This window comes from Monodelphis domestica, chromosome 1 (genome assembly GCF_027887165.1).
Source record: "Monodelphis domestica isolate mMonDom1 chromosome 1, mMonDom1.pri, whole genome shotgun sequence".
NCBI lineage: Eukaryota > Metazoa > Chordata > Mammalia > Didelphimorphia > Didelphidae > Monodelphis > Monodelphis domestica.
The window spans coordinates 216,564,938-216,637,026 of NC_077227.1; the positions used below are offsets into that span (position 1 = coordinate 216,564,938).

At 36.4% G+C, this 72,089-nt stretch overlaps 1 protein-coding gene and 1 pseudogene across 1 annotated transcript; both read left to right on the top strand.

Annotated features, from left to right (window-relative positions):
* Positions 1 to 15,980: 15,980 nt before the first annotated feature.
* LOC100014622 (60S ribosomal protein L17-like) lies at positions 15,981 to 16,621 on the top strand (annotated as a pseudogene).
* Positions 16,622 to 34,725: 18,104 nt separating this feature from the next.
* On the top strand, positions 34,726 to 36,069 carry LOC100013418 (ras suppressor protein 1-like). Its single transcript, XM_056826123.1, is given in 2 exon segments — positions 34,726 to 35,055; positions 35,057 to 36,069. Coding segments are annotated over 2 exon segments (828 nt in total). The 5' UTR covers positions 34,726 to 34,888; the 3' UTR covers positions 35,718 to 36,069.
* The last annotated feature ends 36,020 nt before the right edge of the window (positions 36,070 to 72,089 follow it).

Below are 72,089 nucleotides of genomic sequence, written 5' to 3' on the forward strand. Positions count from 1 at the left end.
TGCCCTTGTGGTGAATTCAATACTTTACTCATGTAATTAAATTAGAATTGCTGTTTCCTTTTTTTTGGAAAATAAATTAGTTAATCTTTATAGGAAGAGATAAATTATGAACATAAATAAATAGATGAATCAACCTTGAATATTCCTTCTGCAGAATACCTCTCTTCTTTCTTTGCAGAGTTCAGAGACTTGGTTGATGTGTAAAAGCTATAATGAAATACTTATTTTTACTTCTCTCTTTTCTTATTCATTTCTCCCCACCCCCACAAAGGATGGGGGAGGTCAGGGAGAGATCTATTTGGAAATGAAGATGTACAAACAAAAGATGGCAATATCACTTTCTTAAGTAGGAAAAAAAATTCATCCTCTCTCTTGGCTTTCATTATATGGCTCAATCTTGCTTCTTCCACTTTCCAACCCTTCTCTGTTTACTATGTTGGCTCCTCTTGTTCCTTTTATTATTTCCTGTGGTAGTTTCTTAAGATTTAGCTAGATTTTGGTGCTCTGTACTTCTGTGTTTAAATTCTCAACTAGCTCACTTCTCAAAATAACTTCTAAGTTCTTGGCTTTCAAATTTGTATGTCAAGATCTTTCACCTGATCTTCATCTTGTTTCACTTGCTAATTCAACATTTCAGAACTACAGAATTTCAGAGTTTGTACAGAATCTAAAGTTTATCTACTTCAACAAGAATTATTTCTTCACAAACAAGTAGTGCTTGAGCATCCAGCTAAAGATGCCTGTGATATCCCAAGGCAGTCTAAGTTCAGATCAATTTAGTTATTTGAATGATTTTCCATCTTTTGAGTTGACATCTATTACTCCACCTTCTGACACTTAAATTCCTTTTTCCTTTGTGACAGAGAAGAAAAAGTATAATCCCTCTTTCATTTGGTAGTCCTTTCAATATTTGAAAACATGATACTAATCTTTTCTTCTCTAGGATAACTATTTGAAATTATTTTCACTAGTCCTCATATAGCATTGTCTAACTATCCTGATTACACTCTAGTTCATTGATGCCCTTCCTAAAATGTACCAGAGTTGAATACTCTAAATATTGTTTCACCAAGCTTGGTTAAAGTAAGAGTATCACTTTCTTCATTTTAGAAATTCTGCCTCTATTAAGGCAACCAAAGACCAAATTAGACTTTTTAGCTGCTATACCCTGTGGCTTTCTATATTACATTTGCAGTCCACTGATTTCCCTGTTTTTTTTTTCACCTGAACTATCATCTAATCAAATCTCCTTCCTCTTGCATTGTGGGGTTAGTAAAATCTTTCTTTTCTCCATATTAAATTAATTTTATTGGGTTAAGTCCATTGCTCTTAATCTCTCTGGCTCTCAGTTGTCACAGACTGCAAGTTTTGTTTTATGTGTGGATTTACCAAGCATTCTATTTTTGCCATAAAACTTATTGATAGGGGTTAACTTGGCACATCCTCATCACATTGGGCCTTCTAAAATTTCTCTTATTATCATTATTAAAAGATTTTGAAATATTCAAAAATTAGCATGAGGGGACAGAGCTAAGATGGCCACAGAGTAGCAAGAGCTTTCTGAATCTCCTTACAAATGATCACTTCAAAGCATCTCAAAAGGACGGAAATCAATATCAGACAAGTAAAAGGGCTTTCCCATGGAGTACAGCCTTAAGGTAGCCAGTGTTTGGGGATTTCTATGCTATAAGGGGGTGAAACTACAGCTATAATAGCATGAGATGATTAATCCTTCCAATACCCCCCCACACACCACACCATACCAGAGTCAGAGTGAGGGTCAAGCAATCTCTAAATTCCCAGGGTTTGGCTGAGAGAATCACAGACTTACTCCTGAGGGCAGTGCAAAGCCTTGGCAGTGAAACTTGGTACCTGAGGCTGAAGATCCTGGACACCAGAGTGGGGAGATTGGACAGAAACAAGGCTGGTCACAGATGAGGCAGCAATGAATGAAAAACTAGCCTCAGGGCAAAATGCTTTAAAGCACATTACACAAAGAACTGCCTGTATGGTACTACAAAGGCAAAGCCCTGCATGACAGAAGCTAATAAAGCAATGTCCACCAACATACAGGAACCACAATCGTTTAGTAGCAAAAGAAATAAACAGCAGCAAAAAAAAAAAAGCTTTTGACTATGGAGAAAAATAGCAAAATAGAAAAACAACAGCAGAGAGTGACAAATAAGCAAATATATCCAAACTTTCAAAAAAATGGAAATTGGTCACAAATTTTCAAGGAACTCAAGAAGGAGTTCAAGAATCAAGTAAGAAATGTAGAAGAAAAATGGGAAGAAAAGTGGGGAAAAGAAATTAATAAAAAAAGAAAATAACAGCTTAAAAGACAAAATTGACCACATGGAAAAAGAGGCACAGAAATCAAATAAAGTAATAAGCAAATTAGAGACCACAATGGACCTGCTGAAAGCCATGAAAAGCAGGATAGACCAAAATAAAAAGGAAAATCAAAAGATCATAGCTGTAAATCAGTCTTTAAAGACTAGAATTGGACAAGTAGAAGCTAATGATCTCTCAAGTCAGCAAGAATTAATAAAGCAAAATTAAAAGACAAAAATAAAAGGAAACATGAAATATCTCATTGAAAAGACAAGCAACATAGGAAACAGATCCAGGAGAGACAATTAGAGAATTCTTGGTCTACATGAAAGCCTAGAAAAAAATAAAAGTCTTGACATCATATTATAAGAAATTATCCAGAAAAACTGCCCTGATGTTCTTGATTAAGAGGGCAAAATAAACAATGAAAGAACTCATAGATTATCCCTTACATTAAATCCTAGAAAGACAACTCCCAGGACTCTTATAGCCAAATTCAAGAGCTTTCAGGTTATGGAGAAAATATTGCAAGCAGCCAGAAAGAGAATTCAGATATCAAGGAACACCAGTCAGTATTACACAGTATCTGGATGACTACAGACTAAAGGAACACAATATTTAAAATATGATATTGTAAGAGTTAAATATAGTTTCTCTGCTAAAAGTATTATATTTTATGAGGTTTATTAAAGATTAAGAAATAAAGAAAATATAAAATAAGAAAACACGTGCAATCTACATCTTGCCTGATAGGTAGAGAGCTGAGTGTCCTTGGAAGCAGAAGCAGGGAGAGAGAGTGTAGGTGGTACAGTAAGTTTAAATACCCCCTTTACTCTTGGCCCAGGTAAGGGCCTCTGGTGAGATTTCAGGGAATTTTGGGAACTAACAAGGACTTCTGCGAATTGAAGTCTGGGGTTCAAATCTCCATTTTGACATACCCTCGTTTGATCGTTTGGGAAAAGTTTCCTCAAAAGGATCATGAAAACATAATCAAGTTAAAGATTACAATAATTTGAGGATAAGAGGAAAAAAGAACAAAACCTATAATTGCTAGACGCATTGACAAAAAGCCAGTTAGGGGGCAGTCCCCTTTGGCATGAAAGTATACATACAAATAAATGTTCAATCAACCACATCCAAAGCTCATTCTTGATCTTCTCGTGAAGCTTGTGGTCTGGAGGCATCTTCATGGTGTCTTCTCCAAACAGTTCAGTTTCTGGATTGGAGAAGTAGCATGTTTCTTAACCTAAAATTCTTCTTAAAAGGAATTTAAGTTTGCAATTTAAAATAATAATATTTTTACATTCCCCTGTTAAGAGGGTGGTTGAAAAACACAGGATCACTTAGGGATGCATGGCTGAGTTATGAGGTATATGAATCAATTGGCAAGGGAAATTAAAAGACATCAGAAAAATCCAATAAAAAAGAAAATTTCTGGATGAAATATAGACTACCAAGACTTATGTGTAAAAAGTCTAAGTAAAGGAAATGTATAACAAGTCCTTGAATCAGGGCCCAATTAAAATGATCTAAGCAAGTAAGCATTTACCCAGTTAGTAGCCAGGACTACAGAAAGTTGCCACACTAGAAAAGTAAAAAAAGGGACTAGATTATAGAAGCCAAGTAGGAGCCAAGTTTGGGATACTCATCTGTAAGTATTTTCAGAGTGAGTGTGGATACAAGGAAGGCCTAAATCTTAACATATGTTAAGTGTCACAACCTTGAGTCTTCACACTAGGTTCAAGTCCTTTATATTGGCTTAGAAGTGCATCAATCCATCATGGATTGGTTTATCTTTGGCCCTATGCAATGGCTTTTTTGTATATTTTGTCCTGGAATCAGACAGAATCATTATGCAAATTCCCATAATTTTGTTAAACAATTAGTGGCATCATTTTTATAGTCTCAAGTTTTGGGGGGTATGCATTGACATTATAGCAATATATTTTAAACTTATATTACCTCAAAATCAAAAAGTTAAAGAAAATCTTAATGCTGGTGACATGTGATTCAAATATAAAAAGGAGAGAGAAAATAATAAAAAACTGAAATAGTATTTTGCACATGCAAGAAAAATATAATAAAAGAGTTTTAGAAATTCAAAAATGATTTTAATCATTGACATTGTCAGCTAAGAAAATGTAGAATACAAGGCTTTCTCACAAAAAATGAGATCCATTTCCTCTTCATATCTGACCACAATCCACTGTGAGTACAAGCAAATGAATTTCACAAGGTAATATTTTTTTTTCTTTTTTTTTTTTTAAATATATTTTATTTGGTCATTTCCAAGCATTATTCGTTAAAGACATAGATCATTTTCTTTTCCTCCCCCCCCAACCCCCCATAGCCGACGCGTAAGTCCACTGGGCATTAGATGTTTTCTTGATTTGAACCCATTGCTTTGTTGATAGTATTTGCATTAGAGTGTTCATTTAGAGTCTATCCTCTGTCATGTCCCCTCAATCTTTGTGTTCAGGCAGTTGCTTTTTCTCGGTGTTTCCACTCCCATAGTTTATCCTTTGCTTATGAATGGTGTTTTTTTCTCCTGGGTCCCTGCAAGTTGTTCAGGGACATTACACCACCACTAATGGAGAAGTCCATTAAGTTCGATGATACCACAGTGTGTTTGTCTCTGTGTACAATGTTCTCCTGGTTCTGCTCCTCTCGCTCTGCATCACTTCCTGGAGGTTGTTCCAGTCTCCATGGAACTTCTCCACTTTATTATTCCTTTTAGCGCAATAGTACTCCATCACCAACATATACCACAGTTTGTTCAGCCATTCCCCAATTGATGGGCATCCCCTCATTTTCCAGTTTTGGGCCACCACAAAGAGCGCAGCTATGAATATTTTTGTACAAGTCTTTGTGTCCATTATCTCTTTGGGGTACAGACCCAGCAGTGCTATGGCTGGGTCAAAGGGTAGATATTCTTTTGTCGCCCTTTGGGCATAGTTCCAAATTGCCCTCCAGAATGGTTGGATCAGTTCACAGCTCCACCAGCAATGAATTAATGTCCCTACTTTGCCACATCCCCTCCAGCATTCATTACTTTCCTTTGCTGTTATGTTAGCCAATCTGCTAGGTGTGAGGTGATACCTCAGAGTTGTTTTGATTTGCATCTCTCTGATTATAAGAGATGTAGAACTCTTCTTCATGTGCTTGTTAATAGTTTTGATTTCTTTATCTGAGAACTGCCTATCCATTTCCCTTGCCCATTTATCAATTGGAGAATGGCTTGATTTTGTGTACAATTGATTTAGCTCTTTATAAATATGAGTAATTAAACCTTTGTCAGAGGTTTCTATGAAGATTTTTTCCCAATTTGTTGTTTCCCTTCTGATTTTAGTTATATTGGTTTTGTTTGTACAAAAGCTTTTTAGTTTGATGTAGTCAAAATTATTTATTTTACATTTTGTGATTCTTTCTATATCTTGCTTGGTTTTAAAGCCTTTCCCCTCCCAAAGGTCTGACATGTATACTATTCTGTGTTTACCCAATTTACTTATGGTTTCCTTCTTTATGTTTAAGTCACTCACCCATTTTGAATTTATCTTGGTGTAGGGTGTGAGGTGTTGATCTATTCCTAGTCTCTCCCACACTGTCTTCCAATTTTCCCAGCAGTTTTTATGAAATAGTGGATTTTTGTCCCAAAAGCTGGGATCTTTGGGTTTATCGTATACTGTCTTGCTGAGGTCGCTTTCCCCCAGTCTATTCCACTGATCTTCCTTTCTATTTCTTAGCCAGTACCAAATTGTTTTGATGACTGCTGCTTTGTAATATAGTTTTAGGTCAGGGACTGCAAGGCCCCCATCATATGTGTTTTTTTTCATTATTTCCCTGGATATCCTTGATCTTTTGTTCTTCCAAATGAACTTTGTTATGGTTTTTTCTAAATCAGTGAAGAAGTATTTTGGTAGTTCAATGGGTATGGCACTAAATAGATAAATAAGTTTGGGTAGGATGGTCATTTTTATTATATTGGCTCGTCCTATCCATGAGCAGTTAATGTTTTTCCATTTGTTCAAGTCTAGTTTTAGTTGTGTGGCGAGTGTTTTGTAGTTGTGTTCATATAGTTCCTGTGTTTGTCTTGGGAGGTAGATTCCTAGGTATTTTATTTTGTCTAAGGTGATTTTGAATGGGATTTCTCTTTCTAGTTCTTGCTGCTGAGCTGTGTTGGAGATATATAGAAAAGCTGATGATTTATGTGGGTTTATTTTGTATCCTGCAACTTTGCTAAAGTTGTTGATTATTTCAATTAGCTTTTTGGTTGAATCTCTAGGATTCTTTAAGTAGACCATCATGTCATCCGCAAAGAGTGATAACTTGGTCTCCTCCTTGCCTATTTTGATGCCTTCAATTCCTTTATCTTCTCTAATTGCTACTGCTAGTGTTTCTAGTACAATGTCAAATAGTAGAGGTGATAATGGGCATCCTTGTTTCACTCCTGATCTTATTGGGAATGCATCTAGTTTATCCCCATTGCAGATGATATTAGCTGTTGGTTTTAGATATATACTGTTTATTATTTTTAGGAATGACCCTTCTATTCCTATGCTTTCTAGTGTTTTTAATAGGAATGGGTGTTGTATTTTATCAAAGGCTTTTTCTGCATCTATTGAAATAATCATGTGATTCTTGCTAGTTTGCTTGTTGATGTGGTCAATTATGTGGATGGTTTTCCTAATGTTGAACCAGCCCTGCATCCCTGGTATGAATCCTACTTGATCATGGTGAATGATCCTTCTGATCACTTGCTGGAGTCTTTTTGCTAGTATCCTATTTAAGATTTTTGCATCTATATTCATTAGGGAGATTGGCCTATAGTTTTCTTTCTCTGTTTTTGACCTGCCTGGTTTTGGAATCAGTACCATGTTTGTGTCGTAAAAGGAGTTTGGTAGAACTCCCTCTTTGCTTATTATGTCAAATAGTTTGTATAGTATTGGGATTAACTGTTCTCTGAATGTTTGATAGAATTCACAGGTGAATCCATCAGGCCCTGGGGACTTTTTCTTAGGAAGTTCTTTGATGGCTTGTTGGATTTCAATTTCTGATATGGGATTATTTAGGAATTCTATTTCCTCTTCTGTTAGTCTAGGCAGTTTGTATTTTTGTATATATTCATCCATTTCTCCTAAATTGGTGTATTTATTGCCATATAATTGGGCAAAGTAATTTCTAATGATTGCCTTAATTTCCTCCTCATTGGAGGTGCTGTCCCCCTTTTCATCTTTAATGCTGTGAATTTGCTTTTCTTCCTTCCTTTTTTTTAACTAGATTGACCAGTACCTTGTCTATTTTGTTTGTTTTTTCAAAGTACCAGCTTCTTGTCTCATTTATTAAATCAATAGTTCTATCACTTTCGATTTTATTAATTTCTCCCTTAATTTTTAGGATTTCTAATTTGGTTTTCTGCTGGGGGTTTTTAATTTGATCGCTTTCCAGTTTTTTCATTTGCATTTCCAATTGATTGATCTCTGCTCTCCCTTGTTTGTTAATATAAGCATTCAGGGATATGAATTTACCTCTGATTACCGCTTTGGCTGCATCCCAAAAGGTTTGGAAGGATGTTTCGCCATTGTCATTTTCCTCGATGAAATTATTAATTGTTTCTATGATTTCTTCTTTAACTAAACGGTTTTGGAGTATCATATTGTTTAATTTCCAATTGGTTTTAGATTTGGTTTTCCATGTACCATTACTAATCATTATTTTTATTGCCTTGTGATCTGAGAAGGCTGCATTCATTATTTCTGCTTTTCTGCATTTGTGTGCTATGTTTCTGTGACCTAATGTATGGTCAATTTTTGTGAATGTGCCATGTGGTGCTGAGAAGAAGGTGTATTCCTTTTTATCCCTATTTATTTTTCTCCATATGTCTATTAATTCTAATTTTTCTAAGATTTCATTCACTTCTTTTACCTCTTTCTTATTTATTTTTTGATTTGATTTATCTAAATTTGATAATGGTTGGTTTAAGTCTCCCACTAGTATGGTTTTATTGTCTATTTCTTCCTTCAATTCTCCTAGTTTCTCCATTAGAAATTTGGGTGCTATATTATTTGGTGCATACATATTGATTAATGATATTTCCTCATTGTCTATAGTCCCTTTTAACAAAATATAATTACCTTCCCTATCCCTTTTGATCAGGTCTATTTTTGCATTGGCTTTATCAGATATCATGATTACCACTCCTGCCTTCTTTCTATCAGTTGAAGCCCAGAAGGTCTTACTCCATCCTTTAATTCTGACCTTGTGGGTGTCAACCCGCCTCATGTGTGTTTCTTGAAGACAACATATGGTAGGGTTTTGGATTCTAATCCATTCTGCTATTCGTCTACGTTTTATGGGTGAGTTCATCCCATTCACGTTCAAAGTTATGATTGTCATTTGTGGACTCCCTGGCATTTTGATTGCCTTCCCTAATTCTAACCTTTTCTTCTTCGGCTCTACCTTTTAGTCCAGTGATTTACTTTGAAACAGTCCCCCTTGTCCCCTCCCTTGATGTTTCCCTTTTTAGTCCCTCCCTTTTTGTTCCCTCCCCCTCCCCCCTCTCTTACCCTCCCTTTTTGTTCTCCCTCTCCCCCTCCCCCCCTTGGTTTTCCCTTCTCCTTACCCTTGTTGGGTAAGATAGAATTCAAGATCCCAATGGATCTGGAGGTTTTTCCCTCTCAGAGCTGATTTCCCTGAGATTGAGGTTTAAGTAACCTCCCCCCCTCTCTTCCTCTCCTTCTTATAGGAGTTTTCTTCCCCTCCCCTTCCCATGTGAATCTTTGTGTGAGAATGATTATTCTATTTGGTCTTTCTTTACCCCCTATTTATACATTACATTTTCCCCACATGTTAGTATACATAGGTTGATATAAATGTAGTCCTTATAGAAGAGAGTTTGAGTAAAAGAAGAAGATAACATTTTCCCCTTTCCTTAATATTTACCTTTTCAGGTATTCCTTGCTCTTTGATTTTCGGTATCAAACTTTCCACAGAGCTCTGGTCTTTTCTTTGCAAAAAGTTGGAAGTCTTCTATTTTGTTGAATGCCCATACTTTCCCTTGGAAGTATATAGTCAGTTTTGCTGGGTAGCTGATTCTTGGTTGGAGACCCAGCTCTCTTGCCTTTCTGAAGATCATGTTCCATGCCTTACGATCATTCAGAGTAGAACTTGCAAGGTCTTGGGTGACCCTGATTGGCATTCCTTTATATCTAAATTGTCTTTTTCTGGCTTCCTGTAGGATTTTTTCTTTTGTTTGATAGCTTTGGAATTTGGCAATTACATTCCTGGGAGTTGTCTTTTGGGGGTTTAGTGTAGAAGGTGTTCTGTGAGCTCTGTCAGTGGCTGTATTGCCCCCTTGTTCTAGAATCTCTGGGCAATTTTCTTTGATTATATCTTGTATCACCATGTCCAGTTTGGTGTTTATTTCTGGCTTATCTGGGAGTCCAATTATTCTTAAATTATCCCTTCTCCCCCTATTTTCCAGATCTATCACCTTGTCGGTGAGATATTTTATGTTCTCTTCTAATTTCTTGGTATTTTGGCTTTGCTTTATTGATTCTTGCTCTTTTACACGATCGTTGTCTTCCAGCTGCCTGATTCTGGCCTTTAAAGCCTGGTTTTCTTTTACAGTTTGGTCAAACTGGTTTTGTAGATGCGTGAATTTCTTTTGCATTATTTCCAACTTTTCCTCCCAGAAGGCTTCCATCTTTTTGGTCATTTCTGATTCAAATTCTTCATAGGTTTGTGGAGAGTTTCCATTTCCTTTGGAAGGTTTTGGAGCATTTTCTTTTATATTATCTTCTGTCTGCTCTGTATTTTGTATTTTGGCTCCATAGAATGTGTCCAAAGTCGCCCCTTTCTTCTTATTTTTCTTGGTATTTTGGGGCTTCTGTGGTTCTGTGGAGTTTGTCATCTCTGAATGTGGAGGATTAGTTTTTCTTGTCTCTTTCTGGTGTTCAGAGGCAGTCCTGGGCAGATAGTTCTATGGGCTTTCCCTGGGTTAAACTGAATATGCCTCAGTGGAACTGGAATGGAAGGGTCGGACCACGAGGCCACACTCTCCCCCCGGCTCGCTTTCAGGAAGTTGCCTTCAGAATCGCTGGCCGTGAGGCTGTTTCGTCGGCCTGCGGGGGGATGGGCTGCCGCTTCCCCAAGCTCCGAGAGCACAGACTTTCACTGAGACTTGGATAGCAGGATCCAGCCCGTGAGGCTGTCTTGCCCGCCCTGAGGGTTGCTGTTGTTTTGACCAGCTCTCTGCAGCGGAAGCCCCAGGCAGTAACTTTCACCGGGACTGTAGAAGGCCCTGAGGGTTGTTGTTTCCGAGGACCCTGCTCTCTGAGCCGGCCGGGCTGCGGCTTCCGGGAGCCTTGGACTCTGCGCTCCTACCCCTGAGGTCCGAGTGATCTCGGGTTCTGGCTTTTAAGGGGAGCCGTACCTTTTGAACCGGGTCCAGGTCCAGGAGGAGGGTTCCCAGGGTCTGTGCTGTTGATCGTTTTGAATTTCGGCGCCTTAGGAGCTTATCGTTTGAGATTGGTCGGGAAGGGTTTTCCGGAGATCTGAGCTTTAGCTTTCTCTAAGCCGCCATCTTAACCGGAAGTCTGGTAATATTTTTTTTTTTTTATATAAAGGACGGTATTACAAATATTATCCCCAAAATTCTCAATAGTCCAGTTAATTACAATAACAAACAAACCCACTATCATATTTCACACAAGTTGCTGTATGGCATTTTTAAAAGCCTATGAACTGATGGGCATTTGTCACAATTTTTACAAATGTAGCAGATCTTTCAACCTTGGTAAACATATTTTTAAACAAAGTAAAGCTTATTTGGGGTCTAGAACATCATCAAGAAATCTAGATATCATTCTGATGGAAGTAAAGTAATGAGCTGAAGAGTATAAATGAGAGATGCTCCCTTTTTTGGGGGGAGGCTTCTAGGGGTACAATGCCCTGGGATTAACTTCCCAACTTCCATTCACATTTTAATAAATGCAGGAGTTGGGGTTATAATTGTATTTCATTTCAACTACTAAAATTGGCCTTACCTCGTGTTAGGGGCAGGCAAAATGACCAGAGATTGTTAAGAAAAATTCTTTAATCATGTCTAAAAACCCTTAAAATCAACTTGAGATATTTTGTTCATTATATTTTCCAAAGGTTGTTGTAGCAATTTTCTGATGGAGTCCATCTATCCTCTATGTGACAATTTACAAAGTCAAAAATAGAAACGCTGTGTTTATATGGGCCTTCTCAATAATGTTTGTTCAGTATGGTTATAGGGGGAAAGCAACAGAATTTAACAGTAGTTAAAACACAGTACATTAAACTGATTCAGTGTAACAGAATAGTATTGAATGCAGTAATTTATGAACGTAAAATCACAAAGTTAAACCTTAAACAAAACAATCAGCAAAATGCAATAGAATACAGAGATTTTCTTTTTTATAAAACATTAGAGTCTGAAATGCCTTAAAATATAACTTCCAGTCTCTTTAAAGTTCCTTGGATTTTTTATCCATTTAGATGCTTATTGTCAGAACGCAGGAGATTGGTAAGGGCTAGGCAATGGGGTTTAAATTACCTGTCCAGGGCCACACCACCAGGAAGTGTCTGAGGTCAGATTTTAATTAAGGACCTCCAGTCTCAAGGCTCTCAAGCCACTGAGCAAATAACTGAGTTGCCTCCCCATAGTGAGGTATCTCAAATTTGGCTAAAGTTGAAGGGAGCTGAATTTTTTCCCCTGGCTCCCAGGTGAGCTAGGTGAAAGAATCAATACAGTCAAAAGATATCCTTTTAAAGTTGTCATGCTTTAAATTCAAAAGTCTCTTCCTTCTCCTCTTTCTCCCCCTATGGTATCCACTGCCTCTTGCCATATGGAAATTAATCATAGCCTAAAGAAAAATCACCCCCTTTTTTTACCTGCTGGTGGAATGAGTCTTGGGCCTGGGGCGATGAGGGATCTGTTCTGAGGCCAGGGTTGCTGGGCTGGGATCAGCTAGGCCAGGTGAGCAAAAGAGAGAACAGGAGCAAGAGCCAGAGCTGGAGCAGGCAGCCTGGGTGCGCATGGCTGGGAACAGGTGAGTGATCTGAATCAAACAGATTCAGATTACAGGCAAGGGTTTAAAAACAAACAAACAAACAAACTAGAATTCAACAACTGGAAGAAAATGATTTCACAAGGCAGCAAGAATCTATAAAACAAAATCAAAAGAATGAAAAAATTGAGGAAAATATGGAACACCTCATTCACAAAATAACAGACCTTGAAAACAGAGTGAGGAAAAATAATTTAAGAATTAGTGGACTAACAGAAGAGCATGACAAAAGAAAAAGCCTGGGCACCATTCAATAGGAAATTATCCAAGAAAACTGCCCCAATTTACTTGAGAAAGAGGGAAAAGTGGAGATTATAAGAATTCACAGATCATCTCATGTTCTGAATTCTGAATTTAATTCTGAATTGACAGCTCCCAGGAATGTTATAGCTAGATTCAAGGACTACCAGACCAAGGAAAAAATATTACAAGTTGCTAAGAAGAAGTCATTCAGATACCATGGAATCACAGTTAGTATAACACCAGATCTGGTTGCATCCACACTGAAGGACTGGAAGGAATGGAATATGATATTCCAGAAATCAAGGGAACTGGGTCTACAACCAAGAATCCACTGCCCAGCCAAATTGACTATATTCTTGTAGGGGAAAGTAAGACCATTTAATAAAATAGACTTCCAAGCATTCATAAAGGAAGACCAGATTTGAACAGAAAATTTGATGGCCAAACAAAGAACTCAAGAAAATCACCAAAAGGTAATTAAGTAAAAGAACTATTGAATTAATAAATAAGGCTAGAAGCTGGTACTTTGGAAAAAAAAAAACAAAATAGACAAAGCAATGGTCAATCTAATTTTAAAAAAGGAAAGAAGAAAACCAAATTAACAGAGAGACTCAACTAAAAAGTTAGTGAAAATAAAAAAAAAACTTTAGTAAAGTTGCAGGATACAAAATAAATCCAGATAAGTCATCAGTGTTTCTACATATTTCCAACACATCTCAGCAGCAAGAATTAGAAAGAGAAATTCCAGTTAAAATCACCCAAAACAATATAAAGTACTTAGGAATCTACCTGCCAAGTCAAACATAGGAACTATATGAACACAACTACAAAATACTTTCCAAATAATTAAAACTAGATCTAAATAATTGAAAAAAACATTAATTCCTCGTGGGTAGGATGAGCTAATATAATAAAAATGACAATCCCACACAAATAAATTTACTTATTTAGTGCCATATCCATTGAACTACCAAGAAACTTCTTTACTGAATTAGAAAAAAACATAACAAACTTCATTTGGAAGGATAAAAGATCAAGGGTATCCAAGGAAATAATAAAAATAATATGAAGGAAAGTGGTCTAGCAGTACAAGATCTCAAACTATACTATAAAGCAGCGATCATCAAGCAATATTGTACTGGCTAAGATAAAGAAAGGAGGATCAGTGGAATAGACTTGGGGTAAAAGACCTCAGCAAGACAGTCTATGATAAACCCAAAGATGTGAGCTTTTGGGACAAAAAACACTATTTGACAAAAATTGCTGGGAAAATTGGAAGACAGTATAGGAGAGATTGGCTTTGGATCAGCACCTCACACCCCACACCAAGATAAACTCAGAATGGGTGAATGATGTGAATATAAAGAAGGAAAGTATAAGTAAATTAAGTGAACACAGAATAGTATACTTGGCAGATCTTCGGGAAATGAAAGATTTTAAGACCAAACAAGAGTTAGAAAAAATTGCAAAATGTAAACTAAATAATTTTGATTATATTAAATTAAATAGGTTTTCTACAAACAAAGCAATGCAACTAAAATAAGAAAGGAAACCATACATTGGGAAAAATTTTCATGACAAAAACCTCTGACAAAGGTCTAATTATTTGAATTTATAAACAGCTAAATAAATTGTGCAAAAAAAAAAAATCAAACCATTCTCCAATTGATAAATGGGTAAGGGACATGAATAGGCAATTTTCAGATAAAGAAATTAAACTATTAAGAAGCATGTGGAAAAGTGTTCCAAATATTTTATAATCAGAGAAAGGCAAATCAAAATAAGTCTGAGGTACTACGCCATGCTCAGCAGATTGACTAACATGACAGCAAAGAAAAGTAATGAATGTTGGAGGGTATGTGGCAAAATTGGGGCATTAATGAATTGCTGGTAGAGTTGTGAATTGATTCTACCTTTCTGGAGAGCAATTTGGAACTAAGCCCAAAGGGCAGTAAAAGACTGTCTGCCCTTTGACTCAGTCATAGCACTGCTGGGTTTATACTCCAAAGAGATATTAAGTAAAAAGACTTGTAGAAGAATATTCATAGCTGCTCTCTTTGTGGGGGCAAAAAATTGGAAAATGAGGGGATACCCTCTGATTGGGGAATGGCTGAAGAAATTGTGGTATATGTTGGTGATCGTATACTATTGTGCTCAAAGAAATAATGAACTGGAGGATTTCTATGTGAACTGGAAAGACCTCCAGGAATTGATGCAGAGTGAAAGGAGCAGAACCAGGAGAACCTTGTACACAGAGACTGATACACGGGGGTACAATAGAATGTAATGGACTTCTTTATGCAGTGTAATGACTCAGAACAATTCGGAGGGATTTATAAAAAAGGATACTATCCACACTCAGAGGAAAAACTGTGGGAGTAGAAACAGAAGAAAAACAACTGCTAGATCACATGGGTCGATGGGGATATGATTGGGGATATAGACTCTAATGATCACCCTAGTGCACACATCAGCAATATGGAAATAGGTTTTGATGAATGTCACATGCAAAACCCAGTGGAATTGCATGTCAGCTACAGGAGGAGGGGAGGGGAGGGCAAGAACATGAGTCTTGTAACCAAGGAAAAATATTTTAAATTTACTCATTAAATAAAAATTTCATAAAAAATACCACTAGAGAGTATAGGAATCGATAGTCTCTTTCCTAAAAATAAAAAACAGTATATGTTTAAGACCATCAGCAAGCATCATCTGTAATAGGGTTAAATTAGAAAACTTTCCAGTAAGATCAGGAGTGAAGCAAGGTTACCCAAAATTTTACTAGAAATGCTAATGGTAGCAATTAGATAAAAAGAAATCGAAGGGATCAAAGTAGGCAAACAGGAGACTAAACTATCACTCTTTGCATATGATATGATAGTCTACTTAAAGAATTCTAGGCAATCAACTAAAAAGGTAGTGGAAATAATCAACAACATTAGCAAAGTAGTAGGATAAAAAATAAACCCATATAAATAATCAGCATTTCTATGTATTTCCAACACAGCTCAGCAGCAAAAATTAGAAAGAGAAATTCCATTTAAAATTACCCTAGACAAGCTGGAGCCTACACCTAGATGGCGGCTAGCAGGGGGGATGATGGGGGGGGGGTGCGCTGTACGTCATCCTTCCTCTTCCGTCACCTATCTTTGCCCCTGCCATTGGCATACTTGTGTGCGCTGGAGTCTCAGCCAGCACCATGTAGGTCCCTGGGTCCGTGCTGGTTGGAGGAAGGCAAGAATTCATTCCTGGACCTCGTGTGTGTTGCAGAGGAAAATTAGGGAGAGGCAGGAAAAGACAGCCATTGGCCAGGTTACTGTAACTTCTCTATGTTGTGGTAACCATTCAAGATGGTGAGGTATTCTCTTGATCCAGAGAATCCTACAAAATCATGCAAGCCAAGGGGCTCAAATCTCCGGGTCCACTTCAAGAACACCTATGAAACAGCCCAAGCTATCAAGGGCATGCATATCCAAAAAGCTACCAAATATTTGAAAGATGTCACATTGAAGAAACAGTGTGTTCCTTTCCCTCGGTACAATGGTGGAGTTGGCAGGTGTGCCCAGGCTAAGCAATGGGGTTGGACACAAGGTCGTTGGCCCAAAAAGAGTGCTGATTCTTGCTGCATATGCTTAAAAATGCAGAAAGTAATGCAGAACTTAAGGGTTTGGATGTGGATTCTCTTGTCATTGAGCATATCCAGGTTAACAAAGCTCCCAAAATGCGAAGACAGACTTACAGAACTCATGGGCGAATTAACCCATACATGAGTTCCCCTTGCCATATTGAGATGATACTTACTGAAAAGGAGCAGATTGTTCCTAAACTAGAAGAAGAGGTTGCTCAAAAGAAAAAGATATCCCAAAAGAAACTGAAGAAACAAAAACTTATGGCATGGGAGTAAATGTGACATTATCAAGCAAAGAAAAGCAAAATGAAAACAAAAAACAAAAAAACAAATACAATATAAAATATTTATTAATCTATTTTTTAAGACAAACACATGGATTATATGAACACAACTACAAAACACTTTCCACACAATTACAACTAGATCTAAATAATTGGGAAAAACCTTTAATTGCTCATGGGTAAGACAAGCTAATATAATTAAAATGCCAATTTTACCTGAAATTAATTTACTTATTCAGTGCTAAAACTACCAAGAAACTTTTTTATTGAATTAGAAAAAAATTATGAATGAAAAAATGTGAAGGATGGGGACCTAGCAGTACCAGATCTTAAACTCTAAAGCAGTGGTTATTAAACAATATGGTACTGGCTAAGAAACAGAAGGGAGAATCAATCAAACAGACTTGGGGTAAATGACCTCAGCAATATAGTGTATGATAAACCTGAAGATGCCAGCTTTTGGGACAAGAACCCACTGTTTGACAAAAACTGCTGGGAAAATTGGAAAATAGTATGGGAGAGATGAAGTTTAGATCAACATCTCATCCTATACCAAGATAAATTTAGAATGGTTAAATGACTTAAAAATAGAAAAGGAAACTATAAGTAAATTAGGTAAACATAAAATAGCATACCTGTCAGATATATGGGAAGGGATGGAATTTAAGGCCAAGCAAGAGACAGAGAATATTACAATATGTGAAATCAATGATTTTGATTACATTAAATTAAAAAGGTTTTGTACAAACAAAATGAATGCAATCAAAATGAGAAAGGATGCAACAAATTGGAAAAAATCTTTATAACAAAAACCTCAGACAATGGTCTAATTTTTCACATTTATAAGAAGATAAATCAATTGTACGAAAAAAATCAAGCCATTCCCCAATTAATAAATGGGCAAGGGACAATAATAATCAGTTTTCAGATAAAGAAATCAAAACTATTAATAAGAACATAAAAAAGTGTTCTAAATCTCTCATAATTCGAGAAATGCATTTCAAAACATCTCTGAGGTACGACCTCACACCTAGGAGATTGACCAATATGATAGCAAAGGAAAGTAATAAATGTTGAATGGGATGTGGCAAAATTGGGACACTAATGTATTGCTCGTAGAGTTATGAATTGATCCAACCATTCTGAAAGACAATTTGGCACAATTGCCAAAGAACTTCAAAAGACTGTCTGCCTTTTGATCCAGCCATACCAATGCTTGTTTTGTACCCCCAAGAGATAATAGGGAAAAATACGGGCACAAAAATATTTATAGCCATGCTCTTTGTGGCGGCAAAAAAGCCAAGAAAAAACAAACAAACAAAAAAAACAAACCAAAAAAAACCCTGTAAGATGTGGGGATGTCCATTGATGGAGGAATGACTGAATAAATTATGATATCTAATGGTGATGGAATACTATTGTGCTGAAAGGAATAATGAACTGGACTAATTCATGTGAACTGGAATGTCCTCCAGGAATTGATGCAGAGTGAAAGGAGCAGAACCAGGAATACATTGTACTCAGTGATTGATACATTGTGGCACAGTTGAATGTAATGGACTTCTTTACTAGAAGCAATGCAATGATCCAAGAGAATTCTGAGAGATTTATGAGAGAGAACACTATCTGCATCCAGTGAAGAACTGTGGTTGTAGAAACACAGAAGAAAAATAACTGCTAAATCTCATTGTTTGGTGGACATATGATTGGAGGTGTTGACTTTAAATGATCACCCTATTATAACTATTAATAATATGGCAATTGGTTTTGAACAATGATACATGTAAAACACAGTGGAATTGCTTGTGGTTCCAGGAGTGGGGAGGGAAAGGTGGAGGGAAAGAACATGAATCATGTAACCATGGAAAAATATTCTAAATTAAATAAATTAACAAATCTTACTGATAAAAATTGTCCACTAGGATATCCCACCATCACTTCAGATAAATTACAAAATAACTCATTGTTGGTCCATCCATATTTTCTAATGTTCCCATCTCAATCATTGGCATTACCAATCTAACAGCTATCTACGTTCAGAAATGGGATTGTATCTCAAATATCCTTCTCTGTCATTGATAATCTATATCAATCAATATTAATGAAAAAATATTTATCAGGAAACTACTATGTGCCAGGAACTATGCTTTATGCTAAGAATACAAATAAAAAGGGACAAAATATAGTTCTTGCCCTCAAGGATTTTATAATCTAATAATGGCTACAATATATAAACAAAGATATATAAAGCAAGCTATATACTGGATACATTGTAGACAGTCTACAAACGAAAGGCACCAGACTTAAGAGGAGATGAGAACGTTGTCAGTAAAAGATAGGATTTTAGTTTCAACTTTAGAAGTCAGAGTGTCTGAAGGTAGAATTGGTAAGGGAAAAGATGTTCCATAGTTGTGGTGGTTTCAGCGGAGAGAAGGGAGCATAGAGAGATGTTCCAAAGATAAAATGGGTACGTTTAGGCTTCAAATTGGAAATGGGGAAAGGAGGATGAGAAAGAAAGGGGAACCCAAGAAAATTCCTTGATTTAGAACCTGGGGGATTAGGAAATCAGTGTTGCTTGATGCAGTAATAGGGAAAATGTGTGTGTGCAGGGAGAGAGTTTAAGGACAAAGATAATAGGTTCTATTTTAGACATATTAAGTTTATGATGTTTACAGGACATCCATTTTGAGGTATCTGAAAGACAAATGGTGATGTGACATTGGAAGTCAGTAAATGGGCTGGGGCAGCAGAGTCAGATATGAGGATCATCAGCACAGAGATGATCATTAAATCCAAGAAAGCTAAGAGGGAGAGGAAAAGCGGGCCCAGAACAGAAGTTTGAGGGACACCTAAGTTTAGGGTAAAGGAAGAGAATCTAGGAAAAGAGACAGGTAAGGATCATTAAGTCTTCTTGAGACTTTCTTTGAAATATCTCCTGTACCCTCCTTAATTATTATTAATATTAATCTTAATTCTCATTGTCATATGGAGGTAGGGACATGACCTATTTCTTATGTTTTCTATAATTCTTATAATATTGACTTGTATATAGTAATTAAGAAATATTGAGTTTGTTGAATAAATGGAAGATAACACTTGCGAGAATCAAAAGTTATAGACATATAATATGCTTTGAAAACCCTAAGAATATTATAGCAGTGCAAGCTATTATTGTTATCATTACCATCTTATGTTAGTCTCTCATTACTTCACAACTACATTACTACCAAAGAAACGTAGCTCCTCTCTCTGATTCCAGAACACCTTTCATTCTTTTCAGTATACTACTGTTAAAATAATATTTGGTAAACATTTATTATCACATAACTCTACTGCCCAAAAAAACTTGAACCATTCTCCATTTTAAAAATCATTTTGTATTGAGTGGAAACTCATTCTTTGAATTTTACATTCTACATTATTGACAACTGTTCTACCTTACAATCTTATTTCCCAGTACTGTTCAATTCATACTTAGCTCTAGTCATATGTGCTTCTATCCTATGTTGTAGATCATGTCGTGATCATTTCTGTCAGTATTGTTGTATTCATATTAAGCTATCTTTCCTTTTTTCTATTTTTCTAAATTGCAGAGGTAAGGATTAGATCTTTGATTTCACTAGTATAAAGAGGAAATTTCTCTATAAGTGTAAGTCCACAGCTTCTCTCCAGTTTATAGTCCTAATTAATCCCCTCAAGTTAGAACTGAATTATATATTTATGTATTGCCTTAGATTGTTTGACATTATTTAATATATATTTAGTTAAATCTCTCCAACCAGACTGTGGGCTAGACTTTTGAATTTCTATAATCATATAATGCTAAGAAATAAAGTTCCAATTCAATACATATTTGGTTTATTGATTTAGAAAATGACCAGGTTCAATTAAAAAAAATCATGTATTTAGCATCTATAATCTACAGAGCATTGTTCTAGCTGCAAAATTATTGCCTTCTGAAGTTTGGTGTACCTTTGTTTATTTAATAATTTTGCTTAAAATGGCTATTGATTAAATTGGTCAGACTACATTCTGAGAAATCTGAGCTATAGAAATTCTTCAAACTCACTAGTCTTGAAAGATCAGCGTATATTGGTCAATGATCTGGTTACCATCAAGAAAAATATTATTACATTTGTTAATAAGCTGAAGAAAAAAGTTAATTATTCAGTTTAACTAAATGCAACTAACTTTCATGAAAAGCCTAATGGTAATATTTGTAAAGCACTCTACACACTACCTGGAATATAGTAGGCACTTAATAAATGCAAATCCATTTTCCTCTTTCTCTAAAAGGCATCACTTTGCCTATCAATAAGGAGGTTGTTCTTAATCCAAAGAAAGCAAAGAGCCATGGCATTAAAACTTGTCACTAATGATGGATGAATAGGGAAGATGTTTGGGTGGTCCCAAAGTATGGGTGTGGGCTGGATCAGAGGATAAGAGAATGTAAGTATAATCTAGGGCATAGTAGTTGATGAACTCAAAGATCAACAAGGTTAAATTCTTAAGATGAAGATTAATGAGCATTATTCACTACGACTGTGAGAACCAAGTCTGTTGACTCTTTATCATAAATCTAGCATATAGGTGTATATATTTTACTCATTTGCACATACGTACATACATTTCTGGAGTCCAGATCTGAGGTTTCATTAGTATAGGGATGAACTGGTGAGAAAACTTCCTCTTAACAATTCAGATTTGAAACTATTCTGCAATTAGACCCATAGGGAATTTCCTGTGGAATTGAGATATTGAGCCATGTTTCTTAAGCTAGGACTTGAAGCTAGTTCTAGATCTAAGGCTGGCTCTCTTTCTACTATAACTCCCTTCCCCATACATATATCCTCACTCATGCACTTATATTTATATCTATATATTCATCTATATTTACTTGATTCTTATGGTGTTACCTAGGTATTACACAACTCTCATGACTTCAGATAGTACTAGGATTCGTTGTATATTTAGAAAGTTTCTTGAGTTTGTCCTTTTATTTTATTGTATATTTCCTAAAGGAAAAAAAATTAATTTCTGTATAAAATTAAAAAAAAGCCACTATGAAGTACAACTTTTTGAAATCGTATCTAACTTTACCATATAAATAGAGCTATAAATAACAATGAATCATTTATTTAGTCAGCATATAGTCAGAAATCAGACCACCAAAAATGGGATTTCAAAACTGTCCATTGTACTTTCTTTGAATGATGAGCAATTGGTATTCTTAAAACTATTGTTGACCTATTATTCATCTTCATTCAAGGTCACAAAAAAACAGATTTTAAAGCTTGACTGCCCATCTGCTTAACTTGGCATAATTAATAAATAGTTGCCAGATGCTGTACTAATTCATGTTTTTAGCTATTTTTTGACAGGTGATTCCCCCATAGCCCCTGGCCCTTTCTGAAACTAGGAAACTGCATAACCCAGTAAGCCATCAATCAATGGGGGGTTGGCAATGGAGGTGGAGTGTATCATTTCTACTGAACACTAATCATAATCCCAGTTGCTAAAAGTGAAATCTTATTAAGTTCTATCTTTTCAGTATTTGCTATATGGGGTCTTATTCTGATCCTGTAATACTATGTATGGATAAGAGAAAGATGTTGGAAGGAAAGAAATGGAAATTCCTCCCTAATTGTCTATGATAATATTCCTAGAGATATCTTCAGAAGCAAACATAGCATTATTTTTACATTTTTTCTAAAGAGAAGAAGACAAGGGAACACTCAGTGAGTTGCCTAAAGACTTTATTGGAATCTTTAAGTCATTAGAGGATCTCAGTAAAGGTGTCCCTCATATATTTAATGAGCTCCCTGAAGTGAACTTCTGGGAATTCATAAACAAAGTTTGCACAAGATAGTCTTGAATGGGTTATGATCTGCATTGTTGAAAAAAATCTCCATATCCATTGATTTAGAGGTTTTCTTAAGTTGCAAAAATAACACTTTTGATGTAAAATATTATTTATATATATACAAGTAATGAATAATTGTGTATATATTTATAAAAATGTTTAGAGACAACATGGCATGATAGAGTCATGCCTTGAGGTCAGAAAGACCATGATTTAAATCCTGTATCCAGTACATATTGACTTTATGATTCTAGGCAAGTCACTTGTCATTCTCTAGACAATGTCATTGTAGTGTTCTAGACAATCCCTCTCAACAGAATTAATTGCAGAGAGGCGCTGATCTGCACGGGTAAAGGGAGCTTCCTCCCCAGGGCCTCTAGAGTGAAACCACAGATCTAGACCTTATCCCTATACATATAAAATAATTTGAACAGCTTTGAAGATCCATTAGAGTCAGTCAAATTCATGATGCATTCCTGAATGGTCATGAAAGTACCATGCTTATAGAGTATATATCAGTATATGTAACCTCATAATCTTTGTTATTATTTTATTATTTTAATTTGCAAAGGCTTATATGACTTATATGTTTATAGTACTTTTAAAAGTCATATGTAAGCCACCAAGTGGTTACTTGTATTTCAGTACTAGAGTCAAATTAATAGGCTTGCCCTAGGTGTACGTAATTGAGCAACTTGAGGAATATAGCCCATAAAAAATTGCTTAAAGCTTACTCTACAAAATTAAAGAAAATGTACATATATACATGTATATATACATACACACATTCATAGCATATACACACTGGATTTCTTTGCCTCATATAACTTAGTTTTCTAACCAGGACTAGAGATCCTCTGTTATCCTCCAAGTGCCCCTATAGCCATGTTGGTGAATCTATGGAATATGTGCTGGAGGCGGCTGGTCCCTTTTCCCTCTCCACTGCCTGAGGATATTTCTCACATCACCCATCCCTCTGCCTAGCAGCCCAATGGGAGTACATCCACCCTCCCCTGTCTGGGTTAAAGTGGGGGGCTTACATGTGGCATGAGGGTTGTAGTTTGGGCATTCAGTCTCTTAAAGGTTTGCCATCACTGTCCTATAGACAGGAATTTGACTTGAGTTACATAAAAATCTATGATGATCCTTTTCCAATCAAAAGAGAGTTTCTTGGAAACCATTCTCATTCATTACAATTAACTTCCCTACCCCCTAATTAATGGTTAGTCTCTTCAGAATAGATGTTTTTGCTATAATAAGCTTATAGCAGGTTTTGGAGACAGGCTTCTGCTCAAAATATTTTTTAAAACTATAAACACTTTAAAACATTTGGACAGAGCAAATGAGTATTTAAATAGTCCAATGATTGTCTCACATGTACGAGGCAAACAAGTTTTACTTCAGGTTGCAATTGATAACCTGGAAAAATAATATGCAAACTTTTATTGTCATCAAAAATGAATTTAATGCTAGGTACCATGTAGCAACCAGAGCAGAGAGCAGTAGCACCAATTCTCATGCACTGTAACAGAGTGAATACAATTTTCTATGTGAAGCTGGGGTATAATTAAGTGATATATATGGAAGGCAAGGAAAAACACAATGTGGTGCTGGTGTTTCTAAACCAGGTTCAATCTTCCTTATGTCATCATAATCAAGAAAGGTGGTTAAAGGAGTAGGAAGTAATTCCAGATATAGCTAGCCAGAGTATTCATGGTGGGCAGGGATTCCCTTGCTGTCTCTCATTTTATATGCTTTTCCAGCACTGTCAAATAGAGAAGGCATCCAGCATATTGACTTATGGCTTTCCTCAGCCAGATTCTGTCTTCCAATATTCACAGTCAAGCTACTTAGGATATGGGACAGCCTTATAAAAGTATGGAAGCAGAGTCTTAGATGGAAGAAATATTAGAGATCATGAAGTATAATTCATTTTACAAAGGAGAAAACTAAAGCAGTTTTTTTGGAGAGGTTATGACTTGAACAGAATTAACTGATTAAGTTTCTGAGCTTTGATTCAAACCAGTCTTTTTGACTTGTGGTAGTTTTCCCTATGGATTATATTATATTGTTTCTTTTTTTTATTTTAAACATTATTTTTATTTGGTCATTTCCAAACATTATTCACTGGAAACAAATATCATTTTCTTTTCCTTCCCCCCCCTCCCACCACCTTTGCCTCTCCCATAGCCAACACATGATTCCACTGGTTATCACGTGTTCTTGACTCGAACCCATTTCCATGTTGTTGGAATTTGCATTATTAGAGTGTTCATTTAGAGTCTCTTCTCAGTCATATCCCCTCCAACTCTGTAGTCAAGCAGTTGCTTTTCATCGGTGTTTTTACTCCCACAGTTTATCCTCTGCTTGTGGATAGTATTTTTTAGATACCTGCAGATTGTTCAGGGACATTGCATTGACACCAATGGAGAAGTCCATCACCTTCGATTGTACCACAATGTATCAGTCTCTGTGTACAATGTTTTCCTGGTTCTGCTCCCTTCGCTCTGCATCACTTCCTGGAGGTTGTTCCAATCTCCGTGGAATTCCTCCACTTTATTGTTCCTTTTAGAACAAAAGTATTCCATCACCAACATTTACCACAATTTGTTCAGCCATTCCCCAATTGAAGGGCATCCCCTCATTTTCCAATTTTTGGCCACCACAAAGAGCGCAGCTATGACTATTCTTGTACAAGTCTTTTTCCTTATTATCTCTTTGGGGTACAAACCCAGCAGTGCTATGGCTGGATCAAAGGGCAGACCGTCTTTTATCGCCCATTGGGCATAGTTCTAAATTGCCCTCCAAATGGTTGGATCAATTCACAACTCCACCAGCAATGAATTAATGTCCCTACTTTGCCACATCCCCTCCAGCATTTATTGCTTTCCATAGCTGTCATGTTAGCCAATCTCCTAGGTGTGAGGTGATACCTCAGAGTTGTTTTGATTTGCATCTCTCTGATTATAAGAGATGTAGAAGACTTTTTCATGAGCTTATTAATAGTTTTGATTTCTTTGACTGAGAACTGCCTGTTCATGTCCCTTGTCCATTTGTCAATTGGAGAATGGGTTGATTTTTTGTACAATTGATTTAGTTCTTTGTAAATTTGAGTAATTAAACCTTTGTTAGAGGTTTTTATGAAGATTGTTTCCCAATTTGTTGCTACCCTTCTGATTTTGGTTACATTGTTTTTGTTTGTACAAAACCTTTTTAATTTGATGTATTCCAGATTTTTTATTTTACATTTTGTGACTCTTTCTATGTCTTTATTGGTTTTGAAGTCTTTCCCTTCCCAAAGGTCTGACATGTATACTATTCTGTGTTTGCCTAATTTTCTTATAGTTTACTTCTTTATGTTCAAGTCATTCACCCATTTTGAATTTATCTTGGTGTAGGGTGTAAGGTGTTGATCTAAACCTAATCTTTCCCACACCGTCCTCCAATTTTCCCAGCACTTTTTATGAAATAGTGGATTTTTGTCCCCAAAGCTGGGATCTTTGTGTTTGTCATATACTGTCTTGCTGAGGTTGCTTGCCCCCAGTCTTTTCCACTGATCCTCCTTTCTGTCTCCTAGCCAGTACCAAATTGTTTTGATGACTGCTGCTTTATAATATAGTCTGAGATCTGGGACTGCAAGATCCCCTTCCTTTGTATTTTTTTTTCATTATTTCCCTGGATATCATTGATCTTTTGTTCTTCCAAATGAACTTTGCTATGGTTTTTTCTAAATCAGTAAAAAAATTTTTTGGAAGTTCCATGGGTATGGCACTAAATAGATAGATAAGTTTGGGTAGGATGGTCATTTTTATTATATTGGCTCGTCCTACCCATGAGCAGTTAATGTTCTTCCAATTGTTCAAGTCTAGTTTTAGTTGTGTGGAAAGTGTTTTGTAGTTGTATTCATATAGATCCTGTGTTTGTCTTGGGAGATAGATTCCTAAGTATTTTATTTTGTCTAAGGTAATTTTGAATGGGATTTCTCTTTCTAGTTCTTGCTGCTGAGCTGTGTTGGAATTATATAGAAAAGCTGATGACTTATGTGGGTTTATTTTGTATCCTGCAACTTTGAAAAAGTTATTGATTATTTCGATTAGCTTTTTGGTTGAATCTCTAGGATTCTTTAAGTAGACCATCATGTCATCTGCAAAGAGCGATAATTTGGTCTCCTCCTTGCCTATTTTAATGCCTTCAATTTCTTTTTCTTCTCTAATTGCTACTGCTAGTGTTTCTAATACGATGTCAAATAATAAAGGTGATAATGGGCATCCTTGTTTCACTCCTGATCTTAATGGGAATGGATTTAGTTTATCCCCATTGCAGATGATATTAGTTGATGGTTTTAGATATATACTGTTTATTATTTTTAGGAATGGCCCTTCTATTCCTATGCTTTCTAGTGTTTTTAGTAGGAATGGGTGTTGTATTTTATCAAAGGCTTTTTATGCATCTATTGAGATAATCCTGTGGTTCTTGTTGGTTTGCTTGTTGATGTGGTCTATTATGTGGATGGTTTTCCTAATATTAAACCAGCCCTGCATCCCTGGTATAAATCCTACTTGATCATGGTGGATGACCCTTCTGATCACTTGCTAGAGTCTTTTTGCTAGTATCCTATTTAAGATTTTTGCATCTATATTCATTAGGGAGATTGGTCTGTAATTTTCTTTCTCTGTTTTTGATCTGCCTGGCTTTGGAATTAGTACCATGTTTGTGTCATAAAAGGAGTTTGGTAGAACTCCCTCTTTGCTTATTATGCCAAAGAGTTTGTATAGTATTGGAGTTAGCTGTTCTTTGAATGTTTGATAGAATTCACTGGTGAATCCATCAGGCCCTGGGGATTTTTTCTTAGGAAGTTCTTTGATGGCCTGTTGGATTTCTTTTTCTGATATGGGATTATTTAAGAAAACTATTTCTTCTTCTGTTAGTCTAGGCAATTTATATTTTTGTAAATATTCATCCATATCACATAGGTTGGTATATTTATTGCCATATAATTGGGCAAAGTAGTTTTTAATGATTGCCTTAATTTCCTCTTCATTGGAGGTGATGTCCCCCTTTTCATCTATGATGCTGTTAATTTGCCTTTCTCCTTTCCTTTTTTTTAATTAGATTAACCAGTACTTTGTCTATTTTGTCTGTTTTTTCAAAGTACCAGCTTCTAGTCTTGTTTATTAGCTCAATAGTTCTGTCACTTTCGATTTTATTAATTTCTCCCTTAATTTTTAGGATCTCTAGTTTGATTTTCTGCTGGGGTGTTTTAATTTGATCGCTTTTGAGTATTTTGAGTTTTTTGATTTGCATTTCCAATTCCTTGATCTCTGTCCTCCCTAATTTGTTAATTTGTTAATATATGCACTCAGGGATATGAATTTTCCTCTAAGTACTGCCTTGGCTGCATCCCGTAAGGTTTGAAAGGATGTCTCGCTGTTGTCATTTTCTTCAATGAAATTATTAACTGTTTCTATGATATCTTATCTAACTAACCGATTTTGGAGTATCATATTATTTAATTTCTAATTAATTTTTGATTTGGCTCTCCATGTACCCTTGCCGATCAATATTTTTATTGCCTTGTGATCTGAAAAGGCTACATTTATTATTTCTGCTTTTCTGCATTTGAGTGCCATGTCTCTATGACCTCGTGTACGATCTATTTTTGTGAATGTGCCATGTGGTACTGAAAAGAAGGTGTATTCCTTTTTGTCCCTATTTATTTTTCTCCATTTGTCTATTAACTCTAATTTTTCTAAGATTTCATTCACCTCTTTTACCTCTTTCTTGTTTATTTTTTGGTTTGATTTATCTAAATTTGATAGTGGTTGGTTCAAGTCTCCCACTAATATGGTTTTACTGTCTATTTCCTCCTTCAATTCTCCTAGTTTCTCCATTAAAAATTTGGATGCTATACCATTTGGTGCATACATGTTGATTAGTGATATTTCCTCATTGTCTATACTCCCTTTTAGCAGAATATATTTACCTTCCCTATCCGTTTTGATCAGGTCTATTTGTGCTTTGGCTTTGTCAGATATCATGATTGCAACTCCTGCCTTCTTTCTATCAGTTGAGGCCCAAAAGGTCTTACTCCAACCTTTAATTCTAACCTTGTGAGTGTCAACCCGTCTCATATGTGTTTCTTGAAGACAATAAATGGTAGGGTTTGGGGTTCTAATCCAATCTGCTATTTGTCTACGTTTTATGGGTGAGTTCATCCCATTCACGTTCAAAGTTATGATTGTCATTTGTGGATTCTCTGGCATTTTGATATCTTCTCCTAGTTCTGACCTTTCTTCTTTAGCTATCTCCTTTTGAACCAGTGATTTACTTTAAATCAGTCCCCCTAGTCCCCTCCCTTGAGATGCTTCCCTTTCTAGCCCCTCCCTTTTATTGCTCCCTTCCCCTCCCCCCTCTCCTTTCCTACCTTTTTATACTCCCTCCTCCCCACCCCCTCCTTAATTTTCCTTTCTTTCTTGCCCTAATGGATAAGATAGAATTCAGGATCCCACTGGATCTAGATGTTCTTCCCTCTTAGATTTGATTTCACTGAGAGTAAGGTTTAAGTAATTCCACTTCATGCTCTCTTCCTCTCCTCCTCATATGAGAGTTCTTCCCTTCCCCTTCCCATGTGTATCTTTATATGGGAAAGATTATTCTATTAAGTCCCCCCCCATTTCTTGAAGTAAATCTTAGTGTTATCGAAGGTCCCCCCCTCCCTTTTCCTTTCTTTGTTCCCACTTTCCCCAAATCTTCTTAATGCCCCAATCTTTCCCTATGCATGTTTCTTTTAACTTTTCTTATGATGCTACAATTTTTGAGAGTTACACAAAACATTTTCCCCACATATTAATATTTATAATTTGATGTAAATGTAGTCCTTAAGGAAGAGAGTTTGACTTAAAGAAAAAGATAAGATTTATCTCCTTTTCCCTTTCTTTCATATTTACCTTTTCATGTTTCTCTTGCTTTCTGTGCTTGGATATCAAATTTTCCACTAAGTTCTGGTCTTTTCATAGCAAATGCTTGGAAATCTTCTATTTTTTTTGAATGCCCATACTTTCCCTGGAAGTATAAAGTCAGTTTTGCTGGGTAGTTGATTCTTGGTTGGAGACCCAGCTCTCTTGCCTTTCTAAATATCATGTCCCATGCTTTGCGATCTCTTAGTGTGTTAGCCGCTAAGTCGTGTGTGATCCTTATGGGAGCCCCCTTATATCTGAAGCTCCTCTTCTTGGCTTCTTGTAGGATTTTCTCCTTTTCTTGGAAGCTCTTGAATTTGGCAATTACATCCCTAGGGGTTGTCTTTTGGGCATTTTGTATAGACGGTGTTCTATGAATCCTTTCTATTTTTATTTTGCCCCCTTGCTCCAGAACGTGGGGGCAATTTTCTTTTATATTCTCCTGTAGAATAATATCGAGTTTATTGTTTATCTCTGGTTTTTCTGGGAGACCGATAATTTGGAAGTTTTCTCTTCTCCGTCTGTTTTCCAGATCTGTGACCTTCTCAGTGAGATATTTTATGTTTTCTTCTAATTCGTTAATTTTTTGGGTTTGCTTTATTGATTCTTGCGGTTTTATGATCTCACTTTCTTTGAGTTGCTTAATTCTGGTCGTTGGGGACTGGTTTTGCTTTTCAGCTTTGTCTGCCCTTCTATTGGAAGCTTCGAGCTCTTTTTCCAATTGAGTAGTCTTATCTGTCAGACTGCTGATCTCTTTCTCCCATTTTTCTTTCCAGGTTTCCATCTTTTGGATAAGTTCCAGTTTGAGTTCTTCCAGAGCTTGTTGATAGTTTCCATTTTGGGAGGCATGTTCTGATATTTTTTTGGATTTCCTCCTCATTTTTTTCTTTTCCTTGGGTACTTCCACCATAAAAGTTTTCAATAGTCACCTTTTTTCCCTTTCTTTCTGGAGGCTTGATTTTGGGCCATGTGAACCATCCCTTTGGTGGTTTTATTCCCCTTTCCTTTTTGGTCTGGGGTCTGGGTGATATGGGCGGTTTTTCTGTGAATTTAGGTTGCCTCAGACTAGTTCTTCCCAGCCTCTGAGGTTTCTTAGAGAGCTGGGGCCCTGATCACAGCCAAACTGCCCAGGTGTTCAGCTGCACCCAGATAATCAGCGCATGGTCCGCCCCTGGTGTTTAGCTCCGCCCAGATGTTCTGTGCAACTGCCCCAAGTATAGCTCCATGGATCCCCCTGCTCAGTGCCGGGTTCTCCCATGAAACCGCCCTGAGACGTTTTTTCCTGGCAATCCCCAGATCCCAAGGACCCTGGAGTGCCCCACCCAGACAGAGATGTTCCCCACTCACTCGCTGTCCCAGTTAGCTCTCAGGTAGCTCACTCTGGTTTGGTGGTGGAGGTGGGGTGGGGGAAGTGAGACTCAGTTCACCTTTCTGTGCAAGCTTTTCCTCCTTCTTATTATGGTGTGGAAATATTCAAGCCCCACGTACCTTCGCCTCTGTTGAGTACTGGTGAGTCCTGTTCCACCAAAGGTGATTTTAATGCTCCTTTGATGTAGTCTATTTCGTTTGGTGTTGGGGAGAGGAAGCGTGTGGCGTCTAGATTGCAGCCATGATTACCCAGAAGTCTTTATTATCTTGTTTCTACAGAGTCTGATAAGCTTAATGATAGTAAGCACAGTTGATTGTTATATGCCTGATACTTTCTCCGATGGTCATTTCCCCTTTCCCTAATGACCGCAATGAGACAAGCTATACATTCTAATGCTTAAAATAGTTAACACAAATAGTCTCTTAAAAATTTTTAGACTTTCAGTCAAGATGGCAGCTTAGAGAAAACTAAAGTTCAGAGCTCCAGAAACCCTTCCTCACCGATCTCAAACTGAATGCTCCTAGGGCACCGAAATTCAAAACAAACAACAGAATAGACCCCGAGAACACTCCTTCTGGACTTGGATCAAAAGGCATGGTCTGCCAAAAGTTAGAACCCAAGATCACTCAGATCTAAAGGGTAGGCAAAAGGAAGGTCCCAGGACCCATCCCCCCAACCCAGAGCACTGAATCCGAGGCAGCAGCAGGAACCTCAGGGCAGACAAAAGGGTCTCGGGAGCCGTCTGTTCTGAAGGCCACACCCTGAAAACAACCTGACCTAGTTGAGGGGGCACCCAGACATCAGGGGAAACAGGGAGAGATGGGGGGAGCCTGTAACCCCCTGACCAGATCCTTCCATCTGAGTCTCACTGAAGGTCCCTGCCTCAGGATATACTCAGTCTGAGGTTAATCCTATCAGTAGCCCTTGGAACTCTGGGAAGCCAAGGCCCCTCACTCTCAGGCTGCAGGCTCCTCTGGCGAACAAAGGCATTGAAATACATCTGAGAGTGTCAAGCCAGGCACAGAGCATAGAAGCAAGGCAACAGAGAAGCATCAGGAGGGAACTGAGGAGGGTAGTAACACCGAAACACCGAAACACCAGCAATTCAGGGGAAGACAGACAATTTGCCTGGGGCTAAAGCCACTGAACACCAGATAGATAACAGAAGAGTCAGCCCCCCTCACTCAGATAGAGATGGCAAACAGCACAGAAGCAAAAAAGCCTCAAAACAACAAGAAAAACAAGAAGGGGGCAACTTTGGACACATTTTATGGAGCAAAACTACAAAATACAGAGGAGATAGAAGAGGAAACACAAGCAAATGCTCCAAAACCTTCCAAAGGAAATGGAAACTCTCCACAATCTTTTGAAGAATTTGAATCGAAAATGATAAAAAAGATGGAAACCTTCTGGCAGGAAAAGTGGGAATTAATGCAAAAGAATTTCACGCAACTACAAAACTGGTTTGACCAAACTGAAAAAGAAAATCAGGCTTTAAAGGTCAGAATTAGGCAACTGGAAGAGTTGGTAACTGGAACAAGCAGGTAAAAGAGCAAGAATCAATAAAGCAAAGCCAAAAGATCAAGAAACTAGAAGAGAACATAAAATATCTCACTGACAAGGTGACAGACTTGGAAAATAGAGGAAGAAGAGGTAATTTAAGAATAATTGGACTACCAGAAAATCCAGAAATAAACAGCAAACTCGACATTGTAATACAAGATATAATCAAAGAAAATTGCCCAGAGATTCTAGAACAAGGGGGCAATACAGCCACTGAAAGAGCTCACAGAACACCCTCTACACTAAATCCCCAAAAGACAACTCCCAGGAATGTAATTGCCAAATTCCAAAGCTTTCAAGCAAAAGAAAAAATCCTACAAGGAGCCAGAAAAAGACAATTTAGATATAAAGGAATGCCAATCAGGGTCACACAAGACCTTGCAAGTTCCACTCTGAATGATCGTAAAGCATGGAACATGATTTTCAGAAAGGCAAGAGAGCTGGGTCTTCAACCAAGAGTCAGCTATCCAGCAAAACTGACTATATACTTCCAAGGGAAAGTATGGGCATTCAGCAAAATAGAAGATTTTCAACTTTTTGCAAAGAAAAGACCAGAGCTCTGTGGAAAGTTTGATATCTAAAAACAAAGAGCATGGAATACCTGAAAAGGTAAATATGATGGAAAGGGAAAAGGAGAAAATTGTTATCTTTTCATCTATTCAAACTCTCTTCTATATGGACTACATTTATATCAATCCATAAATATTAATATATGGAAAATGTAATGTGTAAATAGGGGGGAAAGAAAAATCAAATAGAATAATCTTTCTCACACAAAGGTTCACATGGGAAGGGGAGAGAAGAAAACTCCTATAAGAAGGAGAGGAAGAGAGTTTTTACTTAAACCTTACTCTCATGGAAATCAACTCTGAGAGGGAAAATCATCCAGATCCATTGGGATCTTGAATTCTATCTAACCCAACAAGGGTAGGGAGAAGGGAAAACCAAGGGGGGGAGGAGGAGAGGGAAAACAAAAGGGGAGGAAAGGAGAGGGGGTAGGGGGAGGGAACAAAAAGGGAGGGGCTAGTAAGGGAAGCATATCAAGGGAGGGGACAAGGGGGACTGATTTAAAGTAAATCACTGGATTAAAAGGTTAGAGCTAAGGAAGAAAGGTTAGAATTAGGGAAGGATATCAAAATGCCAGAGTATTCACAAGTCACAATCATAACTGTGAACGTGAATGGGATGAACTCACCCATAAAATGTAGACGAATCGCAGAATGGGTTAGAATCCAAAACCCTACCATATGTTGTCTTCAAGAAACACACATTAGGTGGGTAGACACCCACAAGGTCAGAATTAAAGGATGGAGTAAGACCTTCTGGGCCTCAACTGAGAGAAACAAGGCAGGAGTTGCAATCATGATATCTGATAAAGCCAAAGCAAAAATAGACCTGATCAAAAGGGATAGGGAAGGTAATTATATTTTGTTAAAAGGGTCTTTAGATAATGAGGAAATATCACTAATCAACATGTATGCACCAAATAATATAGCACCCAAATTTCTAATGGAGAAACTAGGAGAATTGAAGGAAGAAATAGACAGTAAAACAATATTAGTGGGAGATTTGAACAAACCATTATCAAATTTAGATAAATCAAATAAAAAATAAATAAGAAAGAGGTAAAAGAAGTGAATGAAATCTTAGAAAAATTAGAGTTAATAGACAAATGGAGAAAAATAAATAGGGACAAAAAGGAATACACCTTCTTCTCAGTACCAAATGGCACATTCACAAAGATTGACCATACACTAGGTCACAGAAACATGGCATACAAATGCAGAAAAACAGAAATAATAAATGCAGCCTTTTCAGATCACAAAGCAATAACAATAATGATCAGTAACGGTACGTGGAAAACCAAATAAAAAATTAATTGGAAATTAAACAATATGATACTCCAAAATCATTTAGTTAGAGAAGAAAGCACAGTAACTATTAATAATTTCATCGAGGAAAATAACAACGGCAAGACATCCTTTCAAACCTTTTGGGATGTAGCCAAAGTAGTAATCAGAGGTAAATTCATATTTACCTCTCTGCATATATTAACAAACTAGGGAGAGCAGAAATCAATCAATTGGAAATGCAAATAAAAAAAACTCGAAAGCTATCAAATTAAAAACCCCCAACAGAAAACCAAACTAGAAATCCTAAATATTAAGGGAGAAATTAATAAAATAGAAAGTGATAGAACTATTGATTTAATAAATAAGACTAGAAGCTGGTACTTTGAAAAAACAAACAAAATAGACAAAGTACTGGTCAATCTAATTTAAAAAAGGAATGAAGAAAAGCAAATTAACAGCATCAAAGATGAAAAGGGGGACATCACCTCCAATGAAGAGGAAATCAAGGCAATCATTAAAAATTACTTTCCCCAATTATATGGCAATAAATACAGCAATCTAGGCGATATGGATGAATATATACAAAAATACAAACTGCCTAGACTAACAGAAGAAGAAATAGAATTCTTAAATAATCCCATATCAAAGCTCCTGGCTGATCCGTGCAGGTTACTCTGAAGCTGCTTCTGTTCACCACAACCATGTCCAAGTCTTTGAAGAAGCTGGTGGAGGAAAGTCCGGAGAAGAACCAGCCCGAGGTGGACATGTGTCACCGCGACATCTCCAACATGCTGGAAGTCCATGGCTTGTTTACTTTATCCCACATTTCACAACTGGTTCTCAGCCACAACAAGCTAACAACTGTGCCAAAACATGGTAGAACTGAAGAATCTGGAAGTACTGAACTTTTTCAATAACCAGATTGAAGAGCTGCCCACGCAGTTCAGCAGCCTCCAGAAACTCAAACACCTGAACCTTGGTATGAACAGGCTAAATACTTTGCCCCGAGGATTTGGCTCCTTACCAACCCTGGAGGTCCTTGACTTGAGTTATAACAACTTGAATGAAAATTCTCTTCCTGGAAACTTCTACCTTACCACCCTGTGTGCACTTTATCGAAGTGACAACGATTTTGAAATCCTGCCACCAGATATTGGGAAGTTCACAAAGTTGCAGATAGTCAGCCTTAGGGATAATGACATGATATCACTGCCAAAAGAAACTGGAGAACTTACGCAACTGAAAGAACTACACATCCAAGGGAACCCCCTGACTGTCCTTCCCCCTGAGCTTGGAAACTTGGATTTAACAGGACAGAAGCAGGTCTTGAACGCAGAAAATCATCCCTGGGTTAAGCCAATTGCTGACCAGTTCCAGCTCAGAGTGTCTCATGTCTTTGAATACATCCGTTCTGAAACATACAAGTACCTCTATGGCAGACACATGCAGGAAAACCCAGAGCCTCCAAAGAAGAATAATGACAAATCAAAGAAGATCAGCTGGAAACCCCTGACAGCCAAGAACAAATAAGGATTTAGCGTGGTTTCTCTCTCTCTCTGTCTCTTTGCCCCCGACCACCTCCCTCCACTCCCCCCTCTCTCTAGCAGGCACTTCATGCATTCTGTTTCTGGATCTCTAACCTCTACCCTCATCTACCTTTTAGTCCTTTAGGAGGGATGCTGGATTTCTGCAGATACCTGTTTCTGTGTGACTTATTAGAGGTGCCAAATAAAGGAAGCCAAGATCTGTTTTCATTGCAAATTCCAAAGAAGGCTCAGCTTTTAAGTCATTGAATAAGAATCATGAAGTTCCATATTATCAAGAAAAATTAAAACCATGTAACCATTTACTATAACTTAACAATGCTCATTCTTCTCTTTCTATGTACTTATGTACGTTAACACATGTATGTTGACTTTTATTCTCTTAAGTCATATATATATATATATACATACACACACACACACATATATATATATATATATACATATATATATATATATATATATATATATATATATATATATATATATCCCTCCTGTGCTTTAGTCTGTGGCCTTGTACTACCAAGACATTATGCTCATTTTACTTATAAATGATTTTAATAAAATCTTTTATTCATAAAAAAATAATCCCATATCAGAAAATGAAATCCAACAGGCCATCAAAGAACTCCCTAAGAAAAAATCCCCAGGGCCTGACAGATTCACAAGTGAATTCTATCAAACATTCAGAGAACAGTTAATCCCAATACTATACAAACTATTTGACATAATAAGCAAAGAGTGAATTCTACCAAACTCCTTTTATGACACAAACATGGTACTGATTCCAAAACCAGGCAGATCAAAAACAGAGAAAGAAAACTATAGACCAATCTCCCTAATGAATATAGATGCAAAAATCTTAAATAGAATACTAGCAAAAAGACTCCAGCAAGTGATCAGAAGGGTCATCCAACATGATCAAGTAGGATTTATACCAGGGATGCAGGGCTGGTTCAATATTAGGAAAACCATCCACATAATCGATCATATCAACAAGCAAACCAACAAAAATCACATGATTATCTCAATAGACACAGAAAAAGCCTTTGATAAAATACAACACCCATTCCTATTAAAAACACTAGAAAGCATAGGAATAGAAGGGTCATTCCTAAAAATAATAAACAGTATATATCTAAAACCATCAGCTAATATCATCTGCAATGGGGATAAACTAGATGCATTCCCAATAAGATCAGGAGTGAAACAAGGATGCCCATTATCACCTCTACTATTTGACATTGTACTAGAAACACTAGCAGTAGCAATTAGAGAAGAAAAAGAAATTGAAGGCATCAAAATAGGCAAGGAGGAGACTAAGCTATTGCTCTTTGCAGATGACATGATGGTCTACTTAAAGAATCCTAGAGATTCAACCAAAAAGCTAATTGAAATAATCAACAACTTTAGCAAAGTTGCAGGATACAAAATAAACCCACATAAGTCATCAGCATTTCTATACATCTCCAACCCAGTTCAGCAGCAAAAACTAGAAAGTGGAATCCCATTCAAAATCACCTTAGACAAAATAAAATACCTAGGAATCTATCTCCTGAGACAAAGAAAGGAACTATATGAACACAACTACAAAACACTCTCCACACAACTAAAACTAGACTTGAACAATTGGAAGAACATTAACTGCTCATGGGTAGGATGAGCCAATATAATAAAAATGACCATCCTACCCAAACTTATCTATCTATTTAGTGCCATGCCCATGGAACTTCCAAAAAATTTCTTTACTGATTTAGAAAAAAACATAACAAAGTTCATTTGGAATAACAAAGGATCAAGGATATCCAGGGAAATAATGAAAAAAAATGCTAAGGAAGGGGGCCTTGCAGTCCCAGATCTCAAACTATATTACAAAGCAGCAGTCATCAAAACAATTTGGTACTGGCTAAGAGACAGAAAGGAGGATCAGTGGAATAGACTTGGGGCAAATGAACACTGTAGTGCAAATACCAACAACATGAAAATGGGTTCAAACCAAGAACACATATGAAACCCAGTGGAATTTTGCGCCGGCTATGGGAGAAGTGGTGGGAGGGGGACGGAGGGAGGAAAAGATAATGATCATTGTTTCCAATGAATAATGTTTGCAAATAACCAAATAAATAATATTTAAAAAGTAAAAAAAAAAGAATTTTTATATGACACAGACAGAAAAACAAATACTATAGCTAAAAGGTAGTCGATCTATAATTGTATTAATGAAGATTATGATCTGGAAATCTTTCTTCACTTAGTAGTTACAGCAAGTTTAACATGGGTGCATTTCCAGATAATGTAAGATGTTGTCTATGTGGAAAAACACTAAGGATTGGCTTTTGGAAGACTGGAAAACCACATTCTTTAGTGGTCTATGAAGTGGTTGGAAATAGTCCTTGTTTTTAACCTTTGGCTGAATAGTTGAAATTGATGGCATTTTTATAATGGCCTGACTCAGAAAAAGGAAGTGTTTTTTGACTGCATTCATGTCTGAATGTAAAGGTGACTCCTTCAACTACTCCATGATGTCAAGGGGGGTGGAGGTAGAAGAGTATGGTCTCCTCCTCTCCCCCTGCAACTAACCAAAATATGGCTTCAAGAGTCTTGAGTTTTGATGTTTTTCATGGTTCTTATCTAATATACGTAGAGGAAATTGACTCTCTGAGTCTCCAATCTGGACTTTGAGCATGAGCGATAGGTATTCAAGATTCCAGAAATATAGGTCAGGAATTGTATCCGATGAATCCTGCATCTCCATTCAAGCAGATTTGACTCACTGGATTTGTGTGGGACCTATTCTATATAGGATTGCTACTAAACCATGTTATGAGTCTAATCCTCCTTCTCTCTTACCCTCATTCTCCAGAATTCAAGGTGGTAGAGGCAGTGTTGAGGCATCTAGATGGCACAGTGGATAGAGTGTTGGACTGTAGTCAGAAGGACCTGAGTTTAAATCTTGTCTCAGACATGTATTAGCTATGTAACCCTGGGCAAGTCATTTAACCTTTGGTCTAATCCAGTGGAAGAGGAAATGACAAATCACTACAACATCTTTGGCAAAAGGTTCCATGGACAGCATAGTACATAGGGTTACAAAGAGCTGGCCATGACTGAAAAATATCAGAGAGGGAGTACAGGGATCCTTTCTACATCATGACTTTCCACATTGAGATTTCAGTATGTCATAGATTAGCATAAGGAATTAAATGGGAATTTTTGGCATAAGAAATGAAATGACAATTTTTCAGAGGTTTTTGGAAGCCACAAATGATACAAGAAGGGCAGAAAATGACAGAAAATATTTGGTAACCCAGAAACTCATGAAATATATGCATGCTATTGTATAATATCAATATATTTTATCTTTTAATAGAATAAATATAACATTTCTTTTTTTTAATTTCTGAATTAATTTATTTAGTCAATTTAAAACATTATTCCTTGGTTACAATAATCACATTATTTCCCTCCCTCCCTTCCACCCACCCTTCACACAGCCTACACGCAATTTCATTTGGTATTACTTATGTCCTTGATCAGAACCTATTTGCATGTTGTTGGTATTTGCATTAGGATGTTCATTTAGAGTCTACATCCCCAGCCATATCCCCTCGACCCATGTATTTAAGCATTTGTTTTTCTTCTGTGTTTCTGTTCCCACAGTTTTCCTCTGAATGTGTATAGTGGTTTTTCTCTTAGATCTCTCCAAGTTATTCAGGATCACTGCATTGCCACTAATGGAGAAGTCCATTACAATCGATTGTACCACAATGCATCAGTCTCTATTTACAATGTTCTCCTGGTTCTGCTCCTCTCACTGTGCCTCAATTCATGGAGGTTGTGTGATATGGAAATCACTTTAAAAGACTGATATATATTAATTTAAGTTCGCCAAGGAATTCAGCTATGTAATTCCTAAATGAAAACTCAAGTCAGTTGCCAACCTTTTTATGGTGTTTTAATTACAAACAGGAGGAAGAAAAGTATTAGAGGGAAAGAGAGAGGGGGAAAAGGGAGAGAAGAAAATAGGGCTTAAATACCAACTCTGCTTAAGCTGAGCCAAAGGCCCAAAGCCCTGGATAGCCGAGGCAAAGAAAAGAGATCAGTCCCTATAACTCATGTGACCAAAATGGAGAACAGTCTGATGGCTCCTCCACTCCAAGCACCAGGCTCCAACTACCTTCTCCCTCCACACAGGAAGTCCCCAGAACTCCTGAGCTGTCCTCTACCTCACTTCCTGTCTCTCACATATGCCAATGGTGGCTTTGGCTTGACCTAGGACCGCCCAGAGGTCTGTCCTTTTTGCACATGTCTGTTGAAGGCCTTATTCTCAAATAATTAAATCTTGAGTTTTGTTGCAGCCCTTCCTGATCTTGTTACCCTGAGTAGGGTGGAGATTGTAGTTTCCAAGACCTGATTCTATTATTCCAAGTATCTCTATTGTTATTGATCAGGAAATAGCTAAATCCCATCTTCTAAAGAATGGTCTGAATAGGGTTAAGTAGTTTTGAAATTCACAGTTGTTCCAGTTCCCCTGGAATTCTTCCACTTTATTATTTTTTTGAACACAATAGTATTCCATCACCAGCATAAACCACAGTTTGTTCACCCATTCTCCAATTGAAGGGCATCCCAATATTTTCCAATTTTTTACAACCACAAAGAGCTCAGCTATGAATATTCTTGTACAAATCTTTTTACATATTATCTCTTTGTGGTACAAATTATAAAAATTAAATTAGTTTCTAGTAATAAAAGTATTATATTTCATGAGGTTTATTAAAGATTATTAGAAATCAAGGATACAAAATAATAAACCACGTGCCTAGGGCTGATTAGCCAGCCCATTCACAGCTTACTCATTACATCTTGCAATGTGCGAGTAGAGGAAGAGGCCGAAGTAGGCTTTACAGCCAGTTTAAATACTAATTGTGATCTCACCCAGGTGGGGACTCAGTGGAGATTATGGGGAATTCTGGGAAGTACAAAGGACTTCTGGGGATTGAAGTCTGGGATCCAAATCTCCATTTTTACAAAATCCAACAGTGCTATGGCTGGATCAAAGGGCAGGTAGTCTTTTAGCATTCTTTAGGCATAGTTCCAAGTTGTCCTCCAGAATGGTTGGATCAATTCACAACTCCACAAGCAATGCATTAATGTCCTGACTTTGCCACATCCCCTCCAGCATTCTTTATTTTCCTTAGCTGTCATGTTAGCCAATCTCCTAGGTGTGAGGTGATACCTCAGAGTTGTTTTGATTTGCATCTCTCTGATTATAAGAGATGTAGAAGACTTTTTCATGTGCTTAGTTTTGATTTCTTTGGCTGAGAACTGCCTGTTCATGTCCCTTGCCCATTTATCAATTGGAGAATGGCTTGATTTTTTGTACAATTGGTTTAGCTCTTTATAAATTTGAGTAATTAGACCTTTGTCAGAGGTTTTTGTTATGAAGATTGTTTCCCAATTTGTTGCTTCCCTTCTAATTTTGGATACATTAGTTTTGTTTGTACAACACCTTTTTAATTTGATGTAATCAAAATTATTGATTTTACATATTGTGATTTTTTTTTCTAGCTCTTGCTTGTTTTTAAAGTCTTTCCTTTCCCAAAGATCTGACATGTATACTATTCTGTGTTGACCTAATTTGCTTATAGTTTCCTTCTTTATATTCAGGTCATTCACCCATTCTGAGTTTATCTTGGTGTAGGGTGTGAGATGTTGATCCAGACTGAATCTCTCCCATACTGTCTTCCAATTTTCCCAACAGTTTTTATCAAATAGTTGATTTTTGTCCTAAAAGCTGGGATCTTTGGGCTTATCATAGACAGTCTTGCTGAGGTCACTTACCCCAAGACTATTCCACTGATCCTCCTTCCTCTTTCTTACCCAGTACCAAATTGGTTTGATGACCACTGTTTTATAGTATAGTTTGAGATCTGGGACTGCAAGGCCACTTTCCTTCACATTTTTTTTTCATGATTTCCCTTGATCTTTTGTTATTCCAAATGAACTTTGTTATGGTTTTTTTTTTCTAATTCAGTAAATAAGTTTTTTGGTAGTTTGATGGGTATGCCACTAAATAAGTAATGAAGTTTGGGTAGGATAGTCATTTTTATTCTGTTAGCTCATCCTATCCATGAGCAGTCAATGTTTTACCAATTGTTTAGATCTAGTTTTAATTGTGTGGAAAGTGTTCTGTAGTTGTATTCATTTAGTACCTGTGTTTGTCTCAGCAGATAGATTCCTAAGTATTTTATGTTGTGTAGGGTGATTTTAAATGGAATTTCTCTTCCTAATTCTTGCTGCTGAGATGTGTTGGAGATATATAGGAAAGCTGTTGACTTATGTGGGTTCATTCTGTATCCTGCAACTTTGCTAAAGTTGTTGATTACTTCAACTAGCTTTTTGGTTTATTCTCTAGGATTCTTCAAGTAGACCATCATATCATCTGCAGAGAGTGATAACTTGGTCTCCTCATTACCTATTTAAATACCTTCAATTTCTATTTCTTTTCTAATTGCTACAGGTAGTGTTTCTAGTACAATGTTAAATAATAGAGGTGATAATGGGCATCCTTGTTTTATTCCTGATCTTATTGGGAAGGCTTTGAGTTTTTCCCCATTGCAGATGATGTTTGCTGATGGTTTTAGGTATATACTGTTTATTATTTTTAGAAATGGCCCTTCTATTCCTATACTTTCTAGTGTTTTCAATAGGAATGGGTGTTGTATTTTGTCAAAGGCTTTTTCTGTGTCTATTGAGATAATCATGTGATTTTTGTCAGTTTGCTTGTTAATATGATCAATTATGTGGGTGGTTTTTCTAATATTGAACCATCATTGCATTCCTGGCATGAATCCTACCTCGTCACAGTGAATAACCCTTCTGATCACTTGCTGGAGTCTTTTTGCTAGTATCCTATTTAAGATTTTGGCATCTGTATTCATTAAGGAGATTGGTCTATAGTTTTCTTTTTCTGTTTTTGTCCTGCCTGGCTTTGTAATCAGTATCATATTTATGTCATAAAATGAATTTGGTAGAACTCCTTCTTTGCTTAATCTGTCAAATAGTTTGTATAATATTGGATTACTTGTTCTTTGAATGTTTGATAGAATTAATTTGTGAATCCATCTGGGCCTGGGGATTTTTTCTTAGGGAGTTCTTTGATGGTTTGTTCATTTTCTTTTTCTGATATGTGTTTGTTTAAGTAATTTATTTCTTCCTCTCTTAGTCTAGGAAATTTATATTTTTGTAAATATTCATCCATATCACCTAGATTGCCCTATTTGTTGCCGTATAATTGGGCATAATAGTTTTTAATGATTGTCTTGATTTCTTCTTCATTAGAGGTGAGGTCTCCCTTTTCATCTTGGATACTATCACTTTGGTTTTCTTCTTTCCTTTTTTTTTAGTTTTTAAAACATTATTTTATTTGGTCATTTTCATACATTATTTATTGGAAACAGAAAATTTTCTTTTCCTCCACCCCCTGCCAACCCTCTCCTAGACGATGCACTATTCATCTGGGTATCACATATGTCCATGCTCTGACCCCATTTCCTTGTTGTTGGTATTTGCATTAGGGTGCTTATTTAGCCTCTCTCCTCGATCATGTCCCCTCAACCTCTGTAGTCACGCAGTTGATTCTCCTCCGTGTATTTACTCCCTCAGTTTGTCCTCTGCTTGAGGATAGTTTGTTTTTTTTCTTGTAGATCCCTGTAGATTGTTCAGGGACATTGTAAAGCCATTAATGGAGGAGTTCATTACTTTCTCTTGTACCACAGTGTGTCAGTCTCTGTGTACAATGTTCTTCAGGTTCTGCTCCTCTCACTTTGCCTCACTTCCTGGAGGTTGTTCCAGTCTCCATGGAATTGCTCCACTTTATTGTTCCTTTAGCACAATAGTGTTCCATCACCAACATATACCACAATTTGTTCAGCCATTCTCCAATTGAAGGGCATCCCCTCATTTTCCAATTTTTGGCCACCACAAAGAGAACAGCTATGAATATTTTTGTACAAGTCTTTTTGTCCATCATCTCTTTAGGGTACAGACCCAGCAGTGCTATGGCTGGATCAAAGGGCAGACAGTCTTTTATTGCCATTTGGGCATAGTTCCAAATTGTCTTCCAGAATGGTTGGATCAATTCACAACTCCACCAGCAATGCATTAATGTCCCTACTTTGCCACATCCCCTCCAGCATTCATTACTCTCCATAGCTGTCATGTTAGCCAATCTGCTAGGTCTGAGGTGATACCTCAGAGTTGTTTTGATTTGCATCTCTCTGATTATAAGAGATTTAGAACACTTTTTCATGGGCTCATTAATAGTTTTGATTTCTTTATCTGAAAACTGCCTATCCATGTCCCTTGCCCATTTATCATTTGGGGAATGGCTTGATTTTTTGTACAATTGATTTAGCTCTCTATAAATTTGAGTAATTAAATCTTTGTCAGAGGTTTTTATGAAGATTTTTTCCCAATTTGTTGTTTTCCTTCTGATTTTAATTACATTGGTTTTGTTTGTACAAAAGCTTTTTAATTTGATGTAGTTGAAATTATTTATTTTACATTTTGTGACTCTTTCTATGTCTTGCTTGGTTTTAAAGTCTTTCCCTTCCCAAAAGTCTGACATGTATACTATTCTGTGTTTACCCAATTTACTTATGGTTTCCTTCTTTATGTTTAAGTCTTTCACCCATTTTGAATTTATCTTGGTGTAGGGTGTGAGGTGTTGATCAATTCCTTATCTTTCCCACACTGTCTTCCAATTATCCCAGCAGTTTTTATCGAATAATGGATTTTTGTCCCAAAAGCTGGGATCTTTGAGTTTATTGTATTTTGTTTTGCTAAGGTCGCTTACCCCCAGTCTATTCCACTGATCCTCCTTTCTGTCTCTTAGCCAGTACCAAATTGTTTTGATGACTGCTGCTTTATAATATAGTTTGAGGTCTGGGACTGCAAGGTGTGACAAGGAAATCACTTTAAAAGACTGATATATATTAATTTAAGGTCACCAAGGAATTCAGCTATGTAATTCCTAAATGAAAACTCAAGTCAGCCGTCAGCCTTTTATAGAGTTTAATTACAAACAGGAGGAAGAAAGGAATTAGAGATAGAGAGAGAGAGAGAAAGGGAAGAGAAGGGAATAGGACTTAAATACCCCCTCTGTTTAGGCTGGGCCAAAAGGCCCAAGCCCTTAGATAGCTGGGGCAAAGAAAGGAGATCAGTCCCTATTACTCATGTGACCAAAATGGAGAAACAGTCTCTGGGGCCTCCACCTCCAGCTTCCTTCAGAGCAAGCTTCTCAGAGCACCTCTCCAACCACTCAGAGCCAAAACTCTCCAACCACCCTCTCAGTCCTCAGACCCCTCTATCTTTAAGGAAACCATCCAAGTTCCCTCCCCTCAGTTCTCACATCTACCAATCACTGTCCATGTCTTCCCTGTGCCAATGGTGGCTCTAGCTTAACCCAGGACCGCCCAGAGGTCTGTGGCTTTGCACATGTCTGTTGGAGGTCATATTCTCAAATAATTAAATCTTGATCTTTTGATGCAGCCCTTCCTAAATCCTGTTACCCTGAGTAGGGTAGAGATTGGAATAATTAAATTTTGATCTATGGTGCAGCCCTTCCTAAATCCTGTTAGGACTGAGTAGGGTGGAGATTGCAATTTCCAAGACTTAGTTCTGTCATTCCAAGTATCTCCATTGTATCAATTCTAAAATCTATCATGACTCAAAGAAATTCCTTTTCTATGCTTAAGCATAGGTCAAAGTCCTTTCCATTGTTCAGCAAAAGGTTTCTGTCTTAAAGTAATCTTAAGAAGGGAGGAGGATGACCCTCCCATGCCAATGGGGTTCACATTCCAATAGACTATCAATAGGAAATTTTCCAAGTATGAAATTTCCCAATGGTGAAATTTCCAACATTTATAAGTCTAAGAAATTTTAAGGTTTACAAAGGCCCCCCTCGTTTGTGTGTTTTTTTCATTATTTCCCTGGATATCCTTGATCTTTTGTTATTCCAAATGAACTTTGTTATGTTTTTTTCTAAATCAGTAAAGAAATATTTTGGGAGTTCCATGGGTATGGCATTAAATAGATAAATAAGTTTGGGTAGGATGGTCATTTTTATTATATTGGCTCATCCTATCCATGAGCAGTTAATGTTTTTCCAATTGCTCAAGTCTAGTTTTAGTTGTGTGGAGAGTGTTTTGTAGTTGTGTTCATATAGTTCCTGTCTTTGTCTCGGGAGATAGATTCCTAGGTATTTTATTTTGTCTAAGGTGATTTTGAATGGGATTTCTCTTTCTAGTTTTTGCTGCTGAGCTGTGTTGGAAATATATAGAAAAGCTGATGACTTATGTGGGTTTATTTTGTATCCTGCAACTTTGCTAAAATTGTTGATTATTTCAATTAGCTTTTTGGTTGAATCTCTAGGATTCTTTAAGTAGACCATCATGCCATCTGCAAAGAGTGATAGCTTGGTCTCTTCCTTGCCTATTTTGATGCTTTCAATTTCTTTTTCTTCTCTAATTGCTACTGCTAGTGTTTCTAGTACAATATCAAATAGTAGAGGTGATAATGGGCATCCTTGTTTCACTCCTGATCTTATTGGGAATGCATCTAGTTTATCCCCATTGCAGATGATATTAGCTGAAGGTTTTAGATATATACTGTTTATTATTTTTAGGAATGACCCTTCTATTCCTATGCTTTCTAGTGTTTTTAATAGGAATGGGTGTTGTATTTTATCAAAGGCTTTTTCTGTGTCTATTGAGATAATCATGTGATTCTTGTTGGTTTGTTTGTTGATGTGGTCAATTATGTGGATGGTTTTCCTAAGCTCTGGCCAGGCTGCCAGGTCTATGCTCCTTCTAGGCTGCCATCTTGACTTCGCCTCTAGGTTTCTGTTTTTTCAGAAGACCCGGCTCTTTAAGGGGGGAGATGCATGGCCTCTCTGGGCTCTGAGGGCTCCTGATGGGATTAGGTTCAGCTGGTTATTTCAGAAGCCCCTGCTCTCTAAGGTGGGAGGGGTCCTGGCTTGCCTGGGCTCTGAGGGCTCCTGATGGGATTAGGTTTAGGTGGTGTGGGCCAAATGATCCTCGAGCCAAAAAAGGGAAAAAAAAATAAAAGCAGCAACCTCCTCTTCCACAGTCTGTGTTGAATGCCCAGAAACTGGCCTGGGTTACTTTCAAAGTAAGCTCTTCGGAGCAACCCCTTTGCCAGCCCTGAGTTTTCTGTCCTTTCAGTAGCTCTTAGGGCTCCTGATGGGATTGGGTTCAGCTGGTGCCCTAAAGCTGGGACCTCCCTTGAGACTCAGATGGAAGGACCCAGCCAGGGGGCTACAGGCTTCCCCCTTCTCTCTATGTTTCCCAGCCATCTCTGTTGGGCGCCCTGGAGACTGGCTCAGGTTGCTTTCCAGGTGAGTCCTCAGAGCCCTGAGGTTCCCGCTGCTGCTGTGGGCTCAGCACTATGGGTTGGGGGGGATGGGTCCTGGGACCTTCTTTCTGTCTACCCCTTAAATCCGAGTGATCTAGGGTTCTGGCTTTTAGGATGTGGTACCTTTTGATCCAGGTCCAGAAGGAGGTTTCCTCAGGTCTATCCTGTTGTTCAGCTTGAATTTCGGTGGCCTAGGAGCACTCTGTTTGCGATTGGTAAGGAAGGGTTTCTGAGGGCTGAACTTTCGCTGCTTCTACACTGCCATCTTCACCCACATCCCTATTTCACAGTATTTTAATTTCTATTCCTAGTCCTGCTTTTTCTTCTTTCACTATTTCCTTCTACACCAATGTTTATTTTTTACTCAGTCCCCCTAGTTCTCACCATTATTTTACTTCCCAATTTACCCCCCTCCTTATTCCCTCTCTTATTTTCTTTTCAGTCTTTTTAAAAGTACCCCCCTCTCCCTCCCTTGTACTGCTTGCCTCCCCACCAGTCCGTTTGTTACCCTTCTAGTTCCCTATGGGGAGCAAATCTATTCTTTGCCCCAGTAGATTGTATTGTTCTTCCCTCTTTGGGTCAATTTCAATGCATGTAAGAGTTGAATATTTCCTATATCCAACCTCTTTATCCTTCCAGTGTTTTGATATTCTCCCCCCCCTCCCACCATGAGCTTCTTTGTGACATATAAATTTACACCCTTTTGTTTCTTTTCCCATTTCTTTTAGTATTATCTTCCTTTTTATCTCTAGTTGTATATAAATATATATACACATGTATATTTATTTAAGCATACATATATCTATATACATATTTACAACTTGTCATTCCATCCTATATAGTTTGTCACTGTTCCCTTTAAGTATAATTTTTCTAGCTGCTCAGGTGATAATAACAACTTTTAAAAGTCTCCAATGACCTCTTATCTTATAGGAATACATATAATTTTAACTTATTGGGTCTCTTAAAAAGTTTTTTTTTTCTTTCCCCCCTCTTTTTTAATTACCTTTTGAAGATTCTCTTGAGTTCTGTGCTTGGGCATCAAATTTTCTGTTCAGCTCTGGCCTTTTCTTTACAAATGCTTGGAATCCTTCTATTTTGTTGAATGACCATACTTTCCCCTATAAGAATATAATCAGTTTTGCTAGGTAGTTGATCCTTGTTTATAGACCTAATTCCCTTGCTTTCCAGAATATCATATTCCATGCCTTTCGGTCCTTTAGTGTAGATTCAGCCAGATCCTGTGTTATCCTCACTGTGGTTCCATGGTATCTGAATGACTTCTTGGCAGCTTGTAATATTTTTTCCTTGATCTGATAGTTCTTGAATTTGGCTATAACATTCTTGGCTGTTGTCAGTTGGGGATTAAGTACAGCAGGTGATCTCTGGATTCTTTCAATATTTTCTTTTCCCTCTTGTTATAGCATGTTGGGGCAGTTTTCTTTGATAATTTCCTGTAGTATGATTCCCAGGCTTTTTCTTTGTCATTATCTTCTTATAGACCAATGATTCTTAAATTGTCTCTCCTGGAATGATTTTCCAAATCTTCTGTTTTGTGAATGAGATGCTTTATATTTTCCTCAATTTTTCATTATTTTGATTTTGCTTCATAGTGTCCTGCTGCATTGTGAAGTCACTTTATTCTAGTTGTTGTATTCTGGTTCTTAAAGAGTGGATTTCATCCCTGGCTTTTTGGTCATCCTTCTCCTTCTGGTCTGATTTTCTTTGGAGGTCATCTTTCATTCTCTTTACCTCATATCTCATCTCTTTGCCTCATCTTTCATCTTCTTGGCCTCATCTTTCATCTCTTTTGCCTCATTTTCCAGCTGGTTGATTTTGGCTTTTATGACACTATTTTCTGTTTCCAGATAACTTATCTTAATTTTTAAGTTCTTTTCCTAATTGTCTTCAGCCTCTCTTAATTGTGTTTTGAATTGTCTTTTGAGTTCTTCCAAAGCCTGTATCCAATTCATTGGAGTTTGTTTTTTTGCTTGATGTTCCTCTATTCATGCCCTTTTGACCATATTGTCTGTAGGGTTTTCTTTTTTTCTTTTTCTTTTTTTGTAGGGTTTTCTTGGCAAAGATATTGGAGTGGTTTGTCCTTTCCTTTTCCATTGGATTAAGGCAAACACAGGTTGTGACTTGCCCAAGGTCACAAAGATAGAAATATCTGAGGATATATTTTTAACTCAGTTCTTCCTCACTCTAAGCCCTGTAGTCTATCCACCTAGCCATCTTTCTGCCTGGCTAGGCAACTCCAAGAACTGTACCATGCTGAGCAGCCATATCTTGACCCTTGTAAAACTGTTTTGACCAGTTGTATAAACCAAGATTTTGAGGGTAATTGATAGGCCTCAAACCCATTGATGAGTTAGACTGGGATGCCTATCACAGGCACGTGAAAATTTCCCTTGGAAGAAGGGGAAGATGAGAATAATTTGTTCCACCATCAATGAAGGTAGTAGAAACAAGTGCTGTGGAACACTTAGAGCTTTGTTAGGCATAAAAAAGCCAAAGTCACTCACTGAATCTTGGGCTATCATGAATCATCTTGCCTTTTGACTTGCCTTTAGACTTCAATGACTCTGGAAGAGAGAGTGAGGCTGATGATTTTGTGCAACTTAGCTTCACTAAAATCCAATTTATCCACGAGTCAAAAAGACATCACCCAGTGATATCATTTTGGTCCTTTTCAAGTTAAAAGGATAACAGCCTACCAATCTATTATTGATTCTTAGAACACAGAGACCATTCTATCTTTAAATCTTTAGTCTCTCTCTCTATATGTACATATATATGCATATATATATATATATTTAAAGGAAGAAAGATTTTTCTTTAAAAAACTCTTCAAATACTGGTCTTACTGTAGATTTTAGAAAGAAAAAGGCAGAGATATGCTGACACAGACCTGTACCTATGTTTAGACTAATAGAAAAATTCTGTTTTTATTCTAATTTCCTACCTGCCCAGATGTACCCTAGTATATGTACTATAAAAAAGCCTCTGAAACATTTAAACATGTAACACATAGGATATTTATTCAAGGGAGGTATTCATTTTATTATGCTTCTCTTGGTAAACAAAGTTAGAATGAATCATCTTCATTTTTCATTTTTAGCTTTTTTGAATAATTTAAATATAATTCTATTTAGTTGTATTTAAGTGGTTGTTTATAGTGTAGATACCTAATTTTTTTTTCTTCTGTGAAATGGAAACACATTTAAAACTCATTAAATTTTAATTATTTCTCAAAGGTAATTTTTACTTTTCCCCTGAATTTATTTTGACTATGAGGGCGATGACATTAAGTAAATGGAATAAAGAATTGTAATTATAGGAATATTTATAGACATGTTTATGTTATATATAATATCCTGTGCACTATTTTCATATGATCTTAGATTTTTGAGCTAGAAAGGACTTTGGGGGTCTTTTAGTCCAGGTTATTATACTTCTATGTAAGGAACCTGAGGTATAAAGAGGTTAATAATAATAGCTACCATTTACATCACATTTTTGGGTAAATTACCTAATTTAATCTTCATAAAAACCCTGTGATATAGATTGTTTATTATCCCTGTTTTACATATGAAGAAACAGGGTGAGTAAAATTATTTAATCAGAGTAGTGTATATGCATACATGAATACATATATATTTATACCCATATATAGTATATTTTTAGTATGATAGTATCTGAAGCAGAATTTGAACTCAGATTTTCCTTATTCAAAGTCCTACAATGTTCTAGTCATATCATCTAGTTGCTTTGTGAACCTTAAAAATTCTCAGACCCTACTTCATAAGGCTAGGTTAAAACCATTCCCTACTTTAAGCAATGAAGGAACTTAGATCAGGAATGTGAGACTTCTACTTAGATCAGGAATGTGAAGACCTCTACTCCACCCCTACTTAAGCCTGCTTTAGGGGAAGAAACTCCTTGCTGAACAATGAAAGATACTTAAACCCATACTTATAGTAAGACAAAAGTTCTTAAGCTGTGCCTATTTTTAGATCTAATACAAAAAGGTGCTAAGTACCTATAAAGGTCAGGCAACTAGTGAATTTACAAGGAGCAAAGAGGTGAGAAACTTACTCAGAGGTTTTCTGGTGTGAACTTAATAAAAAATTTAAGCATTCTTAGGTGTGAACTAAGAATGGTCTGTCCTTTGAAAAACGTCTACTGTGATTGGTAGATGTAAGAACTTAGGGGAGGTGACATAGGAGAAAATTCCCTTTATAAGGAGAGGAAAAGCTGAGTCTCAACACAGTCAGAAGAATCTCTCTCTGGAGATGGATGGCTGGCTGAACTGGTGTCTATATTCTTGCTTGGGACAGATCTTGTGGTGAGTGATTAAAGACTGACTGATCTCTCTCTTAAGACTTAGGGCTTAAGCCTGGGTTGGCCAGGGCTGGCCAGGGCCAGCTTATCCTTTTTTTCATTATTCCCTTTTTTCTCTCTTTCTTAATTCCTCATTTGTATTAATTAAAATCTCTATAAAACCCAGCTGACTTGGGTATATTTAATAATTGGGAATTTTCCCCTAGCAACCACCTTATATTTTATTTAAAACAAGACACTGTCTTGAAACCATATTTTCTGCAGTCACAATTAACTCATCCACTCTTTTAACTGCCACAGTTTATGTCTTCCACTATTTTAATTATTACAGCTTCTAGGTTAAGTGACTTATTCCAGGATGCTAGTAAATGGCAGAATACAATTTGAATCCATAGCCTCAGACATCAAACACAATGTTCTTTCACCTATACAACTTGACTTTTCTTTCTGGAAAAAAGTTCACCTCAAACTCCTGATTATTCTTTAGCTGGAAGCATTTTTATCTTAAAAACACACCAGCTTGAGTCATATGAGATATTTCAGCCCCAGTTGCTTTACCTTTCTTTTAGGGGCTAATTACAGGGTTTGGAATAGGAAATTTGAAGTAAATAGGCACCTAGATTTAGCATGGAATAGACTGTTATTGGAGACTGTTTGTACCAGCTCATGGGGGCTGATTGTTAAATATTCAATGTGAGCATTTATACCTCATTAATCAGCAAATACTATAAATACTATAAAGCATTGGCTTGATTTATTTTCTGATGGTCTAGATATCAGAGAGGTCTAAGCTACTGGTGCTAAGTGACTTGTTCAGGGTCACACAACTAGGAAGTGTCCTAGGACATATTTGACAGTAGAATTTTAGTGACAAAGGGGGACATATATCATCTTGTCCAGTTCATTCATTTTTCAGATGAGGAAACATTCATAAAAAGTTTAACTGACTTGCCCAAGATCACTCAGGTATTTAATGACAGACCCAGAATTAGAACCTAGATCTTCTTGACTTTTGGTTCAAAGTTCTTTCTACTCTATAATTTCCAGTAAGGAAATTAAATCAGTGATAATTTTTGTTTTTGTTGTTACAGTTGTTTCATTTGTGTCCAACTCTCTGTGACTCCATTTAGGATTTTCTTGGCAAAGATACTGGAGTGATTTGCCATTTCCTTCTCCATATCATTTTACATATGAGGAAATTGGGGCAAACTGAGTTAAATGACTTGTCTGAGGTAACAGCCAGAAAGTGTCTGAAGTCAGATTTGAACTTGGGGAGATGAGTCTTTTTAACTCCAGGAACAATACTTTATCCACTGTGCCACCTGGCTATCCCCATAGCTCTATTCAAATATAATTTATTTTGCCTAGAAGTCTTTTCATTTTTTTAATCCTTTGGGTAGCATTTATCATTATGAATATATTTCCCTCATGTATTCAAGCTAAAACTTTAGATAAAAAAACCAGCAAAACTAAATTTTCCATTGGCATACTATAGAATCCATATTACTTTCCATTTTTAATTCTTTAGATTATAGATAACAAATTTACTTGCTGTAAAGTAACAATCATACTCACATAGGAATTTAAATTTTACAGACCACAGTAATGCTGGGACTATAAGGGTGGAAATTCATTTCTGCCTCAATGGGATTACCTTTATGGAGGAAGTGACATTTGAATTTAGATTTGACGGAAGGATAGGAATTCAAATGGCAAAGATGGGGACATTTCAGCCATAGTAAACAATGTGTGTAAAGGCACGGAGTTCAGGAAGTGTTGGACATGTTCATCTGGCAGTGACCATTCCCATTCAAATGGTACAGGTTGTGTGGAGTAGAGTAATGTGCCTGGAAAGGTTTTGGAGAACTTTGAATGCCAGGTGTAAGCTATTAACATTAAGTGACTGGGGACAGACATACTAAAGATTTGCTGAGCACATGTCCAGATTCTTACATAGCGATGATTATCTGGCAGTGAAACAAAGGAAGTATTGGATGAAAAAGAGAGTGGAAGATCTGTTAGGATTCTTTTGTAAAAGTTGAAACTAATATTTGACCAGGGAGATTGAAAACAAAATGGAAAGAATAAGCATGGAGGAGAATTATGGAGAATTGACTCCACTTGGATAATGATTAGATAGGAGAGACAACAGGCAGGGGTAAACATTGGAAACTGTTTCCACAGACAGAAACAAGGAGTCCAAAGGAAAAGATTTGGGGGAAAACATAAAAAATTTCACTTGAGTTAAATTTATGATTAAAGAGATTGTGTCAGTGCAAAATTCAAGTAGAGAGATCTTGTATGTAACAAATGACAAGCATTAATTAAGCACCTACCTGGTGCCAAGCACTGTGCTAGGAACTACAAAATCTACCAATCTCTGTATTCAGAGTTTTTATTTTACTGAGGGAGATGACATATACACATACATGTATGAATATATGCATATAGAGATACATATGCATGCCATATGTATAGGAACAACAAGTATGCATGCCTACATATACATGTGTGTATACACACACACACATAAACATACATATACAACCCAGTGAGGCTTTTATTTTGGTTTTGTTAAGTATTGGGAAGATGAGCATGTTTGAAGGCAGTAAGGAAAGAAACAATGAATAGAAGAGGCTGAAGATAAAAGGGAGATGGGGGATAATGGTGGATGCAATGTTCCAGACACAATAGAAGAGGATAGGAACAAGTGCACATTTTGAGAGTTTGGCCTTAGAAAGAAGAAAAAACACATCTTTGTCAGACCCTGGGGAAAAGGAGGAGAGAATGGAAGATGATTTAAAGAGGTTTCAAGATGAAGAAAATGGAAGAAGAGGTCACTTATATTAAATGTTCTCATTTTTTTTTTCAGGAAATTAAAGGGCAAGGGTTCTCAACTAGAAGAAAAAGGATGGAAGAACAGGTCTGAGCAGCTTCAGGAGAGAAGAAAAGGTTTAGAATTGCTCTTACTTCTGTAAGGATTGATATAGGAAATAAATTAATTTCAGAATCAAAAATCTTCCTTGATACAGTGAGGATCCAGTTGAGTTTAGATAACATAATTTTTAACATGTCTAGTCTGGATGGGGGAAATATTTCTTTCAACTATATTCAATTCATAAATACAAGAGAAGGAATTGGATGTTGGAAGTAATCTAAGACTCGGGTTTTGCAAGTATAGTGTGATGAAAAGACAAGAAGACAAGTGATTCAAGAGAAGAGGACAATGAAAAGTAGGAATGACTAACTTTCCGGTTAAGGAAGAGAGGGAGAAAAATGAAATCAGAGCAGTCTGAAAAAGTACTGAATGGTAAAGGGATTAGAAGTCTCAGGAAGACTGAAGAACTATAAAAGTTAAACAAAAGGGGAAAGGGGAATGATAGGTGATTATGGTCAAGGGAATGTCAGAGTAGTGAGGGAGGTGTAACACAAAGCAGTCAATTACAAGATCTAGTAAGAATACCCCTACAGGTGACTGAAACAAAGTTAAGGAGTCTGGCATGGGACCTAAGAAGGTAGAAGAATCAGGAGGTGATAGAGTTTGAGAGAGCATCCACATAGACATTAAAGAATCCTAGAATAAAGGTTAGAATTAGAGGAGAGTAAGGTGGTATAATAGGTGTTAAGAATGATCTCAAAGTTGACATTCAAGGCTTGTATAATTGTAATTGAGTTAGAAAATTTGAATTGAGTGGATTCCAAATGAGAAAAGGATCTTGAGTGAAGCAAACAAAAGGAAGATTCTGGAAGTAAAAATGGGAAGCGGGGAGTATTCTCATTTCTGTACTGCTTCTGAAAGGCCATATCTACTTGCTGCCCTGTGGCTATATCCACACATTACAGACCAAAACAATTTTCCCTAACCATCAATCCCCTTTTAGAATGCAAGTTCCTAGGAGTCAGTGACTGTCTTCTCTTATGTATTTGTGTTTCCTAGCACTTAGAACAGATTAAGTGATTGATAAAGATTTGTTATTCATGCATTCATATTCATAGTTTTCTCTGCATATAAAACTGAATATTTTTTAAAAGAATCCTAGGGTTCACCCTAAGGAATATTTGACATTTTACAATCCCCTCTTTCAACTTAACACCCCAAGACTGTCCTTGTTAATGCCTGTTGCTCATTGGGTACAATTCATTTGTTTTGGGGTCACTATTATCTCTCAGTACTTGAATTTGTTCTGGCCATTTTTTGCCAAAGAATCATCATTAGTCATGGATCCAGAAGGCATCTCAAGGATATAATATCATATATTTGGAATTAAATGAGGCATTAGAACCCATTTTCATTTTATAAATTTACAAATGTTTCAAAATCAAGGCAATTTGCCAAAGAATATTCAAATAGAAGTCAGAATTTGAACTCAGGTCCTCTGACTCCACAGCTAGCATTCTTTCTACTACATTGTTGTTGAGTCATTTCAATTATGTCTCACTCTTCATGACTCCATTGGGGTTTTCTTGGCAAAATTCCTGTATTATGTTGCCATTTCCTTCTCCAACTAATTTTATAGATGAGGAAATAGTGTCTGACACTGGATATGAATTCACAAATATGAGTCTTCATTACTTTAGGCCATCCTGCTAACCCCTGTACCACCTAACTGCTCTTCCACTACATAATGCTTCCTATATAATTGATTTTCCTACCTTCAAGTTGGTATTTTATGTATGAGATGGTGGAGCTTCAAAGAATTTAAATGAACTGTCAAAGGCCAGGGGTGGGAAAGGGAAGGATTAGAACCCAGGTTTCCAGCTTCTTAGTGTAATGTTCATTCCATTTTATCCTGTCTCTTAATGTTTGCTCAGACCTGCAGTCTTCTTTTTGTGGGGATAATCATGTTAATTAAATTATTACGTCACTACAGAATTAAAATTCTACTCTAGAAACATTTAAAATGTCGTGCCCCATTTGCTAACCTAAAACCTGGCATCCACATATGTTGAGTCACTTAACAATTTCAATTACTTGCAAAAAATGGATAGAGATTGGGAGGAGTTGTGAATTGATGCATCCTAATGAAACCTTAAAATAAAATGCTTCCTTCCGTGTGCAACTTTCAGTTTTGTTGGATAACTTACTTGATTGAAAATTACTTGAGAAAGATGAAATCGTAAATTATCTTAAATTTCCTGAAAGCCTGTGAACCTCCTATTTTAAGTGTGAAGCTGATGAAGGCACATTTAGAATGGGAATAAGATGAAAAAACAATGTACATAGATACTACAGAGGCCTAATATCCCTTTAAAGCAGGCCATCACAAAATGGTGACTCAATAGGGTCACTTGTATTGAGCCATTTAGTCTTTCAAACACTTCCCCAATATCTTCAGGGTTGGTAATTGTTCAGTTATTGCACAAAACTCACTGGCATCATTTACATTTTCAAGCAAATAAATTACCCTTTTTAATATGAACTATTCCAATCCTTTTTTTTTGTGTGTGGCTGATCACTACTTCCAGAAAAGAGCACCCATATCTGCTCAAGACATACAAAATTGAAGTTTTTTACCGACTTCCACCAACCCCCAAAATAACAGGAAGATGAAGGAAGGTAAGAATGTTTTCAGCTTCTTTTAGAAGCTGAAATTTATGAATCTTCAGGCTTGATTCATATAAAAGCCACCAGAAATTATTTTCGGCCGCAGCTTAGTGCCCATGTTCATTCTTGTCAAAGGAACAAGCTTTATAAAAATGTATCAAGTATATCTCAGTACATTCCACAATCTAAAAGCAGCTAACCACCCAATGCTGTGAAGTGTTGAGTCAACTATAATAAAATAAGAGCTACTTATGCATAATTCCTGTACTATGAGAATTTATAATCCAATGAATGGATGGATGGGAGAAGGAATGATTAAAAATGCAGTAATTATAGACTTCCTGGTAAACAAGGCAGCAGTCTAGATGCAGGACTCTTCCTCTCCTCAATACCTGCCATTATAGACTACCTCAAAAGGCCAAAAAACCCCAAATTCATATGAACGAAGGGACTCAACAGCAGGGCACAGCATTGAAGGTATGAGGGATTTGGGCATTTCCACACCATAACAGTGTAAAAATGCTTCCACCAAAATGTGAGCTGATCCAGCCTCCCCACCCCAGCTACAGAGCCAGAGTCAGAGCCAGCACAAGCTAGAATCAGTGAGTGAGGGAGGGGTACATACAGAGCAAGTGAGGGGCACCTCTAGGTCCTTGGCAGCTGACTAAGACCACCAAAGACCTACACCTTAGAGCAGCTAAACCTAAAACCTCAGCAGGTTGAAGAGATCAGATTGTGGGAACTTGCAGGGAGATATCACAGAGAAGGGCAGCAAATAGCAGAAGCTGCAGAGACTTGACAGCTGACTTTAGCTAAATCCTTGCTCCTTAGCTTTATACACAGAAAGCCTGCCCTCCTCACTCACATTTCTGACTGCAAAAGGAAGGAAAAAACACCATAGTGATGGCAAACGTTGCCCAGGAACAACTTCCCAATACCAAGAAAAACAAGAAGAAGTGGTTGATCGTGAATAATTTTTAAGGAGGAAAAATTCAGACTACAGAGGAAATAGCAGACGAGGAAATACAAATAAATTTGCCAAAATCTTCCAAAAAAAAATGGAAATTGTCCACAAGCTCTTGAAGAATTTAAATTGGAGCTTATGTAAAAGATGGAAGCCTTCTGGAATGAAAAGTGGGAAATAATTCAAAAAGAAAATAACAGTTTAAAGGACAAGAATTCCCAATTGGAGAAACAACTGGAAGCCACGAAAAGCCGAATAGACCAAAAGGAATATCAAAAGATTATAGCAGAAAACAAAATATTATAGCAGAAAAAACAGGCCTTAAGACCAGAATTGGGCAACTGGAAACCAATGATCTTACAAAACAGCAAGAATTAATAAAGCAAAGTGAAAAGACTGACAAAATAGAAGAAAACATAGTATATCTCACTGACAAGATGAAGGATCAGGAAAACCAATCATGAAGAGACAATTTGAGAATCATTAGCCTACCTGAAAAGCCAGAAATAAAAAGAAATCTTGACATACTACAAGAAATTATCCAAGAAAACTGCCTGATGTTCTTGAACAAGGGGATAAAATAGACATTGAAAGAGTTCATAGAACACCCTCTACACTAAATCCTCAAAAGACAACTCCCAGGAAGTAATTGCCAAATTCAAGAGCTTCCAAGCTAAAGAGAAAATTGTACAAGAAGCCCAAAAGAGACAATTCAGATATCAAGGAGCACCAATTAGGAAGGTGGTCTTGTAGTACCAGATCTCAAACTAAACTAAAACAATATGGTACTGGCTAAGAGACAGAAAGGAGGACCAGTGGAATAGATTTGGGGTAAGTGATCCCAAAGATCCCAGCTTTTTGGAACAAAATCCACTATTTGACAAAAGATGGTGGGAAAATTTGAAGTCAGTATGGGAGAGATTGGGGTTGGATCAACATCTCACACGCTATAATACAATCAACTCAGAATGGGCAAATAACCTGAATATAAAGAAGGAAACTATAAGTAAATTAGGTGAACACAGAATACTATACATGTCAGATATTTAGGAAAAGAAAGACTTTAAAACCAAGCAAGAGTTAGAAAAAATCACAACATGTAAAATAAATAATTTTGATTACATCAAATTAAAAAGTTTTTGTACAAAGAAAACCAATGCAACCAAAATTAGAAGGGAAGCAACAAATTGGGAAACAATCTTCATAGCAAAAACCTCTGACAAAGGTCTAATTACTCAAATTTATAAACAGCTAAATCAATTGTACAAAAATCAAGCCATTCCCCAATTGATAAATGGGCAAGGGACATGAATAGGCAATTTTCAGATAAAGAAATTAAAACTATTAATAAGCACGTGAAAAAGTGTTCCAAATTTCTTATAATCAGAGAATTAATTGCAAATCAAAACACCTCTGAGGTACCACCTCATGCTCAGCAGATTGGCTAACATGACAGCTATGGAAAGTAATGAATGCTGGAGGGAATGCGGCAAAGTAGGGACATTAATTCATTGCTGGCGGAGTTGTGAACTGATCCAACCATTCTGGAGGACAATTTGGGACTATGCCCAAAGGTCAATAAAAGACTGTCTTCCCTTTGATCCAGCCATAGCACTGCTGTTTTTATACCCCAAAGAGATAACAAGGAAAAAGACTTGTGGAAGAATATTCATAGCTTTTCTCTTTGTGGTGGCAAAAAATTAGAAAATGAGGGGCTGTCCTTCAATTGGGGAATGGTTGAAGAAATTGTGGTATATGTTGATGATGGAATCCTATTGTGCTCAAATGAATAATAAACTGGAGTAATTTCATGTGAACTGGAACGACCTCTAAGAACTGAGGCAGAGTGAAAAGAGAAGAACCAGGAGAACATTGTACACAGAGACTGATACACTGTGGTACAATTAAATGTAATAGACTTCTTTATTAGTGGCAATGCAATGATCCAGGACAATTCTGAAGTACTTATGAGAAAGAATGCTCCCCACATTTAGAAGAAGATATGTGGGAGTATAAACACAGAAGAAAAACAACTGCTTGATTACATGGGTCAAGGAAGAGGGGGATATGATTGGGGATGTAGACTTTAAATGATCATCCTAGTCCAAACATCAACAACATGGAAATAGGTTCTGATCAAGGACACATGTAAAACACAGTGGAATTTCACATCAGCTACAGGAACGGGTGGGGAGGGGAGGGAAAGAATATGATTCTGGTAACCAAGAAATAATGTTCTAAATTGACTAATTAAATAAAATTTGCAAAGTTAAAAATATAATAAACACATGGTTGATCATTAAAAAAAATTAAAATGCCGATATTAAACACTATATGCAAAGCACTATGATAAATTCTGGGAACAAAAATATAAAATACAGGTATATGGATCATAGGAAAATGGGAAGAAGAGAAGAATCACTAAGATGAGTTCTACTTTTTTCCCTTCCCTCCCAAAATGATTTTCAAATAGCACATTAAAACAAATTCAGACATAGAAGAGCCAACAAAAAGTCAGGGTGAGAGATTCTTCTAGTCCAAGACAAATTAGAAAGGCAGGATAGATCTGTGACACAAGAATGGAGGTTAATCTAGAGCCTGTGTGTGTGCAATTCCAGGAGTAAAACAGTAATAGTGGTAGGTTTAAGAGCTCTCAAGTCAGAGATTATAAAGGGATTGGACAACAGGTCAGAAAGAGGTTATGACCCTCCCTTGTGCTAGTACTGGGCACAGACTAAAGTGCTTTTTGGGAACTCCATTGCTTACTCATTTCTGATATAGGAGAGGACCACTTTCTTTCACAAGGTAATAGGTGCCCTAAGGAGCAATATTGCTTGCTATCCCACAGGAGCAGAGGCCTTGAGGAATAGTAATGCTTCTGGTCCTAGAGGAATAGGATTCTGGGAAATAGTATTAATCATGATCCCAAAGGATCAGTGGCTCTTCTTAGTTAAGGAACATTGCATAAACCAGGAAAGCAGTGACCACACACACCTCTACCCAGATCACATCACCTTGAAAGTACTAGATACTTCCAAATATCCAGAACTAGCCCTGAAATCAGCAGTGCAAAAATAATCTGGAGACTGTGAGAATATACTTCCCCACCATGCCAGGGATAGAGCTCAAATTTAATATAAAATTTAAAACAGTGAAATAGACTGGAAAAATGTGCAAACAAACAAATCTTAACCCTACAAGAGTATTATCATGAAAGGATAAAGACACAAACTCAGAAGAAGTTAATTATGTCAAGATAGGAAAAAAACCAAAAACCAAAAACCAAAGTTTCTAATAAAATGAAAATTGGATACAAGCCAAATAAAAATTTCTGAGAGAGCTAAACACTGGGTTTTGAGATCAAATAAAAATGTTAGGAATAAAATTTGGTAAAGATATGAGAGTGAGGGAAGAATATTATGAAAAATTAATTAACATGTTGGTAAAAGAGGAATAGAAAATTGCTGAAGAAGAGAATTGGCCAAATAGAAAAAGAGATACAAAAGCTCATTGAAGAAAATATTTCCTTACAAATTAGAATTGGGTAAGTGGAAGCTAATGACTCAATGAGACATCAAGAAAATAAAACAAAGTCACATTATAAAGGAAAATAACCTTGATATGCTAGAACTAGAAGGCAAAATAGAAACTTAAAGATGCCACAGACTACTTGAAAGAGATCTCAAAATGAAACTCCCAGCAATATATATCTATACCCAAATTCTAGAACTCTGAAGTCAAAGGGAAAAAAAAAACTTCAAGGAATCATAAAGAAACCATTTAAATACCATAAATCAACAGTCAATATTCCACAAGCTTTAGCAGCTTTCATGTTAATGGAGTGGAAGGCTTGGAATGAAATACAAAAGGGCTAGGATTATGAACAAGAATGACTTACCCAGGAAAACTGAAATTTCAGGGGGGGAAATGGATATTCAAGAAAATAGAGGACTTTCAGTGAATTCTGATGAAAAGACCAACACTAAACAAAATTTTTGCTTTTCAAATACAAGACTTGAGAGTGGTATAAAAATGTAAACAGGACAGGGAAATCATAAGGGATTCAATAAGATTAAACTGTTTACATCATAATGTGGAAAAATGATACTAGTAATTCCTAAGTACTTTATCATTATTTGGTCAGCTAAAAGGAATATTCTTAGATAGAGAGCATCGATGTAAGTTAAATATCATAATATAATAAAATAAAATTATGGGATTAGAAAGCAATGTACTGTGAGAAAGAGGAAGGGAGAAGTAGAATGGGATAAACTATCTCACAAAAAGGAGGCATGAAAAAAACTTTTGTAGTGGAGGGGGAAGAAGGGTGATTTCTTTGAAATTTTCTCAAAAAGTGTATAACATGCACAGAGTTTTCAAAAGAATAGAGACCAAAGTTATCCATAGTCAAAGGAAAAATGTTCTAAATCAGTTTTGATTAGAGAAATGCAAATTAAATAACTCTTGAGATACCATCTCACACCTAGCAGATTAGCTAGCATGACAGAAAATGAAAATAACAAATCCTTGAGGAGAAATGCAAAAATTATGACACTTATGAACTATTTGGTGGAGTTGTGAAGTAGTGAAATCATTCTGTTAAACAATTTAGAACTTTGACCAAAAGGTTATAAAACTATGCATAACTACCCTTTGATACAACAATAAAACTATTGTTTGTATTCCAAAGTGAACAAAAAAAGGAAAAAGGACCTATTTGTAAAAAAAAAAAGTATTTATAGTAGCTTTTTTGTGGTGGTAAAGAATCTAGAATTGAGATGATTTTTATCAACTGAGCTGATCAAGTTGTAATATGTTATTGTGATGGAATTCTATTGTGCTACAAGAAATGATGAGCAGGATGTTCTTAGAAAAACCTGCATTATTTTATATGAACTAATGCAAAGTGAAATGAGCAGAATCAGAACACTGCATACAGTAATAGAAACATATAATACTCATCAAATGTGAAATACTTAGCTATTCTGATCCAAGTCAATTACAAAGGACTCGTTATGAAAAACGGTAATCATCTCCAGAGAAAGAACTGAAGAACTAAATGCAGATTGAAGCATAATTTTGTAAAACTTTATTTTTCTAGTTTTGTGTCTGTGTATATGTGTTTTCTTTTGCAACATGGCTAATATGGAAATGTTTCTCATGATTTACCGTGTATAATTGATATTATGTTGCTTACTTTCTCAAGGGTCGTGGTAGGGATGAGAGGGAGTGAGAATTTGGAACTTAAAAACTTTCAAAAATCAATGTTAAATTTTTTTCAATATAATTGGGAAATATTTAACAAAATAAATCAAAATAGATTTTAAAAAGAAAAGGAAAGACAGGTCTGATCTTGAGGGGCTTGCATTATAGCAAGGCAGAAAACATTTATAGGAGGTTTAAGCTATAAGTTAGATAGAAAGACCCATTAGTCCTTGAGGTGCAACAGCAATATAGATGGTAATACATTGTCTTTAACATAATTTACTCCTATAAATTTTCATTTGTTGAATTATTTACCAGTACCAAAGCTTAGGTGGTAAGAACTTTGTTTTTTGTTTCTTCTTTAGCTGTAGCTAAAGAAGCTGGGTCACTAGCATACCTATGAAGCAATTCCTAGGTCCTGTCTCTGTAAGGGCTGATGATGGCAACTGGGGCTAACTGTATGCAGATCCTGCTCTTTTCCCAGGGCCTTTTGACTTTTCTTCTCCTAGGTACTGTGCAGTTGATAGTTGGTTTTGGCAGTTGTAGGAATGGCAGGCCACCATATCGATGGAAGTCAGAAAAATATTTGGACACTATTTTGGGTCCTATCCTTCCAGCAGCTTTTAGGAATAGGGTGCTGTATAGTTCCTATAAACATTTGAGAAGAGGTGGTGGTAGAGATGTTAGAGATAGTTTGAGCCACCTGATATATCTTATTCCCATTTATCCCTTTCAGGATTTCTTGTTCATTTTGGCTGGTTTGCCTGCTCTGTTGGTTGTAGTTAACTTAAAGGCTTGATTTTAATGAAGATGCCTGGGTACCTTTCGAACAAGACCTATTTCTCTAGATGATTTATATGGGAGTTCAGGCTAGAAGCAGGATTCATGATCTGGGGAGGACTCTTAATTTTTATTTTATCACTTTAAATTTTTTTTCCAGTGTCTTGATTTTACCACTTCTTCAACACTTATTTCATGTGAGTCAATATGATAGGTGTAGGTGTGAGGTGGTATATCAGAGTTTTTAAAATTTGAATATCGCTAATCAATAGTGACTTGGAGGTTGTTTTTTTTAATGTGACTAAATACAATTTTAATTTCTTTATCCAAGAACTGGCTGTTCATATCCATTGACCATTTTTCAACTGGAAAATGCTTTGTATTCTTCTAAATTTGAATCAGTTTTCGTATACATTTGAGAAATGAAAACTTTGTCAGAGATACTTGCTCTAAAGATTATTCCCAGTTTGCTGTTTGCCTTTAAAACATGTTGTATTGCTTTTGTTTGGAGAACGCTATTCTTTTTTCATTAATTAATTAATATATAATATTTTTCCATGTTTACATGATTCATATTCTTTCCCTCCCCTCTTCTCTCCCTCCTGAAGTTGACAAGCAATTTCACTGGGTTATACCTATATCAGTGTTCAAAACCTATTTCCATATAATTCTTATTTTCAATAGAGTGATCATTTAACATCAAAACCCCAGTCATATCCCCATTGAACTATATGACTGATGTTATGTCTTTCTTCTGAGTTTCTGTTTCCACAGTTCTTTCTCTGGATGTGGATAGCATTCTTTCTCATAAATTCCTCTGGATTGTCCTGGATCATTACATTGCTACTAGTAGAAAGTCTTTTACATTTGATTGTGCCACAATGTATCAGTTACTGTGTATGAAGTGGAGAACACTGTTCTTAACAGTCTCTAGGACAGATAACCATGATGTATAAAAATACGAGAGAGAGAGAAAAAGAGAGAGATAGGTGGATAGATTGAGAGAAAGACAGAGACAGAGACAGAGACAGAGATAGACAGAGACAGAGACAGAGAGAGATGGGTGATGGAATTTATAAATAAGAAACCAAAAATTAGCTAGTTGGACTATCAATTGCATATGTTCAGTCTGTAAAGAAGAGCTAAAAGAAAATTATGAATTGCTTTAAATGCAAAAGAATTTGCATTTTATCTTACAGTTAGTAGAGACCAATGGAACCTTTTGAGCAGGACAGGAAATCTATATTTAGAATTTTGAAACAAAAATTTGGAAGGTGTAGGGAAAATGAATTAGAGGCATTTCTAATATCCTTCACTTAATCACCATGATTTTTCTCCTTTTCTTTTGACCAGTAATATATTATTTCTTTGCTGGACAGACTGAGAGTTATTTGTTGTTAATGATTAATTAAGGTTCATTTAATTTAAAAGAATAATGAGAAAGTTGTATTGATACTATTTTCTTTTATATTAAATTAATTTTTAGATATATCACCAACATACCAGTTGCTCTCACCGAAATATGTACCTTACTTTCTAAGAAAATTTTTATAAAGTTATTTGAGCAAATTCAACCAGAAAATGAAACATTTTATCCCCTTCCCTAATTCCTCAATAGTCATCAACCTCTCAAAATAATTGTTGAAGATACATTTCTTGTGATCTTCTCTGAAGTCATAACTGGTCATTATGTTTATTCTATATTATTTTTTAAATTTTCATTGCTGTAGCAATTTTTTTGAATATTATATTAGTGCTTTTTTTAGCACTTTTTGAATATTACATTAGTGCTTTGTTTATCTCATTCAGCATCAGTTCATAAAGCATCTTTCTGATTCTCTAAATTTCTTATAATAAGGCATAATAACATTCTATTGCATTCATATACAGCTATTTTTAAAACCATTTCTCAGTCTCTTATTTCCAGTTCTTGGTGACCACATGTTTCTTGACGTGGCTAAAATTACTGCTATTATTTTTATGTATTTGGGACCATGTTTTTAATCTTTATTCCTTTAAAGGTATTCCATATTTACAAACGTAATGAGTATTTTTAGCAAGTAGGTTCCCAGTTATATGCCTGTTATAGATTTTTTCAACCTTTACCTTCTTTCTTAGAATTGATACTGAGTTCCAAGGCAGAAGTGCATTAAGGGCTAGCCATATGAGGTTAAGTGATTTGCCCAGGGTCACACAGCTAGGAAGAGTCTGAAACAAGATTTGAACCCAGAACATCTTGTCTCTAGATTTCTATTTACTACTACTTCATTGGAGTGATTGTCTCACTTAATTTTTTCTAATCCTCTGTTGTCTTTTTTAGCTCTCCTTTGTGTTTCTGTAGAGTGTCTGCCACATATTAAATGCTGAATAAAGCTTATTGAATGATAATGGGACAACTGAATTTTCTCACCTTATTATACACAAAATAGGTTGGAGGAAGAAAATCCTTGTTTTAACTCTCTACTCTCTGGAATTCTTTGTCATTATTACTAGATTCTGAGAAATTTCTTCCAACTTCAAGTTTCCTACTTTATTCTAAAACTGAATATTCCTTAGTCTGTAGCATTATAAAATCATACATTTAGAGTATGAAATACTCTATATGTATACTCTATACTCTATAAATACATTTAGAGTTGAAAGACACCTCAGAAGAGATCTAGTCTAATCCCTTTTTTTCACACATGAAGAACCTGAATCCCATTTACTTGCTCTAAATTGAATTATTCCTCGTTTTGGCCTGCCAGCACGTATTGACTCTGATAGAGGGAGTCATTTTACCGATTCTGTCTTAAACCAAATATATTCTTGCTTGGGGATAACTCCAAAATTCCATGTTCCATATCACCCCCAGAGCTCAGGCCAAGTGGAGAGGATGAATAAAGAACTTAAGACTATGATTGGCAAATTATGCACTGAGACCCATTTAAAATGGCCTGAAATTCTCCCTCTGGCCCTATTTTATCTTAGAAGCAGGCCTAGAGGAGACTTACATATTTCACCATTTGAGATGCTTTTTGGACATCCGCCTATACAGGCTAAGCCTTTCTCCCTGGCTTATACATTGCTATTAGGGGGAGATATTACTATTGCTTCCTGTATACAGGAGTTACAGCACGAACTACGTGAACTTCATGAATCCAGAGCTGCAGTACAAGCCGGACCATTAGATTTTTCTCTGCATGACCTGAACCCAGGAGATAAAGTTTATATCAAGAATTTCAAGCGAACTGGAGCAACTCAACCTTCATGGGAAGGACCATTCCAAATATTATTAACTACTCCAACATCTATAAAGATTGGAGAAAGGGACTCTTGGATTCACTGCTCACATGTGAAGAAAGCATCTTCTGCTGAGACTGATTGACTGTATCCTATCATATGAATTGTGACTCTATCTTATCATATGAATTGGAGATAATAATCCATAGGCAAATGGATGCTGTTTTTTTTCAAGAATACATTGAATTACTGATTTTTTTCTTATTTTTCTTATTTCTTTTCTTTTATTTTTTGATCAGAATATTTGAATTTTTTCTCATTTTTTGTACTGAAGGTACACATAATTAATATAAATATTATTTTTTTCCTGCAGTAATACAAGTTAATATATATACTCTTGGTATAATATCAATATATGCCTAAAAGCTTTAAACTATGGGAACCTGCCATTTATTGATAAAATATTATAGGACTGTGATTAATGTTTGTGTCTGATTCCAGGAAAAGGGATAAAAACAAGGAGCACAGACTAAACCTGAATAGTGCCAATAGAACACACAAGAAATATTAAAGTGAGACTCAAGGTTGCGACACTTAACTTATGATTAAGTTGTAGGACTTCCTTGTATCTACACTCTTTTCGAAGTACTCAAACAAGTACAAAGCTTGACTATCATGCTGGCTCCCTATATCCCTGAGGAAAAAAAATCATACGAGGGAATGACATTTCCCCATCAAAATAGAATTCTAATTCTTTTCTTCTTATATTATGGCAACTTCCTGTAGTCTTGGCTACAAATGGCTAAGTGAAATATTACTGCATTCTGTCCTACATACTTGTGGGATAGAAATTACTTTAAACTGGACCTATACAAGGCCTATTTTGAATTTTTTCTTATGTTTTTGATTATTTTTCTATTCTTTTGATAATTGACACATACACCCCCATAACTGAACATTGCATTCTGAGCTAAACTTGATATTTTTTTTAAATACTTACTTCACGGGGGATTGTATTTTAATTTAAAATCTAAGAATTTTTTTTATTTTTGAATTTTTTTTGTTTGAGATTGTATTTTTATAAAAATCCAAGAATTTTGTTTAAGATTTTACTGTTATAAAAAATCAAAGATTTTTATTCTGTTCGAGAAAAGATCTTCAAGAAAGAAGCTTGAAACTTTTATATCCAGAGAATGAACTGTTGTAGAAAGATGCCGAAAACCTACACTTCATCAAGAAGATCAAGAATGAACTTTGGATATGATTTGATTGGACTGAACTTTTGATTGAACATTTATTGTAATTGTACACATTTATGCTAAAAGGGACTGCCCCTAATTTGGCTTTCTGTCAATGCGCATAGCAAAACATTGGTTTTGCTTTCTTTTCTTTTCTATTTCCTCTCTCACTATTCTAATTTCTCTTAGAAAATTGAATATTCTGTATATCTATAGTTAGAAGTGCATTTAGAACTACAAAATGATTATGTTAAATGATCAATGGGGAGACTAGTCTCCCAATGATCATCAGGGGGGATTGTAAACCTTAAAATTTCTTAGACTTATAAATGTTGGAAATTTCACCATTGGGAAATTTCATACTTAAAAAATTTCCTACTGATAGTCTATTGGAATGTTAACCCCCTTGGCATGGGAGGGTCTTTCTCCTCCCTACTTAAGATTACTTTAGGACAGAAACCTTTTGCTGAACAATGGAAAGGGCTTTGACCTATGCTTAAGCATAGAAAAGGAATTTCTTTGAGTCATGATTGATTTTAGAATTGATACAATAGAGATACTTGGAATGACAGAACCAGGTCTTGGAACTTCCAATCTCCACCCTACTCAGGGTAACAGGATTTAGGAAGGGCTGCAGCAAAGGATCAAGATTTAATTATTTGAGAATATGACCTTCAATAGGCATGTGCAAAGCCACAGACCTCTGGGTGGTCCTGGGTTAAGCTAGAGCCACCATTGGCACAGGGAAGACATGGACAGTGATTGGTAGATGTGAGAACTGAGGGGACGGAACTTGGATGGTTTCCTTAAAGATAGGAAGTCTGAAGACTGGGGAGGGTGGAGAGGTTTTGCTCTGAGAGGTTGCTGAGAAACTTGCTCTGAAGGAAGCTGGAGGTGGAGGCCCCTGAGACTGTTTCTCCATTTTGGTCATGTGAGTGATAGGGACTGATCTCTTTTCTTTGCCTCAGCTATCTAAGTGCTTGGGTCTTTTAGCCCAGCCTAAACAGAGGGGGTATTTAAGCCCTATTCCCTTCTCTCCCCTTTCTCTCTCTCTCTCTCTCTCTCTCTCTCTCTCTCTCTCTCTCTCTCTCTCTCTCTCTCTCTCTCTCTCTGTCTCTCTCTCTGTCTCTCTCTCTGTCTCTCTCTCTCTCTCTCTCTCACCTTTCTTCCTCCTGTTTGTAATTAAACTCCATAAAAGGTTGACTGCTGACTTGAGTTTTCATTTAGGAATTACATAGCTGAATTCCTTGGCGACCCTAAATTAATATATATCAGTCTTTTAAAGTGATTTCCTTGTCACACAAGTAGCTGAACCAGGATGGAGATCTTTTCAGTGTTTCCAACTCCATGACATTTCCTACTATGTTGCATTTCTTCCTCTTCATTCAGTCACAGTTGTCTGTCTATCCTTTAAACTCTTAAAACTAATTATAGTTCTCTAAGATTATATTTTCTTAAGATTATATGTAGTTCTTCAGATTATATTTTTGTATTGTTCTCTTTTCCTTTTAATGACTTCTATTTTTTCTAATATTCCAATTCACTTAAAATTTACAGAGTGCAGAGACATTTTTCTAGTATATCCATAGTCTCTTATTGTAAGGATTACTGGCATTTAAATAGTATTTTTTGACCCTTATCTTCTGTCTTAGAACTGATACTAAGTATTGGTTCCAATTTAGGAGAGTGGTACGGACTGGGCAATTGGGGTTAAGTGAATTGCTCAGGGTCACACAGCCAGGAATATTTACATCATATTTTAAAGTTTTCAAAAAATACCTTACATTCATTACTTCATTTGATCCTCACAAAATCCCTGTGAAGCAAATGTCCTTATTATTCCTATTTTTCAGATGAAGAAATTTAGGCAGAGAGGGAAGGTTAAGAGGCTTACCCAGTGTCATATGTCTAGAATGAGCCATAGGTCTTTTTGATTCAAATTGCTCTATGCACTTTTATTACTTAACTCTGACAGAATTATGAACTTAGTATTGTCTTTGCAGACTACATTTTGCTTATTTATTTAGAATATTTTTCCATGGTTACATGATTCATTTTTTCTCTTTCCCCTCTCCCCTCTCCCCTCCCAGAGATTACAAATAATACCACTGTATTATACATGTATTATTGCTCAAAACCCATTTCCATATTATCCATATTTGTAATAGTGATCTTTTAAAACCAAAACCCTCAATCATATACCCATATAAAAGAAGTGATAAATCACATTTTGCTTTTCTGTTTCTACTTCCACAGTTCTTTCTTTATGTGTGTATAGTGTTGCTTCTCCTAAGCCCTTCAAGATTGTCCTGGATCATTGCATTGCTACTGGTAGCAGTCTATTACATTTGATCATTCCACAATGTTTCTGTTTCTGTGTACAATGCTCTCCTGGTTCTGTTCATTTCATTCTGTATCAGTTCATGGAGATCTTTCCAGTTAATATAGAAATCAAGCAGAGCATCCTTCCTTCTAGCACAAGTTCCATCATAGTTTTCCATCACCATCATGTACCACAACTTATTCAGCCATGTTTTCAAATTTATTTTTTGCCATCACAAAAAATGCAGCTATGAATATTTTTGTAAAAAACATTTTTCATTATCTATTTGGAGTACAAACCCAGTAGTGATATGACTGGATCAGAGACCATGGAGTCTTTTAAAGCACTTTGGACATAATTCCAGATGGCCTTCCAGAATGGTGGGATCAGTTCACAACTCCAACAGCAATGCATAAGAGTCCCAATTTTGTCACATCCCCTCCATTATTTATTATTTTCCTTTATTGTAATATTGACAAGTCTTTCCATATCACTTTTAAATTCTCCTTTTTCTCTTTTACTAGTTGCAGTTGAAATTCTAAGTACTCTTTCCTGAAGGTAGTTTTTTTTAAGTTTATTTTTTTTAATTTATTTAGTCAATTTAGAACATTATTCCTTGGTTATAAGAATCATATTCTTTCCCTCCTTCCCCTCCTGCTCCCCTTCCCATGGCTGATGCACAATTCCACTGGGTATTACAATTGTCCTTGATTAGAACCCATTTCCATGTTGCACTAGGATGTTCATTTAGAGTCTATATTCCCAGTCATATCCCCTCCACCCATGTAATAAAGCAGTTATTTTTCTTCCGTGTTTCTACTCCCACCGTTTTTTCTCTGAATGTGGATAGTGTTCTTTCTCGTAGATCCCTCTTGCTGAGGTCACTTACCACAAGTCTATTCCACTGATTCTCCTTCCTGCCCCTTAGCCAGTACCATATTGTTTTGATGACCACTTCTTTGTAGTAGTATAGTTTGAGATCTGGGACTGCAAGGCCCCTTTCCTTTGTGTTTTTTCATTATTTCCCTGTATATTCTTGATCTTTTGTTCTTCCAAATGAATTTTGTTATGTTTTTTTTCTAATTCAGTAAAAAAGTTTTTTGGTAGTTAGATGGGTATGCCACTAAATAAATAATGAAGTTTGGGTAAGATGGTCATTTTTATTATGTTATCTCATCCTACCCATAAGCAGTTAAGGTTTTACCAATTGGTAGGATCTAGTTTTAATTGTGTGGATAGTGTATTATAGTTGTGTTCAGTTAGTTCCTGTGTTTGTCTCAGCAGATAGATTCCCAAGT